At 31.9% G+C, this 54,810-nt stretch overlaps 5 protein-coding genes and 1 pseudogene across 8 annotated transcripts in view; 3 read left to right on the forward strand and 3 right to left on the reverse strand.

Moving 5' to 3' along the window:
* The window catches only part of LOC111242478, a 2,840-nt gene extending 936 nt beyond the window's left edge, over positions 1–1,904 (reverse strand). The window contains exons 1-2 of the mRNA XM_022785895.1: positions 1,570–1,904; positions 711–1,464 (exon numbers count right to left, since the gene is read on the reverse strand). Coding sequence (XP_022641616.1) covers positions 711–1,464; positions 1,570–1,904 — 1,089 coding nt within the window. The remainder of the gene's footprint in view (positions 1–710; positions 1,465–1,569) is intronic.
* Positions 1,905–4,853: 2,949 nt separating this feature from the next.
* On the forward strand, positions 4,854–6,070 carry LOC106773257 (patatin-like protein 3). The gene is made up of 5 exons (XM_014659966.1): positions 4,854–5,033; positions 5,127–5,311; positions 5,445–5,598; positions 5,685–5,831; positions 5,936–6,070. The coding sequence occupies exons 1-5, from the start codon at positions 4,854–4,856 to the stop codon at positions 6,068–6,070; spliced, it is 801 nt and encodes a 266-aa protein (XP_014515452.1).
* An 8,761-nt stretch (positions 6,071–14,831) lies between these two features.
* LOC106773630 (patatin-2-Kuras 1) lies at positions 14,832–16,937 on the forward strand. The gene is made up of 7 exons (XM_014660352.2): positions 14,832–15,059; positions 15,156–15,340; positions 15,474–15,627; positions 15,711–15,857; positions 15,982–16,230; positions 16,431–16,600; positions 16,741–16,937. The coding sequence occupies exons 1-7, from the start codon at positions 14,880–14,882 to the stop codon at positions 16,832–16,834; spliced, it is 1,179 nt and encodes a 392-aa protein (XP_014515838.1). The 5' UTR covers positions 14,832–14,879; the 3' UTR covers positions 16,835–16,937.
* Positions 16,938–17,830: 893 nt separating this feature from the next.
* Positions 17,831–21,203, reverse strand: LOC106773258 (annotated as a pseudogene).
* Positions 21,204–28,875: 7,672 nt separating this feature from the next.
* Positions 28,876–40,523, forward strand: LOC106774150 (helicase-like transcription factor CHR28). 4 transcript variants are annotated; one of them, XM_022786500.1, is made up of 12 exons: positions 28,876–28,977; positions 29,048–29,153; positions 31,003–31,177; positions 31,255–31,901; positions 32,490–32,561; positions 32,638–32,715; positions 32,807–33,704; positions 34,598–34,728; positions 35,717–35,938; positions 38,210–38,800; positions 39,039–39,248; positions 39,374–40,523. In XM_022786500.1, the coding sequence occupies exons 3-12, from the start codon at positions 31,078–31,080 to the stop codon at positions 39,479–39,481; spliced, it is 3,057 nt and encodes a 1,018-aa protein (XP_022642221.1). In that variant the 5' UTR covers positions 28,876–28,977; positions 29,048–29,153; positions 31,003–31,077; the 3' UTR covers positions 39,482–40,523. The 4 variants fall into 4 exon arrangements, with proteins under 4 accessions (XP_022642221.1, XP_022642223.1, XP_022642224.1 ...); XM_022786502.1 differs by having other exon boundaries at positions 39,402–40,523; XM_022786503.1 differs by having other exon boundaries at positions 39,945–40,523.
* Positions 40,524–42,977: 2,454 nt separating this feature from the next.
* On the reverse strand, positions 42,978–47,091 carry LOC106773550 (patatin-like protein 1). Its single transcript, XM_014660241.2, has 7 exons — positions 46,860–47,091; positions 45,399–45,586; positions 44,882–45,047; positions 44,592–44,738; positions 44,170–44,460; positions 43,363–43,538; positions 42,978–43,244 (listed from the first exon to the last, which is right to left on the reverse strand). The coding sequence occupies exons 1-7, from the start codon at positions 47,034–47,036 to the stop codon at positions 43,133–43,135; spliced, it is 1,257 nt and encodes a 418-aa protein (XP_014515727.1). The 5' UTR covers positions 47,037–47,091; the 3' UTR covers positions 42,978–43,132.
* Positions 47,092–54,810: the final 7,719 nt, after the last annotated feature.

Consider the following 54,810-nt stretch of genomic DNA (forward strand, 5'->3'; position numbering starts at 1 on the left):
AAAGCCTTTCCCAAGGTTCTTGGCAGCTCCTCCATGCTCCATTTGCGCCTCCCCTTCGCATCTCCATCTCCAATTTGTGACTCATCTTCTTCCTCAACCCAAAAGGGGCAAAATCACCATTGAAGAAGCTTGAAGACCCAAGGAGGAGTGGGAGAGCTTCCCAACACCCCAAATAGCCTCCAAGGGCCTCTCCCAATCTCTCTAGGTGAAAAATGAAGTGTAGGAGGAGAAGAAAATTCCCAGCGCCCCCCAGGGGCGCCCAGGCGCCAAATCTGCAGAAAAACAGCAGCGAAAGGGCGCCCAGCGCCCTTCTGGGGCGCCCGGGCGTGAATTTCTGGCTGCAGCACACAAAAGGGGCGTTGGGGGGCGCTGGGGCATGACAGTTTTTTACAGCATTCTGAAATTCAGGCTCTTGTGCGCTTCCGAAGGCGTCCAACATAGGTATTTGCTTCAAATTGATCAATTATGGTCCCAAAACATGTTCTCTTGAGTTCTTGCTTGTTTTCCTCCACTAGAATTGCTTCCTATTCCTTTATTTCACACACTCAAACATAGAGATTAGAGGTAAAAACAAGCATATACTAAATAAACACAAGAAAACTAGAAAACACACTAAATGTGAGGATAAAACAAAGTAAAAGCTATGAAGGAGTTGATTTTGCCACTAAAATGATGCTTAAATAATGGTAAGAATTAGCATTATCAATTACCATGGGATCTTCTTGGTCCAAATCCGGCGCGTGAAAATCTTCGTCGCTGAAAGTGATTGGTGGCATGGATTTTTTGGTTGTCCGAACGTTGTTCACCGGCCGTAATGCTCGGAAGTGGCGTTTCTTGGTCGACGATGACGGCCCACCTCTAGCAAATCCGCCGGATATGGTATTTATTCGCCCTCTAATTGGGCGGTCCTTGCTTCGGCTGCGGCTCCTGCTACGTCGCTTTTCATACCTTGGCTGATCTTCTTTGTACGACGGCCGGCGACTTCTGCTACGATCATCTCTCCTCACGGGGCTTCTATGGCGCTCATGCGACGTGGTATTGCTAACGGTCTTAATATATTGCCTTATCTGACCAGCCCTGATCAATTCTTCAATCTTATCTCTTAAGGTGACACACTCCTCCGTAGTGTGCGCCTGGTTTTGGTGGTAAAGGCAATGCTTGTTGTTGTCGGCCCCAGGCGGGGTGGGTCGCTTCTTTAATGGCGGGATGAGGTTAATATTGAGCGCCTCTTGTAAGATACACGTCGGGTGAGCGTTTAAAGGGGTGTACTGTTGGAAGCGAGGTCCCCTAGGCAGCTCTCTTGGCTTAAATCTGGCCGGCCTCGCGGTTTGACCCTCCGGCCTCTTGCCCTCTACCCTTTCCTTACTTTCCTGAGCCTCCTTCTTGTATGCCTGCTTCATTTCCTCCACCCTCACCTCGTTGGCCGCTCGCTCCCTCAGCTCCTCCATGGTTTTGGGGCGTTTCCTACATATACTATCTTTAAACGATCTCGGTTATAAAGTCGGCATCACGTATTGTAAGGCTAACTTCGTGCTTAATCCCTTTACTCTCCTGACCATTTTCTTATACCGGTCCACAAATGCTTTTAGGGTTTCGTCCTTGCCCTGGTTGAGATTTGAAAGTTCAAAGACTGTCGGGTCTTGAGCGCGACTACTGGCAAACTGTTTGTCGAACATCTCCTTCAATCCCTCAAAACTTTGGATGGAGTTGGGAGGTAACGAGTTAACCCATTCCAACGCCTCTCCTTCTAACGACAAAGAGAAAGCTCGACACCATATAGCTCGGTTACCGAATCTGAAGGCCATCCGCGTGGAAAAGGCTTGCACATGATCATCTGGATCAGTAGTCCCGTTGTAGATACTAAGCTGAGGCGGCACGAAGTGTTTCAATATGTAGACATCCATAATCGCCTGAGCGAACGGCAACAGGCCCTAAGTGTCCTCTTCTTTCACTAATGGTGGTATATTTGCGAGGGTGCTACCCACCCGGTCGATTTTTTCATTTTCCTTACCGGTCGGTCTCTTCTAACTTCCAAGTTCGGTCCGAGGCGCTACTATGTTTGGTCAGGCCCTCCCGATGGGTTTGAGCCTGGCTTTCTTCTCTCTCCTCATGCTGACGTCGCATGTCCTCCATCTGCTGCTGCAACATCTTTATCGCCTCCATCGGATCCTCAGCGGTCATGTTCCTCGTGACTACCATTGGGTTTGGACACTCGGCCCCACGGTGGGCGCCAAAATGTTCCGGTATGAGGTCGAGCTACACAAACCCTTCACAATTTCTCCTTCACTGACCGTCCGCTCCTCAGTCGTCTTTCGTCCGTCCGTCCGTCTCTTCCAATGTTCGCAGGGGAGGGTACCTGCTAAAGGCACTCCAATGCTTAAGTCAGTCCAAAGGTCCGATTGATTATCAGAGCTCAGTATTAAATGCACAATAAATGAATCCACTTACCTGGTACCTGTGACTTGTATTTATAGTGTTGGATATGGGCTTAATATTAAGGTGGTCCTAATCAGGGCCCAATCTTGGTCCAATCATCTTAATCATACAATTATTCTAACTAAACTGGTTTTACCTTGATTTTCTGGACTACCCGTTTCTAACCGCCCGGTTGCTCTCCTCTAAGATGACCAACCGTTACATCCACTCAAGTGTCTTTCACTAATCGATCCTTGTTTCTGGAGACCGACCCGTCCCACCTGTCTGGTAGTTCCTAGTACAATTATTTTTTAGATCTTTACAAAGCGTGAATGTTTATAAATTTTGTTATTGATTTTTTCCCCTCTGTGTAACGTGCAAGGATATGAGCTGTGTTGAGTCGTTATTAACGTTTGTTATTGTGTTTTTTTTTGTGAAAAGTGATGGTGAAAGTGCTTAGAGGGTTTTTATGCCTAAGTGAACGGTTTTATCTGAAGAGAGAGACAGCATTAGAATCTTAAATCATCGGACAAAATAAAGGAACTCGACAATGCCCTCGATCTATGCATGGCAAATTAATTATATTCTATGATGTGGAGAAGGCAACACGTTTGTTTTTTACATTTAATTAATTTATTATTTTAAGCAAATGACAAATTAATTATATTATAATTTAAATTATATAAATATTCTTACTCTAAACACTATTATATAAATGGAATTCTCCTTAATTTATCCGTGATTTTTAAATTAAAATAATCATCTTACCCATTTTATATCATTTTTATGATTTTATTTAATTTAATTATTTTTTATTTTAATCCTTTTTTTTTAAATTTAACCCCTTTTATAAACTAAAATAATTAAAAATTATCTACAATAAAATGATAAAAAATATTCATATTTATTTTTATAAATAACTTTTTGTTAACTTTCCTTTGAGTATAGGGGAGTTTAATAGGGTTTGGATTCCAATACTTTAAAGCTACAAACAAAAAGATGTATATATGAAGACATGAGCAAAAAAGAAATATACAACAGAGGAAATGTTTTTCTTTAATTATGTCGGGAAATTCAACTTATATTGTTTATAACTCACTAATAACAGAAAACCACCTTTAAATTATCATACCAATATAACAGAAAACAACACAGCTCATCCAAAATTAACCCAGTTTGATCAAATCTCACACAACACGACAAGCTAACTTATCTTGACCAAAAGACAACATAGCCCTACCAAAAACAACTCAGCCTGGTAAAAGAAAAAGTCTCTTTAACAACTCTTTTTTGACAACTTTTTGACATCGCATACGTGGCAGTCTATGATTGATCCGTTTCAAATATTTTTTTATAGATAAATTCAAACATACTAATAAAATGATGACACGTATTCTGTTGTCAAAAAGTTGTTAAAAAAGAGTTATCAAAGTATCATTCCTGACAGCATGTGACACCAAACTACACAACTTAGTTTTTCACTCCTAATATCTTGATTTAACAACTTAAACAACTCGACCTCAGGATAAACACTTCAGATTCAACCTAAAACAACACCATTCATACTCACCTTGATTTACTTTAAGAAAAACTTGGTACCAACAATATACATCTCAATGAAATCCATGAATAGCACAATTAAAACAATATAGATCTCAATGAAATCCATGAATAGTACCAACAACCTTTTATTTTTTTTTATTTTAAATTAAATTTTAAAATTCTTAAAATGCTCTTGGATTTAAAGTTAGTTTTCTTTTTTATCAGAAACATTTTTATAACTACACTTTACTAAAATGTACCAACTAAAGAACTTCTTTATGTAAATTAACACACCCCTATATATATTATAATACGTAAAAAAAATACTTCAAAATCATTCATTGTTCAAATTTATTTTATATACACAATTCACAAAATACCGTCAACAATAAATTAGTAATTTATTATATAATATAATTATTGAATATAAAATTTCCACTGACATTTAACTAAAATTCACTCACTTTCCTTTCATCCAACAATCTAAGGAAGCTATAACTTTCTACTACTTTTTTTTCATCTTTTTCCATTTTCACTACTATCCCATGTCTAAAAAATATTGGAATTATTTTATTCTCTATTCATATATGTATTTATATTCATCTATTTTTATACTCATATTCTTTTTTCATATTGTTCTGAACAATTATATATATCAATTATACTCTCTCTTTATCATGGAATAAGAAATACAATATTTTATTTTTTCTTCCTTTCTAACAAAAAGCATTAGTATGTAGGTGATATGTCAATAATGTTACACTGTTTGATAGTAAAACATCAGATCACCCCTCCCTCCAAGCTGTACCAGAAATGCAGACAGTATATGCATGCATCCTCCAAATATATCTATAAATATACACTTAGCATTTCTGCACAAAACACACACACCATTAATGGCTCATTTGGTTTTCTTTGTTTTGATCTTTGCTGGGCAACTGATTGGTGGATTCAGTGCCCAAAGGCAGCATCCGTCCAACAATGGAAAACTGATAACTATTCTGACCATTGATGGTGGTGGCATCAAGGCCATTATTCCAGCAACAATTCTTGATTACTTAGACAAGGCTCTTAAGGTTCATTATCATTGTTAATACTACGTGTGAATTTTTGAAATGGCATGAATGAATGATGTTTACGAGTAAAATTTGAATTTTGTTGAGTTGCAGGCTAAGGATCCAAAAGCTGATTTAGCAGATTACTTTGATGTGATGGGAGGAACCAGCACTGGTTCAATCACAGCAGCCATGTTAGCCACCCCAAGCTTTGATCGTCCTACTCGTCCTGCTTATACTCCTGCACAGATACTAGACTTCTACAAACTAAATGGCCCTCGTATATTCGACGAATCTAGGTATAATAATATAAATATTAGAGTTGCTCATGATGATTATTAACTCTGTCTATTTTGTCTTAATTTGTAATTAATGTATCAATAATTAGATGGAACTGTCGTAATAAAGTGAAACAACAATCTTAACATGCAGACCAGGAAACGGTCCCCTGTTCGATGGAGAGGGTTTACATGACGCAGTCAGTGATGCTTTGAAGGAAACACGAATTGGTGAAGCATTGACCAATCTCGTAATCCCAGCTTTCGATATAAAGAAACAAAAACCATATGTATTCTCAAGCTACAAGGTTATTAATTAGCAGCATATGCATATATCTCTTCATACATTAAAATCCAAACACGAATTAATATAATGTTTTTTCCTGATATGCAGGTTGAGAAGGTTCCCTACTTAAATGCCTTTCTGTCGGATATATGCGTATCCACTTCAGCTGCACCAACTCAGTTCCCACCTTACTTATTTGAGAATAATGGTGTTGAGTTCAATTTGGTTGATGGTGGTGAAGCGGCTTTGAATCCGGTAAGTTAATTTAGTAGATATAAGCTTATGATTTATCCTCCATGCATGCATATACCATATGATCTATGTATGAAGTTTAAGAATGTTATGTTCAATTTGATCAGTCTCAAATAGCAGTGAGTGAAGTGCTACAGCAGAATGAGGATCCTGAAATTCTAGTGTTGTCTTTGGGGACTGGAGCAACCAAAATTCAGGAGAGTTTTGATGCTCGTCGTAGCTGGGACATGGGCTGTTATTGATCCCAGTTTTCAAGGTCGTGCTTATACAGCAATCACTGAATACTATTTTTATTCAATCTTCTCAGGCTTTCAATCTCGCAATACCTACCTTAGAGCCCAGGTACACTTTTCTTTTCATTACAACAAAATATTAAACTAAGGAACAACTTTTTTTTTAAAACTTTTTTACAATTGTTTATGTGATAGCTTACAATTTGTCTGTGTTTTAAGTATACGGACGAATAAAACAGTGACACATAATTTATTGTCAAATAATTGTTAAAAAAAGTTATTAACATAGAATGGCTCTTATTCAACTTTATCTGCCATTTGACTCCAATACTTTTTGGACTTTGGTAAGTTACCAACTTTTATAACAATTTTTTTACAATTGATACGTTTGAATTTATTTTACAAAATATATGAAATGAACCCATCACAAATTATCACGTGTATCTTGTGAAAATGTTGTCAAAAGAAGTTGTTAAAAAAATATTTTTTATTATTGTTTATTTCATATTCATAAAGTTTTGGATAATAAGTTGATAGTAAGGGTATCATGACACACTTTTACATTCATTTAACACATAATACAAAGGTAAAATTTTCATAAAAATGTAAACTTTTGTATTTTTTCAAGAAAAAAGAGAGTAAAAAGTAGAGAAAAATGTTAAATTAATGTAAAATATTTAAGTTTTTGAAAAAAATCATTTTTGTAAGTTGATGAATGAGGCAATGAATGACAGGAATACGACTTGAATCCTGATCTCTCCAACACTTTTAATGTTACAAAAGCAAGCTTGGACGGTCTTGAAGAGACTGGAAAACAACTGTTAAAGAAAAAAACGGTGACGTTTAATTTGGATACTTTAGATTTAGAAGAAGGCGCGGAAACATATGCTGAAGCTCTTGACAGGTGAAAAAAGAAGAAGACAAAATAACCTTTTAATTTATTTAATTATTAATTATAATTTTAATGGCTAAAACCTACAGTCATCGAGGCTTTAGTTTTATATAATATATTATAATTGTATTTTGAGAGGAATGGTTTTATACTTTTGTGAAGGATTGCTGATATTTTGCATGGAGAAAGAGAACGTCGTCTGAGAAGCAAGTCTATGGAAAAAAGAGGAAGACCATTTCTTGAAACTAATCAAATTAAGAACATAAATTTTTAATGTCAATTGTATGAACATGTTGTAATATCTATATATAATAAGCTCTATAATCATGAATAATGTACCAATCATTTTCCTATTATAAATAAAATCCATTTTAGTTTTAAGAAGTTCTTTTTTTCTATTTTAGCTTTTGAAAACGCAATCACTGTCAACTAAGATGAAAATGTGCATTTTAGACCTAATTGATCACTTCAAAACTCTACCATTATACAAGATGGAGACCTCATGATCACTTTCCATTTTAAAATAAAAATAAAAATAATATTATAAATTTATGTTTAATATTACATTATAAAATCCCATGTGCTGAATTTTCAACGTTTCTCTTTAGTAGACCTCAGTCTGGTCCTAATAGACCTCAGGTCCAGTCCTTGACTAGGACCAAAAAGAAAGAAAAAATAAAAAAAAACCTTGAGTCATAGGTTTTTTAGGCATGTCTATTCTTATGTTAATCATCTACATATTTATGAAAAAAATATATATATTTTACATTAGTCAGAATTGAATCCTTAAGTTAGATAGAAAGGAGTTTAAATTTTTATAAATATAGAATGATTATTAAATAAGTATTTCTTCTAAAATATGAGTTGTATTTATAAGATTAATACAAGTTATAGGTCTATATTTTTATTGAAATAATACTTATTTAAATAATATAATAATAATAATAAATTATATATTATCATAAATAATAATTATAAAACGAAATGGTTGATATTAATTGTTATATTAATAGACGTAAGTATAGACTCTTTCATGATAAGGAGACTTGAGTCTTGTGGGATGGTGTTTTTTTAGTATTTTTGTCGATTAATCGAGTAAAAACAAGAAAAATAATATTAAAAATATTATATTATTTTTTTTTTGTCTATTATGTGTTCACTTTTCTATTATGTTACGTTAGTTTTCTACATAACTGGAACATCAATTTCTTCTACACCCCATCTGTGCACAGCATTACATGTGTTGAGGTGTGGGATCTCCGGAAACTTTGGAGAATGTGTTCCAAAGATGTTAAAATATTTATCTCTTATTCCAAAAAAAAGAACTCAAAGCCACACATAAAAAAAAGACGCTAAATATATAAAATATATTTAAAAGAAAAATTAAATTATATAATAATTTATGTAAATATAAAAACAAATTAGGGTCTTGTCACCATTAAGGTATCCATGTTGTCCATTTTCATTGATGTTGAAACTTGACTTGTAGGCCACCCTATCTTAGTACCCTTGACAATTACACCATTATTTAAAATTTTTAAAAATAAAATTGTTTGATTGCGTAGTGAGGATCTATCCCAGCTAGTAGAAACTTTTTAAAATAAATAAAATATGTGACGGGGTGAATCAACGTTTGTGTAATATAAGATATCACGCAAGGGTCAAACCAATATTGTGGGTGGTGTATTGTATGACTGTTGATTAATTATTGATTAAATGGTTCATGATAATCAGAGTTCAAATTAGTAAACTGTACAATGGTTGAAGATTATAAATATTTAAATACTTTAAGTATCACCAATAATCAAACTTACACGTAAAGCATGTTTACTAGCGGTTGAACCATGATTAAGTCTATATTAATTATAAGTTTGAGGTAAGAAGATAGGTGATAATATTTATTACGAATTGAAGATTTTACTGTGCTAACCGAACGGTCATACTACTGACTTGAACGTAGGAGTATCTTTATCAGGTAACCCTACATGACTTAGAGGAAGAGCATTAAGGACTTAGGAGAACTTTGCAACCAGGACATTGAAAGTGACATTAGGAGGTTTGGAGAAAAATGTGACGTGGAGTGTTTTGATTGTGATCACATACCCCACATTCGAAAGAATTTAGCGTCCACCGTAGGACCCGAGGATCTTGAAGAAAACCCGATGGTGACCATAAGGAACATGAACATAGAGGACTCGACCGATATGATTAAGGTGTTGCAGCAACAAATGTTAGAGATTCAACAACACTATGAAAGAGAGTTGGTGGCCTAAAAGGCTGAGAATGCGACTAGGGCTGAGAATACGATTAGAGCTAAGAATGCGACTACTCAATTGGCCATTCATCCTAACCATCCTGGAGGCTTAGATCTCTATGTAGTTCGTCCCTCCCAACTTCAAGATGTATGATAGGCCAACTAACCTTGAGCAGCACCTGAAGATGTTCGTGAATCGAATGGCATTCCACACAGTCAATGATGTCATATGGTGTAAAGCCTTTTCTTTATCACTTGAAGGAGAGGCTTTGGAATGGTTCAATTCTCTGCCACCTAACACGGTGGAGAACTTCTCAACCAACGAAAACCTATTCGGCCAACAATTCGTTGGAAGTCGAACACATGATTTGACTACTCTACCTCTAATTAGCCTTAAGCAGGATAAGGGGGGTCCCTAAAAGCCTTCATAAACCACTATTAGACGACTACTCAACGTATAAAGAATCTTCATCCTAAATTCTCCATTTAACATGTTGTAACGACCCTCAAACCTAAACCCTTTGCTGATAACCTATGTTATAGATCGTCGAAGTCGACAGAGGAGCTGAGGGAGAGGGCACCGAAGGATACAAAGGTAAAGGACATACAAGAGTTTTGAAAGAAGCAACAGGAAAAAGTTGGAGGGGAGAAGAAAGATGGGAAGAAAATGATCGATGGTGGAGAGAAATTGAGTGGTTCTCGTCCTAAAGATAAACCCCAAGGCGTCATTTCACTTAGTACACCCCCTTGAAGTCCTCTCGGTCGAAGATTCTGCAAGAGGCATGACTTGATGTATGTAGCAAAGAGAAGACCAACCCTTCCTAGGGCTGACAGAAATAAGCATTGTCTGTACTACAAAAACATAGGTCACACCACGGAGGAGTGTGTGACCCTCAAGGACAAGACCTAAGAGTTTATTCTGACAGGTCAACTAAAGAAATAAATTAAAATCGAGCGGTAGGAGAGAAGCCCTCAAAGGAGAAGCCCTCAGAGGAGAAGCCCAGAAAGAAGAGAATGTCCCCGTTATGCAGCCGAGACTAACCAGCATCACGACTCAGGGTGAAGAAGTCGCAATCGAAGTAGAAGCAGAGATCGCCTCATGTGTGGTTATTAGAGCTGTCAAAACAAGTAACCCAGCCCGGCCCATCACGGGTTGGTCACTTAGTGAGCCAACCCAACCTGACTCATTTATTAGCGAGCCAGAAAAATCTAAACCCTACTCGACCCACCACGGGTTGGTGGGTAAACGGGTTGGCTCACTAGCCCATTTAATTACAATTTTTTTTAAATAAAAAAATTACAAACTTTCTATATTCAAATTTAAACATATTTAACTCCCAAAAAATTATGTTAAACTGAAGGCAATTCAAAATAATAATAAAAAGTACAATATAATCCAAATGTCATCCAAAAAAAAACACAAAAAACATACAAATAAGTTTCTTATATAAATAATTTTTGTGTTCCTTATCCATTTACAATATTATAATCTTGAATAGATAAATGTACAATATTTTCTCTTGAATGACAACGCCGTAAATGAGAGCAAGTTCCGTGAGAGTGATTTATGAGAGCAGATGTTACTTTTTTTGTATACACAGTGAGTGAAGAAAGTGTTTTATTTTTTAGGGTTTCATAAATAAAATAATAAATTAAAAAAATAAAATTAGGTAGGCGGGTTGGTGGGCCAACCCGGCCCACCACGGGTTCAATCCGCGTGAGCCGGGTTTAAATGAGCCGGGTTGAAATCTGACCCACATAGAAAAAATTCATTTTCTTCAAACCCAACCCGGGTCGAACCCGTGGTAAGTCGGGTTGGCTCGCGGGTTGTGATCCATTTTGACAGCTCTAGTGGTTATATATATCAGGAGGATTACGGGTGGTAGGTCCTCCTCCTTGGTCAGGAAACATCATATATGGGCCATGAAAATGGTCCACTTGATGGAGAAAATGCACAAGTTTATGCCGCTCATCACCTTCACAGACGATGAAGCCAAATCTGAAGACTCGGATATCATAGAAACCTTCAACTGCCAAGCCTTTGTTGTTAAACCATTTTCACCAGTAAAAATTGGGGGTTTGTTCATAGAAGCACCCTTAGCATAAATTTGTTGTCCAACCATTTTCATAAACTTTTTGAAAAACTATCAAAGCAAGCTTTGATACCAATTGTTGAAAATACACGGTGAAATGTTTGGAGTTTGACAACAACCAAGAGGGGGGGTGAATTGGTTTTTTGATAAAACTAATTTCTTTTAAAAAAAAAAAAAACTACTTCACAGTGAAAAAATATCAAGACAAGTAAGAGCAAGTAAATAAAAGAGTATAAAAGAGAAAACCTTGCACAAATAATTTTTATACTAGTTCAGATCAAAAAGATCCTACGCTTAGTTGTTAATCTCTCTAAAAGCGGGATTAACTTATAACTAGAAATAAACCAACAATTTACAAAGTGAAGTTCAATAGAGGTTGAGAAATACATCTCTCTTGACTGACAATAGATTTACAACACCTCTTTTTGACACACACAAGGATTGACAGGCTAAACTTTGCTCAATAGATGTGTTACGACACTTAGACACACTGAGACCAACACACCCTTTTACTTAGCACCAAGTTTCTCAAGCTTACTTAAAACACATAGAGTTCAGACAAAGCACTTAGTTCTTAAGACAGTTTTAAGATTTCATAATTTTAGAATAGCTAAAAAATGTGTTATATATAGGCTCAATTTGAATATAGGTCAGAAGCTTAAGACTCTTACAATTTTCATGGATAATCGATTATCCCAAGTGATAATCTATTATCTATGAACATTTTCAAAGTATTTTTCCTAAGATAAGATATTATCCAAAGTGATAATTGATTATCTGCAAGTCATTAAAGGCATTGCTCTTTTGGAATAATCGATTATCCCAAGTGGTAATCGATTATTCCAGAGAGCATTTCCATTTCTAATCTTTACTAGGATACTGTGAGCCATTAAAGGAGTTGTTCTTCTTGGATAATCTATTATTCCAAGTGATAATCGATTATTCTAGAAAGCATTATCATTTATGATCTTTACTGGGATAACCGATTATCCCAACTGATAATCAATTATTTCAGTGTGTTTTCTCAAAAATGCTTTAATGTTGAGCTCTCTTTGCCTTGTTGTGATCTTAACAAAAATGAGTCTAAAATATAAAAGCTTATCTAGAATAAAATTACAAATAGTTAAAAATAAAAGTTTTAATGTAATAACAATTTTGCTAATCTTTAATCCGAAGGTTAGCTTCATCATCAAAATTCTTTTGTCTTCAAATCAACCTTTGTTGCTAACAATAATAGAATATATCAACAATAGTTTTATAACACATTAATAACTTATTAAATTTCTTTAAAAAGATTATTCCTTTTTAATATAATTTTTTGAATTATATATATATATATATATATATATATATATATATATATATATATTTGCGAAAGAATAGCTTCATTGTTAAATATAAGTTTCATTTGTCAACTATGGATTAGTAACAAAATTATTTAGTAACTAAAAATATTGAATTTTTACGAGAAATTATCAAATAACAACGTACATTTATCAAATCATAGCTAATTAGCTTTAAATTAGCTACAATATTTTTTGTTGTTATTCCTCACTAAATCATGAGAATTAGTGAGAAATATTTTTCCTCACTAATTTCCCTAGATAATTACCAATTTTTTTTAGTGGTAGTGGAAAAAATCATCCCAAACTTGCATAATTCTATGAGGATCAACAATAAAATAAAATGCCAACAATAATTATAATAAGAAAATACCAATATTTTTAACGTGTAAAAATCCTTCCAATGTGAGAAGTAAAAGTCCACAAGAACAAGCCAATAAATTAAGTTCCACTAAAATCAAATATAGGTATAAGAGAGACAAATCAAAAACAAAAACAATTATTTATAATCAGTGACAACATTAAAACAATAATTCTCTCAAATTTGAAGAACAAAGAAAAGAAAAACTAAAATATAAAACTACTCTACAGGATCTCTAATCTGAGACCTTTAATTAACCATCTCAACGGTTAGAATGAACAACTTTATCCTGCTAACACAAAATTTCGATACAATCCAATGATGAACGAAGTATGAATCATTGTTTTTTATAGTAAGTATGCAATGAAATTTTCTACAAAAATTTTCTTCTTTTTTCTCTCCCAATATTGCATTTTACACTCTTTAAAGAGATATTGACCTAAAAGACTTATCTCTACTCAAATTAAATGGTGAGACAAAATGAGCTTGACTAAGTTAAACATTTTAAACACATAAATTAACTTAACACAATTTTGTAAGTAAAAACCAAGATTTTTCAAATTTATAAAAAAGAAAATCATTTTTCAGGTAAGCTTGTTAATTTTGGAATTTACAATATAATTGATTTCAAATGGTTTGAATATTTTTATTTTTTTTTATTAGTTTGAATTTTATTCTTAACAAGATTCAACTTTCTATGTTTTGTTGTATTTAAGTTTTTTATAAAAATTTGCTTTGTATTTTTTTTACATAGATCTAGTGTTATCCCTTCATGTTTTTTTTATTATTTAGTATGTTTCATTTCATAAAAATTAAAGATGAATTATTGAGTGTCAATCGTCAATAATTAAAAAAAAAAAATTGTTAAGAAGAATAAATCATTTATAAAGATAGAAATGTGAATAAGGTACGATAATGTGATCCTATTTTATTTTTACAGAAAAAGAATGATTTGTAAATATTAATTGACAGACATTGTACTCACGATACTCAAATTTAGGCACGTGGATTGTGAGTACGAAGAAATATTAAAAATAAATATTAAGTATTCACACTAAAATAACTTTTTTAGATGAAAAAAAATTGAAATTTAATAAATTTTGGAAGGTAATTCAAATTAATAAAATAAAAAGAATTTTAAATATTCTAAAATATATAAAAAAAATTAAAATTTTATTACTTTTCACTCTATATATAGAAATGAAATTAAATGAGTTTAAATTAAAGACTCATTCATATCAATTAAGATCAAATTAATTTGAAATTTCATCGTGAAGCCAATTTGAAATTTAATTAAAAATTAAATCGAATCAATTCGGATGAAAAGTCAAGTCGAACCAAAATAAAAAATTGAATTGAATTAAACCAAAATGAAAGATCGGGCATAATAAGATGTGAACCAGAAATTGAATCAAGTTAAACCAAATTAAAAGTCAACATGATTTCGTCTCAATGAAAACTAATTTAAATATAAATATTTTTTTTTTACTTCAAAAATTTACTTCTAAAATATTTATTTTATTTACACAGTTATACCACCAAGAATTTATTAGTAATTTGTTATATACTATTATTGAATATAAAATTTTCACTGAAATTTAATTAAATTTCACTGACTTTCCTTTCCAACCATTCAAAAGAGAGCCTAACTTTTCTATATTTCTCCATTCAAATGTATGTCAGATAATAATGTTACACAAAGTTTGATAGGAAAACATCATGTCATCCTGAAACAGGAGCTTTTTGCAGCACGATTTTCATGGGTTTTTCTGAAACAGTATATGCATGCATCCTCCAAATATATCTATAAATATACACTTAACATTTCTGCACAAAACACACAACTCTTTATCTATACTAATTGGNANNCCATTAATGGCTCATTTGGTTTTCTTTGTTTTGATCTTTGCTGGGCAACTGATTGGTGGATTCAGTGCCCAAAGGCAGCATCCGTCCAACAATGGAAAACTGATAACTATTCTGAGCATTGATGGTGGTGGCATCAAGGCCATTATTCCAGCAACAATTCTTGATTACTTAGACAAGGCTCTTAAGGTTCATTATCATTGTTAATACTACGTGTGAATTTTTGACATGGCATGAATGAATGATGTTTATAACGAGGTTAATTTGAATTTTGTTGAGTTGCAGGCTAAGGATCCAAAAGCAGATTTAGCAGATTACTTTGATGTGATAGGAGGAACCAGCACTGGTTCAATCACAGCAGCCATGTTAGCCACCCCAAGCTTTGATCGTCCTACTCGTCCTGCTTATACTGCTGCACAGATACTAGACTTCTATAAACTAAATGGCCCTCGTATATTCAACCAATCTAGGTATAGTAATATAAATATTAGAGTTGCTCGTGATGATTATTAACTCTGTCTATTTTGTCTTAATTTGTAATTAATGTATCAATAATTAGATGGAACTGTCGTAATAAAGTGTAACAACAATCTTAACATGCAGACCAGGAAACGGTTCCCTGTTCGATGGAGAGGGCTTACATGAAGCAGCCAGTGATGCGTTGAAGGAAACACGAATTGGTGAAGCATTGACCAATCTCGTAATCCCAGCTTTCGATATCAAGAAACAAAAACCATATGTATTCTCAAGCTACAAGGTTATTAATTAGCAGCATATGCATATATTTCTTCAAACATTAAAATCTAAACACGAATTAATATAATGTTTTTTCTTATGCAGCTTAAGAAGGTTCCCTACTTAAATGCCTTTTTGTCTGATATATGCACATCCAGTTCAACTGCAGCCACTCAGTTCCCACCTTACTTTTTTGAGAATCACGGTGTTGAGTTCAATTTGGTTGATGGTGGTGAAGCAGCTGTGAATCCGGTAAGTTAATTTAGTAGATATAGTTACGATTTATCCTCCATGCATGCATATACATATATACATATATACATATACCATATCATATATGTATGCAGTTTAAGAATGTTATGTTTAATTTGAGCAGACACAAATAGCAGTGAGTGAAGTGCTACAGCAGAATGAGGATCCTGAAATTCTAGTGTTGTCTTTGGGGACTGGAGCAACAAAAATTGAAGAGATTTATGATGCTCGTCTGGCTGGGACATGGTTTACAGAAACATGGGCTGTTATTGATCCGAATTTTCAAGGTCGTGCTTATACAGCAATCACTGAATACTATCTTTCTTCAATATTCTCAGGCTTTCAACCTCGCAATACCTACTTTCGAGTTCAGGTATGGTATATTTGTTAGAAGTCTCACGTCGACCAAAGATAACACAAATTCAAATGGATGCATACCTCACCTTACGAGTTAGACTTAAAGTCCACTTCTAACAACATTTAATCTTAGCTCATGTTTTACTCGAATGTTTTTTTTACATAATCATAAAGTTTTGGATAATATATGTTGATGAATGATGGAATGAATGGCAGGAATACGACTTGAATCCTGATTTCTCAAACCCAGTTAATGTTACACAAGAAAACTTGGAAGGCCTGGAGAAGACTGGAAAACAACTGTTAAAGAAAAAAGTTGTGACGTTTAATTTGGATACTTTTGATTTAGAAGAAGACAAGGAAACATATGCTGAAGCTCTTGACAGGTGAATAAAAAAATGAACAAATATATAACCTTTTAATTTATTTAATTATTAATTATAATGGCTAAGACCTACAGTGATCGAGGCTTTAGTTATGCTGTATTTTTGGATATTATATATAATATCGAATTCTATTTGTGAAGGATTGCTGATATTTTGCATGGAGAAAGAGAACGTCGTCGGAGAAGCAAATATATGGAAAAAGGAGAAGAAGCGTATTTAATGTCAATTATATGACCTTGTTGTAATATCTATATAATAATAAACTAGAACCATGAATAGTGAGTGTACCAAGCATTTTCCTATTATAAATAAAAAGGTTCCATGTTACTTTTAAGAAGTTCTTTATATTTTTTTAGCTGTTGAAAACACATAAGAAGTTCTTTCTACTTTTAAGATTTTGTAATATTGATATTATATATATATATATATATATATATATATATATATATATATATATCGGAAATTATAGATAGAAACTCATGTGCCCATAAGGGCAAGTTGAATTTAAAACTTGGTTTTAATTATTAGACCGTAGCCTGGTCTAATCTTTACAGGTTGTCTCAACTTATACAAAAGATCGTGATTTTATATTATATGTGTAAAAAAAAATTAAGAAAAAAAAAGAAAGATTTACATATTCAAAATGTAACTAAATTAAAAGTATTACCCTAAGAATTTCCGATTATAGGTTGTTCAAATAAGTAATCATTGGCTGTATTCATTCTCATTAATATATAGGCTTAATACCTATTTTGATCCCTTTTTTGGAGGGTTTGTTCAAAGTAGTTCTCCCTTTTTTAAAAAGTTCACTAAAGTCCTACTTTTTGCAAAAATTGTTCACGTTAGTCCTTTTTGATAACGCCGTTAATTTTGCTAACGGCAGACCTGTCCAGCTGTCTAATATCTGATGACGTGTAACGTTGGCACTGTTATGTGTTTAAAAAAAATAAAAAATGGTGACATGTAATGTAATAAAATTAGGTTTTAATTAAAAATTGAAATTGGGGTTAATTAGGTAAACCCAAAGTCTTGGTCAGATGCGAAAATTTCCCAAATTTCCCTTTGCGATTGGGAATTTTTGTGCTTGCTGTTAGGGTTCATCAACCTTTAATCCACCTTCATCAGCGGGATTTGCATTTTCTTGGCTTGCGATTAGGATTAGGGTTCATCAACCTTCAATCCACCTTCATTAGCGTGCTTGAGATTTTTTGTTTCCAATGTTCTGACTACTTAATCCATGTTTGGCCTGAACTTGGAATCTATTGACAGGCACCGCAAGGCAAGGTTGGCCACTTTATAGGCATCATCCGTTGAATATTGTCCTTCAAGCCGTTGAATATTTTACGTTTGTTTGCTAGGTATGGTTTAGCCCATTCCACTAAATTGTGTTGTCCAGATGGTGTATTCTTGTCAACTGCCCTCTTTCCAGATAACATTTCTAGCAGGACAACTCCAAAACTATAGACATCACTCTTGGGAGTAAGATGACCTACAGTAACAATTTAGCCATTAACCAAAGAGCTGAATCTGGAATAACTTAACAAATTCAGAAATGGAAAAGGTCATGAAATGGTTTGTTTGGTGTCATAAAACCAGCAGTACCTGTGGCTAGATATTCAGGAGCTGCATATCCGTAGGTTCCCTTGCTCGCTGATGGACGAAGAGGATGGATTCAGAGGATGAACCCTAAGTTGCCCAGATTTCCCCAATCCAAATCGCAAATTTTATCCCAAATTTTCCTAGATTTTTTTACTTAATTACCCACCCAAAATTATTCCTAATTCAATTTCTAATTAAACCCTAATTCATTTTTTAATTCAACCCTAATTATATTAATTTACACCTCATGATTATATATATTTTTTTAAAACAAGTTACAATGTCACATCATCACATATTACACACCTGACAGCTCTGTCGTTAGTCAAGTTAACGTCGTAACAAAAAAGGACCTACTAGTCAAGTTAACGTCGTAACAAAAAAGGACCTACTTGAACAGTTTTTGCGAAAACTAGGATTAAAGTGAACTTTTGAAAAAAGGAATGATTACTTTGAACAAACCCTCCCAAAAGAGAGACCAAAAGAGGTATTAAACCTAATATATACTATATTTAAATTTGTTTATAAACTATGTTAAGAGTTTCATGTTTAGTAAATAAACATGTGTGTAGCATTTTGTCCCATATAAAATTATCTATATAAAATAAAATTATCTGCATAAAAATTGAATACTTTGATCATTCTAGGATTTGATACATTTAATAGGACATATATTCCAATCGTTATAAGAAAAATAGACATTTGGGATTTTATATTTCATCCATATATACCTAAGCAATTAATTGTGTCAAAGTAAATATTTTATAAGAATCTATTTTTTCTTGTTTAAATGTAATCTTATTCTTATGGTTCCATATGTTCCAAATTCGTAATATCCATAATATTCCTTTCCATATTTTATTTCTTTGATTGTTTAAAATCAATAAAGAAAATTGTTGAAAATGCATATTTAATTGATTATGTAGCACTGGACTTGTATTTATCCATTTATTAAAAAAGTTTGCAATTTTACACAAATATTACTTTCCACACAAAAATATGATGATGATTGAGATACATATATAAAAAATTTCCCTGACAATTGGATTTTTCAATTTCAAGTATACAAATGCGATTGCAAACTTGTGTTTTTCAACTTTCCATACCTAAAAGTCCTCTAAAATAATTAAAGATAATTCTCAGTCAAACCAATATGTTCTTTATTTTATTATTCATACCCAGTTATTGTTACTCTATTCACCAAACTGTTGAACGATAGGAGGTTGAACGGTAGATGGTAACAAGAATAGTGTTTACTTTGATTATTGTGATAGTGTTTTTCATTTTTTTATTTGCAAAAAAAAAATATATTGAATAGAAACATTTGCTATGCTCCAACCGTATACAGAAAAAATTAAATACAAAAGTTACATAGAGGTTAAAATCTGTCTATAAAAAAATTATAAAGAACATTTTCGAACTTTTCAGCATAGTAAATCTTCTATTCTTCTTCTTTAATTGACAAAATAAACAAAATTTAATAGAGAATTCAACTTCAGAAACTGACTCTTTAAAAAAATAATATTAATTAGAAAAAAACACATTATTTAAATATTTGGAGCAGTATATTATTTAGATAAAGTTTTGATCTATGTATAATATTTAGGTAAAAAATAACGAATTTAAAAAGAGGTGTTGGAGTTGTTATTTACAGTATATTCAGAACAAATTATAGAAAACTATAAAATAATACATAGTTTACGAAAATCAAATTTTGAGTATGAGAGTTACTTATATGAGTAGATAAGGTATTACTATTCTAGGGCGTCTGATAGATGGGGAAAACTTTAATTAAATTTACACACTTGATGTGATTTTAAAAATGTTTACTTTTTTTTTCAAAACAACACTCTAATTAAGAGATAAAAATAGTTTTTAATTTTTTGGGTTCCATAAAGATTGACGTTATTCCTAGTGTGCTCATTCAAGATGAGGAATTAAAGTTACATATAATTCTTTAAGAAACTATTTCAAAATTATTTTGGAAAATGATTTGATTCTTTTTTGGAAGTTAACCCAACAAGAACTGGCACACCTTCTACATATATCTATTCAAGATGAAAAATCTAGGATCATGTAGTTCTCAATCAAAAGATTGTTTGTTGAAAATGTTGATGTTTTTAATATTTGAAGATTTTGTATTCTTTCGGTAATTTTGGCATGGTTGAGAAAAATAAAGATATTAAGTATTATGACGACGTGAGTAGTCACACGAGTACTCATACCTTTTAAAATACTATTTAATTATTTAGAAAATTAAAAATATTAAGTATTAGGACAAGTTCGTTACAAGACAAACTCGTTCAGTAGAAAAAAAATGGAGATCTCATGTCACCTTAACCATATTTTAAAATAAAAATAAAAATTATATTATAAATTTATGTTTAATGTTCCTTTTGTATAAAATCTTCTAATTTTGTAGTATTTAAAAAAATAAAAGAAATATATCTTCGTTCGCATTATTAGCTTATTTTATATTTTTAATTTTTACAATATGTATTAATAAAAATTTAATATTCTTGTGGCTCGAGGAACCGTCCACTAGTCTATCGATGCTTAAAAGATGGTAAGCATCCTTTAGACAAGCCTTGTTTAAATTAATGAAGTTTGTACACATCTTCCATTGGTCGTTCACTTTCTTGACCATCACTACATTTGCCAATCATGTGGTGTAGGTGACCTTTCGAATAAAGTCCGCTTCTTGAAGGTTCTTCACCTCAACCACTATGGTCCTTCTCTTATTCTCCACAAGCCTCCTCTTCTTCTGTTTCACCTAATGCACTTCCTTGAACAAGGCTAACTTGTAGGACATCACACTAGAGTGAATGCTCGACATGTCTGCCTAGTCCAACTGAACAGGTCACTATTGGCTTTCAACGTTGATCCAAAGCCCTTTCGTGCTCTTCGCTCACTTGTCCTCCTTCTTCCCTAAACCCAATAGTTTGATGTCATTTTGCAGCTCCATCTGATCCTTTGTGTTTGTTCTTGGATCTAGGTCGGCCATCGCCTTACCTTTTGGGGTGGTATGTAGGATTACACCTTCAACCCCGTCACAAAGCACTCCCAAACGGTCTTTTAGTTAGTATGGACCGTGCATATGGTTCCCCAATCAAAAGGGAATTTCATCATTAGATGAGGTATGGAGACGATAACACCAAATGCATTCACAAAGCTTCCACTAGTAGGTATGTCACCTGTATCTCCTTTCCATCACACCCGACACCCAACCTTGTTCTCAAATCAACATAGTCGCGCATATCACCCACTCGCCAGCTAAGCCAACAATCCACTTGTTGTAAGGGGTGATCAAATCTTTAGACAGGTCCATTTTTTGGAAATTTTTCTAGTAAAGGATGTTGACTGAACTTTCTTGGTCTATTAAGACCTTGTTAACCCTATATTGTGAGATTTCAGTTGTGATGACCATTGGGTAGTCTTGATCAGTATCGGGTGCCTAAAAATCTTTCTCAGTGAAGGTGATTAGCGACAAAGACTCAGACTTTTTATCGACCAGGTGAATGGTCTTTAAACTTCTAAGGTGTCTCTTTCAGGCCAACAACGAGGACTCGTCTCCTATGAATCTTTCGGAGATAGTGTTTATGTGACTGTGAAAGGGATGGTAATGACGCATGCTTCTTCTCCTGCATCCTGTCTCCCTTCGGCTCTTGGTATGATTGGTGCGTCGCTCGATGCTCCTCTAAGTTGGTCGACCTTCACCTACATGTGGAGGTGATCACACGAATCAACTCCTATATCTTGTGTCGGAGGGTAGTGCACCCCTCCGTTGTACTCCAAATTTTGGTGATATCAACAGTGCTTTTTTAACATCGACATTTTTATGGGGTTGGATTCTTTTTTATGGGCAGGAGAAGGTATATGGTCAACGCCTCCTCCAAGATCCTTATCCTTGGCGCATTCAGTTGGGTGTTTTGGTGGAACCGCAACCCCCGAGGAAGATTCTTTGGTCGAGACCTGTTCCCTTTTTTACTCCTTGTGACAGGCTTCTTCCCTTCTTTCTTGCCGCTTGATGCTTCCTATTACTGCTTTTTGTGGTACTCCTACATGTCCTCAACCTGCATAAAATCAATGACTCTCTCCTCACCTCCTTCATAGTCTTTGTTGGCTTCAAGCAAAGACTGCCACCAAAGAGTCTAAGCCTCAAAGTTGTGAAGATCTGCTATAGGGCAAACTATTGAAGGTTTTGTTGATGTTGACTATGTTGAATGTCCTAATTCTAGAAAATCTCTCTCAGGATATGTGTTTACTCTATTTGGAACAATTGTGAGTTGGAAGGCAAATCTCCAATCTGTTGTAGCGTTGTCCACCACAAGAAGCAGAATATAATGCTTTGGTTAAAGGGGTAAAAGATGGTTTATGGCTAAAAAGAATGATTGTAAGAGCCTGAAAAATAATAAGGCTATTGGGCCTTATGTTGAGGCAGTCAGCCCATAAGCTAAGGACCCATGACCTTAGGAAGGGGTTTTCTAAAAAATCAGATTGTCTCCATTTGCCAATTTTCCCTTCTCTTTCTAAAAACAGAAACCCTTCTCCTAAATAATAACTCTACCTTCTCTCTAAAATATCTCAACGCTGAACCGTTTGAATTTTGAATTGAAGGTGCCTAAATGATCGCGGTGGCAAGGGCTTCACTTTGAACTGAACAATTTCTTGTTCCGACCGGTAAGTCGTTTTCTCCCTTTTTCTTCAACTGTCTCGAACCTAGGGCATGTAACTTTGCTAGTTTCATTTTCCTCATGTGTTTTTCCTTCCATTCTCCACCTATGCGAGCTCTAAGAGCTGTGTTTTATCACCAATTTGGTGATTTGTATATTCTGTAATTTCAACGCTGAGTGGGTTCCTGTTAGGGCGTTTTCAATTAGTTGCTCTTTGAGAAAACCAGGTAAGGGGAGCTAATTATTTTGGTTGAATATTATTTTATAAAATATATGTAAGTTGATTTCTTGAGCTGGTGCGTTGATTTGAACTGTTATTTATCTTATTATGAATGAGCTGAAGAGTGTGAATGATGGTATTGTTATTTATTTTTCCTGTGGCTTGTCTTGATGATTATGATCATTCTGGAATGAGCTTTTGACTGTGGTTGTGATGTTTGGGAAAGGCTTGGGGTGAGACTTTAATTAGCATCGTTTGGGTAGTACTTGGATGCATGGGTACTGTTTTAGATTACTGTGAGAAGGGGGTAGAATATAAAAATTGGGCGTTTGAGGTTTAGAGCACAACAGACTAGTTTAGGTAACTTAAATAAATTAATTAAAACTTGTTGAGAGCCTTTCTTTGTTGGTAGGATAGAGGGGACTTAAAAACTTGAGTTAGCACATCCCTGATCATAGAGCAGCCCTGGCCTGGTCCAGTCAGTTGTGACTAGTCATATGTGCTAAAGCCAAAGGTGAGTCTGATGCGTTCAGACATCTGAACCCTCTCCGATGATCAATTGGGTAGTAAGTGTGGAGTTGGAATTTTATAGTTTAATGTATAAGCGTGTATGTGTTTGAAAGAGAGAACAAACTAGAAATGAGGGTGATGTGATAATTTTTAAATATTACTAATAGTAATTGCATGTGACGGTAGTATAATGTGCTGATACGTATTTTATTTGTGATCAATATTAAGTACCTTTGTAAAAGTATAAAAACTTGTTTTATTGACTTAGGAAGTACATTTTGGCTGCAGAGAATAATTCTAGTGACCAAGGGTTGTTGGTGATTCTTAGAATTTAGGTATTGAACCAGTTTTGTGAAGGTTGTTTTGATAGATGTGAACCAAAAATTTGGAAAACCAAGATTTAGTTTTATTAGGTTCTACCTTAAAATAAATATATATGTATATACGTAAGTTACATATAAATTATATTAACATTATATAGTTTTACATATCATTATTAGGTTAGTATAATATAATATTATAATATTATAATCTGAATGTTGGTTTAATATAAATTAAAAATGTTTGTGTAAATAATTTAATTTAAAATTTACAATAGAAGTATGGTTTAAAATAATTATTATAATATAGCTGAAGGAAACAAGGTTTTATATCTATACAGGATTTAGGCATTGAAAATAAATTATAAAAGATTATGGTATTGATTATGGCAAAAAGCATATGATTACAAAGTGATGAAAGTATGATCCAAGTGGTAAACCAAGTTCCATCTGTGTAGAATCTCTTGGTGCTTTAGAATGAAAGTTGGAGCTGACTACCCCCACACATCACCACGAGACTTTCCAGTGTGCTTTGTCCTCACTCGCACACTTTCCGGGAAAACTTCCCGGAAGGTCTCCCATCCCAGAATTTCTTCAGGCTAAGCACGCTTAACCATGGAGGCCAAATCAATTCCTTTAAGCTATCCTTCCGTCTGGCGTCCTCGAACCACACCGTACTGGCTAGGCTCTGATACCATTTGTAACGCCCCAGCAACTTACAGGGACTGTTGACTGCCCCCACACATCACCACGAGACTTTCCAGTGTGCTTTGTCCTCACTCGCACACTTTCNGGGAAAACTTCCCGGAAGGTCNCCCATCCCAGAATTTCTNCAGGCTAAGCACGCTTAACCATGAAGTTCTTATGGGTTAGGCTTCCGAAAAGTAAATGCATTTTAGTGATATGGGTAGCCAAATCAATTCCTTTAAGCTATCCTTCAACTGTATAGTCCCATACCTATACAGTCTCCAGATCCCTCTCATTCCGGTGTATGTTCGATTCGTCCATGTGCCCCTTCCACTCGAAGCCTGCCAGGAGCCGCTCCTTGTCTGTGCCCCCTGCACCATGCCTTTTGCACCGGCGATCACTCCCCGCCCTCGTCAGTGCCCGGGTGTCACAGTCTTCCTGACGCTCCAATGGTCTTTCTTCTCACGTAGAAAGAACTGAACCATGTGATGAGGAGTAGCAGGAAGTCTTAGTCTTGGAGGCTTCCATCATGCTCTAGGGCGCAAAACAGACTAACCTCGTGAGTGTGGCAGGGCGGGGGAGCCCAAGGCGGGGGAGCCTAAGTATCACAAGCCACCACGGGTGCATGACCTACCATAGCTCGACTATCATTCTAAAGTCCGGACGAGTCAAGTCTAGAAGATAACATGCTAGAATCTGTGTTGTATATATTGCCTTGCTTGTATATACTTTACTTGGGTTGAATCCAGTATGTTCATGTTGGTATAATTGCATGCTTTTTATATAATTAGCTCACCCTTGCTTGCTTGTGTCTGTGCCATGTTTGCATTGTTTTCTTTTGCGATGATCATTCACTTGGATGGAAGCAGATGACAAGGAGGTTACTTTGGAAACAACTCTTGATGGGGATGACAGTGCTACAGTCTAGTCCACTAGACCTCATTTCTCTTAGTCATGTTATTTTGAAGAATCTTTTCATGTTTGAAAAGTTTTAATTCCTTGTATTTTCAGGGAGAAACTTTAGTACTCCATTTCCAAATTCTAAGTACTATTCATGGTGACGCCTTTATTATATTATATATCTTTATAATATAATTGGGATGTCACAATGCTTTTTGAACTTGGATTCAAACAAAATAGTATACAAATCTTTTGTGATAGCTAAAGTGTTATTCATCTAGCCAACCATGAAATGTATCATTCAAAGACCAAGTATATTGATGTTAAACTACATTTCATTAGAGATGTGATTGACTAAGTGTTATTGAAGTAGTGAAGATTGATTCTAGTGACAATCCAACATATATGTTAAGTAAAATGTTACCTAGAAATAAGTTTGAAAAATGCTTAATCATGATGGGTTTTAGTCATATTTGATTTCATGGAAGTGGTTGTACAAACTGCATTGAAGTGTCAAAGTGGAAAAATGTTACAGTGGACTCTTCATTACATTATTCTTGTATAATCGTTTAACGATTATGGTTTATTATTTTTCTTTGTACTATGTTTAATGTTAAGTGGATGATGTATTATGTTGTTGTGATTGACCTAAAAATAAATAATATTTTATTTTCCTCTTTTTATTCTCTCTGTGTTTTGTTTATACTAGAACCAAGAGAGATTTATGATTTTATTATTACATATATCTTTTATAGAACACCAACTCTAGTTTTCTTTTTAATTATATTATTTTGTTCATATAATTTGTTTAAACCAATATTATAATTCCTTTTATTCGAAATTTATGATTAGATAATCAAGTATTTTTAGGTTGGGATTTCAAGTATTTTGCTGAGTTAAAACCTTTTAACCAAATGAGAAAAAAAGAAAAATTATCACTTTTTAATTTGAAGTTCCATCATGATTAAAATATAGTAATCAACGTGTAGTAAAAAGAATTTGTCTATAGTTATATATAGAGAATTCATCTTTTGTTGTCTGTTTTTCAATATATTTCTTGAATAATTTTTTAAATTAAAAATATTTATTTTTCTACTTTTAATTTTTAAATTTAATTGTTTTTTAAATTTGATATTTTTTAAATTTAAGTATTTTTTAATTAAAAAATTACCTAAAAAATAAATAAACTTTTATAACAAAATTATAAAAATTATTTATATTTAATTTTATAATAATAATAATAATGATAATAATTAAATAATAATTTTATTATTGTACAAAAACATATAGTGACAATAATAAAATTAAGTTTCCTATAGTAAAAATATGTTCATATTTTGTATAAACTTATGGTGTTAAAAATGCTAACGATTTAGTTGACTACTTGGCCAATGTTGTGACCTATGCATTTTTGCAATTAGTGAAAATAATCCGTCCAAATTGACGTGATAAGGTTAAAAGTTAAAGTTAAATTTAAGCTAAACAAGGTTAGGGTTTTGAGTTTCTTATGCTTCTCACAACGAAGAAAGAAGCTGTTTTGAAGTGTAGAAAACAAACATTTGTGGAGTGATGATGCGATTTGAGTTTTTGCATATAAGGGGTTTTCTAATTTGGGCTTTTAGGATTTTTTGATTTGGGATTTTAGGGTGACACTGTTGTGGCTTGGTCGTTGTTCACGAGAAAAAGGATTATCACGATTAGGGTTTTGCATTCTCGATTTGGGGTTTTGTGATGGTTTCTTGCAGGTTGAATCGCGACCATGGAGGTTTGAATGAATGTTTCTCTCATTCTTGCAGATCCTATTCGTGATGGTAGTTCTGGAATGAGGTTACTAGTGGTTGTGATTTGGGTATGATTTTCTATTTCAAATTTGTGGTTGCATGAGAGAGAGGAATGAGGAAGCTTTTGTGGTGGTTAACATGGTGGTGGCTCAAGGAAAACTATGGTTGCTACATTAGTGGTGGTGAGAAGAAGAAGATGAGAATTTATTAAGAATAAAATAAAATAAAGAAAAATATGAAAAGTGAAATAAAAACTTTTAACATTGTCACATCAAGTCACACAATCAATAACTAAATAACTCATTCACTTTTGACCAGAATAACTATACACTATTAGGTTGAACCGTTCTTATAAAATACAATACAACTGTAAATATCGAAAAAAAAAGATAGAACCAATTCACCAAACTAAAAAATCAAAATAGATATTAAACTTGGTTGTAAAAGTTTGGATTCCTTTCTTTTTTTTCTTGAATCAATCTTCTTACATAAGTGACAAAAATACTTTTTTTTAACCCTTGTTTATTTGCAAATTAAATGTAATAACTATATGACATTTTAATGTGCTAATTGAATTATGCACTATTTATAATTATGATGCGATTTTAATTAAAATTATATATTAAAAATGGTATGTTAATTATTTTTGTGATCATATGAATTAATGACGAAATTTTACCTTTAACAAAAGTTCTTTTGTTTCAATAATTGTTTAAATAACTCATGTTACAATATTAAGTTTGTGAGAAATAAAAAATTATAAATATAAAACATACAAACTAATGTTTAAATTAACTAACTGCTAATTATGTTATTCTCTTAAATACCAGTTTCAAGAATTCAGTCATATGCTAATAATTAACACTATCTATTTTATGTCCATTTGTGTTCAGTCTATTATAAATAGATAACATGGGAAAGTAATATCAAACAAAATTGTTCAAAAATTTGGTTTTTCAACTTTTTTTTTTAATATAGTTCTTTTTAATGTTCATTTGTCATATTTTTAAAACTACATTTATATTGATATTTTAAAATATTTTTAATTTTTAATATAATACAAAAAAATAAAATCAATGTAACTTATACACAACATAAAATCAACACAAATTCATAAAAAAGAAAATTTGAAATTATAATGCACTTGTTAAAGCATGGAAAGTTACCATAAATTATCTATGGCATATTATATATTTTCTTATATTACTTTACCCTTTATTATGATATGGAAGTATTCATTTTATATTTGGTATATAAACCATTAAAACTAAATATTCAAATTCCTAATTTTCAGGTGTACGAGGATATCAATTTTGATAATTGATTTGGTATACACATTTTAGGGATCGATTTCTATTTTTTTTATCATATAATTTTATCTTTATTGTTTTAATAAATACTTATAACTGCTTTTATTATTTTATAAATATGTGGAATCTTTATTGTGTTAATAGATTAATTTATTTGTATGATAAAAAATAAATGTTTAAACAAAAAGTTATGTAATAAATTTGTTTCATTAATTATAAATTAATATATATTAATTAGAGATAAAGTAAATCACAACAGCTTAACTTACAAAAGAGATTATAGTAGTAAAGGTCAAAGTTGAAGTATACAGATACTTTGAAAGAGGGAAAGAATTGGAACCTGAAAGTAGTAGAAACTGCAATTTCTCAGATTTTGCGTAAGTGAACTCAAACTATCTTCGAGCTATGTCGTTTTGATCCTCTCTTACTATCGATTGCTGGTTTTAGGTGCAAAACTAGGGAGAACCCTAGTCTCTGTGAATGCTCTACTGCTGCGTTCTGCAATTTCTTCTCCAAAGATCGTTTCTTTTTCAAGTATTTCTCAACCCAAAAGGCAACCCTCAATTACTCTCTCGCAAATTTATATTCTTACCTTTTCTTTTTCCCAATGGTTGAAGTTTTGGTGGTTTTGCACGCTTTGAATTTTGGTTCGCTCTTTCCTGTGCAATGTGGTTGATCTGTTTCGGATGTTTATTTTCGTTGGTCTTCTTTTACAATTGTGGCTGTCGTTTGGAGCATGGATTTCTTAAACAGTGAAAATACATGAACTTGGTGGATTTAATGTGAGAGAGCAGTTCTGTTTGATTGTTTATATAAAATTGCAGTGTGTATGGTGTTGACAATTTTCTTTTAGTTTCCATTTATTGTGAATTTCATTGGTGATGTACTTTTGTTAAATTGATTAATGATAGGGTGGAACACTAATAGATAGAAGGAAGAGAAAGGATTTGATTTTGGTATTACTTAATTTTTTATGTTGTTTACGTGGAGGGAAAAATTTAGGTATTTCAGTGATTGTTTGAATTTGAACCCTACTTGTGAATTTAATTGGTCGTTTGTTGGAAAGATCTTTTAAGGGGATGCAAGGATGGATAAAATGAAAGTAACATACGATTTGGACCAAAGAGTTGCGTAGGTCTATGAATTTGCAACAGTTATTTTAATCATCTTTAGTATTCTCTTAACTTAAAGGATCTAACCATGTGCTTATCCTCATTGATACTTCTTAGTTCATCATACTTCATTTGCAATGGAGCTGTTTATACTTTATTGGGTGCATTTTTTTACTCATATTCAATGAAAAAAAGAAGAAAGTTGCTCTGGATATTTTGTACTTCAATCTAAGTAATAATATTGTTAACTATTTTGCGATATCTATTATCTTCAGCCAATAAAATTATCATCATATTTATCCGTAAGAGAGTTTTGTTAGTGGAACTCATTTGCTTCAACACTTATTTCACAGGTTGCCCTTATAATATATTGATATTTATGTCGTGTTATACTTTTTTTTTTTCTTACCCGCTCCCCTTTACTGGTTGGATTTACATGTAAAAGGAATAATGAGATTGTTACCACATTTTTATAATATCTTAATTGCATTTGTTTGTCGGAAAAAAGTAGAAATTATATAGAACTCAAGGTGTACCCTTGTGTGGTTTGCTACAGGATAAATGCTTATGGTCAGTTGAGTATTTGATTTAATAGCAAAGGTGTATAGAACAGTTGAGTATCTGAGTGAAGATGTTTTCATTTTGGGAAGGCTTATCTATAGTGGTCAATTGATGGAGTGGTTTCTAACAGTAGTCATAATGGCTGCATTAGTGGCCACAAAAGTGTCTTTTCGCACTGTGTTGTGGCTCTATCATGATATATTTTGACTCAAGAAATCCATTTATACGCCCTGAACTTTGTTTGGGTATTTTTGGGGGAAGTGTGCTACATAACCTACCTCTTTTCTGACTCTATTCCTTCCCACCTTTCAGGACTACTTTTATACTAAGTTAGTTTTTTCTTCCTTTAGATTTAGAGTTCACGTTTTTTTTATTGTTTCCATCTAATTTGTCGTGTTCTTTTTTCTATTAAATCATTTTCCTTATTTTCTTTTTTACTTCATTAACATGTTCTTATTTCTCCTACATTGATTGTGATTGTTTGCAAACTGTGACTTATTTTGCTTGAATTTCTTTAATTTTGTTTTCATTTTTTTAGTATTTATATTTGCTTGGAGTAGTACAAATTTTTAGTTTGCAGTATATTCAAATTAGTGGTCAGTGTGCTTCCTGTTATAGTGATTTTAGAGAGTTATTTATATATGCATGGGTATCTGGTAACTGGTACCTATGGCTTTACCGTGTGTTGTCATGTGGAGTTGGATATTCATGATACTTTTATGACTACAGGTTGGCACAACTTTTTATGGTTCTGTTTGTAGATTCTAGGGTGGCTGAGGGAAGATATATTGTTATTTCAATTTCATGGATGATATATATATTATTAGTTCGTCAGATGATGATGAGTTGGAGGAGATAGATGTTCAAAACAGAACTCTTCCAACAACTACTGAAAGAAGTTCAGGTGCGTGCTCTTTAGTAAAGCTCCTTTGTGATATATATAATTTGTAGTAATCATCATACCTGCAATAATATATGCAGATTATGGTAGGCGGGATAATTCTTCAACAGGGGCTAATAGTTCAAACCTAAGTTCTTCTAGTTTGTATAATCATTCACAAATCAAACCTCTTACACTACCTGTGTCCAGTACCAATGCACTAAACCACAGAATTGCACGAAGAGATGAACCTTCATATCATGCTCAGAATGGAAACACAAGTCTGCAACAACCAGTTAATTCCCGAATTTCAAAGTCTCACGGTGCAGATTATGAGAAAATGTCATCTCAGCAAGCTTTTAAGAGGACCCTTCCTTCAACTCTTCAGCCTTCTGTAACAAGGGCTCTTCCTTCTCCTTTATTTGCGTCAGACATCCGATTAAGCAACCTAAAAGATAGCACAGACAATAGTCATCTTCATGATACATATAAGAATCGCCGCCAGGGAATAGGACCTAGCATATCCGGTGATAGGGCCTACATTCGTGATAGTGTTTTCAGGGGCTATGACGAAGGTCATTTACTGTATCAAAATGGTGGGAGCAGGATTCTTCCACCATCTTTGGTGCTTGGAAAGGCCATAACTCCACACTTTGCAATTTCTAGTGAATCTGCATATCGTTCTGGAATAGGTGATGAAAGGTCTGCCGAAAATGACGAGAGACTTATTTATGAGGCAGCATTACAGGTATTACATGATGTTTATCATTGTGTTTGTATATTTAACTCCTTAAATTCTTATAGTTGTATGAAGAAGATAATCCCTCTGTTAAGTTTGAGTGGAAATCAACTAGTTGACGTATTTTATCTTAAGTTTAATGAAAAATATTTACTTGAGTTTGAATCTGTGTTTAGGACTTATATGTGATGGGTTGTCAAAGTTGACTCGTGGGATCCACTATTTCTCACCTATTTCTACCCATCTCTCTTTCCCTCTCCTATTCCCTTTTTATTTTTCTTCAACAAACACCTCTAATGCTCACTTTATTTCTCATCTATTTCCAATCCCCGCTTTTTTTAATCTTACCTTTTTCTCTCACCTCTACCAAATATACTCTAAATGAAGTAACACCCCACTAAAATAGTTAGTGTGGAAACGGACAATTAGTTCTAAAGTAAAACAGTTAAGCCAAATGTTGAGTTTCACTTGGTTTAATGTTTAATCTTATGCTTTATTGATGTTTGTCCTACATCAATGTGATCTGTGGAAGCTGCTTCAAATTTTCTTTTCCAGTGCTCACATCATTATGGTCAATTATGGATTTGGTTATCACAGGATATCAGTCAACCTAAAACAGAGCATGACTTACCTGCTGGTGTATTGTCTGTCTCTCTTCTGAGACATCAGGTATCTGGATTGCCTATTCAAATTCTTTTATTATTTCTGTTATGGACCATTTATTTCTGAGTACTTTATATTTCAGAAAATTGCATTGGCTTGGATGCTTCAGAGGGAAACCAAGAGTTTGCATTGCTTGGGGGGGATTTTGGCTGATGATCAGGTCAATGTTTAGTGATAATTTTTTTAAGCTACAGAACTTTATCTTTAATTCTGATTATTGTTAACTGACTATGAAAACCTTGTTCAAGCAGGGTCTTGGAAAGACAGTATCAATGATTTCCCTCATTCTGGCATTGAGGTCATTACAGTCAAAATCAAAAACAGATGATGTGTTCAATCATAAAACTGAAGCTTTGAATTTGGATGATGATGATGACAATGGTGGTATAGATGTGGAAAAGCATAAAAATAGTGTGGAAGCTGATGAGTTGTTTCCTAGTAGAGAACCTAGCAGTTCAACACAGGCACCTGGTAGAAAAAGGCCAGCTGCTGGTACCCTAGTTGTCTGCCCTGCCAGTGTTATGCGACAGTGGGCCAGGGAACTTGATGAAAAAGTTGGAGATGAAAAGCTTTCTGTTTTAGTTTATCATGGGGGCAGTAGGACTAAGAATCATGTTGAACTTGCAAAATTTGATGTGGTTCTAACAACATACTCTATTGTGACTAATGAAGTTCCTAAGCAACCATTAGTTGAGGATGATGATATCGAGGACAAAAGTGGGGAAAGATTTGGGTTATCTTCTGAGTTTAATGTTAAAAAAAGGAAAAAACCATTTAACGGAAATAAGAAGGGTAAAAAAGGTAGAAAAGGAATTGATAGTTCTACGGAATGTGGTTCTGGTCCTCTTGCAAAAGTAGGTTGGTTTAGGGTTATTCTAGATGAGGCTCAAACGATAAAAAATCACAGAACTCAGGTGGCTAGAGCTTGCTGCAGCCTTAGAGCCAAAAGAAGGTGGTGCTTATCTGGAACGCCTATTCAAAATACTATTGATGATTTGTATAGCTACTTTAGATTCCTGAAGTATGATCCTTATGCTGTATATAAATCATTCTACAACACCATAAAGGTTCCTATATCCCGAAATTCTGGTCAAGGTTACAAGAAACTTCAAGCAGTTTTAAGGGCCATAATGCTACGTCGAACAAAAGGTGAATTTATTATATTTTGATTTCTCATGCACCAATTGACAATAGATTATACATGTTTACATTTTTGCTAGTGGTATGGGTTTTCAGTCTCATTGCTAAGTTCTCATTGATCTCTACTTAAGTCTAGTCATTATTTCAATAATCTTAAGTCTAAGCCGGTAGCATGTCAGTTTTGGTTTCTCACGTTCATCTGATAAGGGGACTACATTCCTGCATCAAGCATGTTAGGTTTGGAAAATGTTCATAAACACCACTATGGGAGATGGGCAAACTGGGTATAATACCATTTCATTAGATGTCAAGAAAGATAGCCACTTTGGTGTTGTGTTGCAAGCCCTTCTATAGCGTATTAAAACACTGTTTTTTGTAAAATCTTTTTTTCTCCTAACTTGCTCCACTATAAGGTCTACTTGGGCTTATATTGGGTAGTTTTCGGATGACCTGCCAATGCAGGACCACATAGGGATTTAATCGAAGACCATAACATAAAAGCAGATCTGATAGGATATTTTTCCTTCATTGCTGCTGGATTAGTGAATTTAATTTATTTACAATGAAAGTATAGTCTGTGCATAATATTGCATTGTCAGTCTGTTTACATTTTTTGGAAGATTTTCAGATGTTTTTATATGATGGAATTATTCTTTTTATTTACCAAACTCATCCCAATTTCTATTACCATTCCCACTGTGTAGGATGTAATAACTTACTCTTTTTTCTTTATGTTTGATTATAAATGTAATATTATTTGTTTTAGGGTGTGGACTGAACATTTTAGCCATCTAGGTTTTGATTTGTGTATTTAAGGCGAATTTCCCTTTGATTTATAGTCAAATATAGTATGAGTATTGGTCTTTTCTGTTCTATAACATCAATTTATTGCATTTGTCTAGGAACTTTGCTTGATGGGAAGCCAATAATCAATTTGCCTCCTAAAACAATTGAGCTCAGTAAAGTGGATTTCTCCGTTGAGGAGCGAGCCTTCTATACTAAGTTGGAATCAGACTCACGCACTCGATTTAGTGTTAGTTCTTCAAATTGGTTTATATTAATACCATGACTTTTTGTAATTATACTTTTTTGTTTCTTTTAAGTGCAACATCTATAAATGCTTATATACTCCAACTTGAGGGGTAGTGTTATAATTATAAAATCAAGAATATCTAGATTAGATATGTATCATTAGGAATATTTTAATTTATTCCGTATCATATATTTGTTATTAGAGGATATAAACTCTTCTTTTATTTATTGTATTTCTTTTCTCAATATAAATATTGCACTTTGTGCTGTCTTAGAAACACGGTTTCATCTCAATGTTTCTCTCTTCTGTGGAGTTTAACAAAATTGATGTCAGATTATTTCTTATAGATATTCTAAAATAACATTAAGATAGTACATTTGGTATTTTGTGTGTATGTATATGTATATATGTGTGTATATTCTCGAAATTCTAACAAGCTAATAGAATGAATCAAGTCCATCACACATCCTATTTAAGAAACCAGAACATAACACAAATACCTTGGATATCACACATCACATACTGTTCGATCATATGTTTAGAGCACTCAGGTATAGGATATTTTTAATGGTAAAATTTTAAATTAATATAGCTGTTGAGTCTTTTAATAACTAGTTCTGAAGTGCATATGATTATGCAATCAATATAATTTCATTGGTGATTTTCTTAAATCTTGCATGATTACTAAATTGTTTCTTACTTCCATAAACAGGCAGAAGCTTCAATTTTGTACTCATTAAAAGCATGATAAGTGCATTTCTGTCAGATTCCCACCTTGTTGCATGGGTGCATCAGTTATGGGTTGTCATATACTTAATATATAAGAAGTTCTGGGTTGGTGGAGTTTTTAAATTTCCCATATCATTCTTTGTATCTAATTTATCAAAATGTAGCATACATTTGTGTAAATTATAGAATTTTTCGGTTCATTTGATTTTTATATTTCTGAAGTATTGTGGATCTGACTCTAAAAGCTCGTGCTTTGTAGGCATATGCTGCTGCTGGGACAGTCAATCAAAACTATGCTAATATTCTTTTAATGCTCTTACGTCTCCGACAGGCTTGTGATCATCCACGTCTTGTTAAAGATATTGATTCTGATCCTGTTGGGAAGGATTCTGTTGAAATGGCAAAAACTCTTCCAAGGGAATTGCTGATTAATCTGTTTGATTGTTTGGATGCAACCTTTACTATCTGTCATGTTTGCCATGTGAGTTAAGCTCAGATGCTATATTTTTTGGTATTTGTATCATTTGTCATGAATGTGATGGTACTCTAGGATCCTTTTGGTCATATCTTATATAAGTTATGGTGTTTTGTTCCTATATTGTGCGATTTTTAACATTTGGAAGTGGACTTCATGGTTTGAAAAGTGGACTTTTGACTGAAATTTGTATGGGTATTCTTTTAGGAGTATGGTGCATTTTGCACTCCCCATGGACGTTGTTTGTTTACTAAATTGGGTTAAGTTGAACACCTGTGTTCTATTACTTAAGTAGTGTGAATATAGTTATGAGTTTAGCAAAACTTGTTGGCTTTTCAAAAATAGATATGTTTATTATCCCAAACGAATAAGAAATAGTTTTAGGGGAATGCTTTTCTATTTAAAGAGGTTTTAGTAGTGCAGGAAAACATCCACAACTGTCAATTGCATCTCAATGCATTTCACACCCAATTTTTTTAATCTTAAGTTTACTGTTGTTATCCGTGTCTTAATATTATTTTTTCATGCAACTGATATTTTTGTTGATAAAAGAAAAGTTCATTGAGATGGAGAGATAGTATACAAGGACATTATCCTCTTTTTAATGGTACTATATTTTATTGATTGATTGTTGTATCTATGTGACATTTATCATAATTGCTTAGTTGAATTTTGTTGGTAGTAACAAATTATTAGGATAAAAATACCTTGAATATCTCCATATTGATTGGGATAAGAAGTCTCTAGAATATTCATATTCATTTAAGCTTTTTTTTTTTTTAATTAGTTTAAGTTTGATTGTTACAAATAAAGGTGATGAAAATGTAATTTGTTTGATTGTTGTCAATAAAGTAATTCTCTATTGCCCTACACAGTTCAAGTTGGTATTAGGGCTCCCCATATTGTGAGTTCTGTTTCCGCTATCCACTTAACCCATTGACACAGCTGGTGTCTACCCTGCCTCTGTTGTTGTTGAGGTTAATGGCAGCCTAGAAAGGTGCAAAGCATGTAGGCGATCACAATGTAGACAACTGTTTTGCTCAAGAGTTGCCAAATGTTGTCACATGCCCTACTAGTACCGGAATGTGTAGCCCGAGCCCCTTGTTTTTTGATGGCCTCTCACCCCTGCCGCTACAGACAGGGTCACCACGATATCCTAAGCCTATTCCACGGGGTACTGGCTTCCCTTTTGGCTCTGATCAGAGTAAATGAGTTTTCTTTTTGTGTCAAACAAGTCTTCTTTGTCATGTGATTCTTTTACTGTTTGTGGTAAAATTCGTCGCGTTCCAGTACGTTTAGAGGATTCTCAAGGGACAGTCAAGATTATAGACAATGGTGGAGGATTAATGTCCAATGTCTCTAATTTTGTGATTTCTTTGCTAAAGGGATATGTGATGTCATGATTAATACTTTTTCTTTGAAGAAGGATTTTGTTGCATGCTATGAGATTGCGAGAGTAGGGTGTTTAGTTCTTAACGTGTTTCCCTCTCTGCATTGGAATACTATAGAACTTTGAATGGGTTGTGGATTGAACTAAATCATTAGCACCAAAATTTGAGGATATACGAAATAGATGTCACCACACATGCTGAAGCCGTGAGGTAGAATCTTTAAATTCCTACATGAATATGACCCACCCAATAAGCCTACAAATCTCAGGGGAACGAAAAATTACCTCTGTCTATGAAAAGTATTTCATTGTAAGGGGAGAAGAAACTTGGAGGATTGTCAAGTTTGAAGGAGGAATCTGAAACAAGATCTCTCGTGACATCAGAAAAGGGAGTCCTTAAAACACTGGTGAAAAGTCCTCTGCAAAAAGTACATGACTATTACCGACAATCCAGTACGACATGATATGGGATAACAAATAGCAGACACTTTCATTAATGAGCTACTTCAGGATAGATTCTAGGATCTTGTAAATAAGTTGGAAATGATGGATCTTTATTTACCGACTTGAGAGAGTAATAAAAATAACAGATTATTAGGATAAAAATATCATCAACATCTCCATATTGATTAGGAAAAATTATCTCAAAATATGTTTATTCATTTAAGCATCTTTGTATTTCTTTTTTTAGAGAGTTTAATAATTACAATTGGAGGTGATGAGAATGTGATTTGTGTGATTGATATCACTAACATAATTCTTTATTTCCTAACATACTTCAAGTAGCTTTTAGATTTTGATTACTCATTTAACCTGTTATAATGGGTGGTAAGTAGTGATTTGATGTCAATAATGGCTCTGTCTGATATGCTCTATGATTTCAACAGGATCACCCTGATCGCCCTGTTATTACAATGTGTGGCCATGTCTTCTGTTATGAATGTGTACAGGAATATTTGTCTGGTGATGATAATACTTGCCCTGCTGTTAATTGTAAAGAAACAATCGGTGATGATCTTGTTTTCTCCAAAGTTACTTTGAAGAGTTGTATCTCTGATGAGGGAGGCACTTCTAGTTCTTCAAATTCACATCTTAGCGATTATTCGCAAGTGCAGCGGGATGATTACATTTCATCTAAAATCAAAGCTGTTCTTGAGGTTTTGCAGTCAAATTGTAACGTGAAAATATCTAATTCTGACTTACCGAACTCTGGATGTTGTAGAGATTCGCCGTCCTCTGTTGATCTAGATGTTGATGACAGTGATTCAGAGGCTAGGGTTGCAAAACACACGAGAAAGTATTCAGGGTCCACAACTGAAGGATCGATAAAGGCTATAGTTTTTTCCCAGTGGACTAGCATGTTGGATTTAGTTGAGACATCATTGTGTCAATATGGTATAGTGTACAGGAGACTTGATGGCAGGATGACTCTGGGTGCAAGGGACAAAGCTGTTAGGGATTTCAATACTGAACCTGAGGTTTGGCCCTTCCCAACATTGTTATAGCTGTAACTTTTATATGCGAATCAATAAATGGGATAAAGCAATATGAGAAACTATTGATAGTAGACGAAGTGCTATGAAATTTAATCCTCTTAATGGCTATATCAATGATGTTATTGCAATTTTAATCGGTATATTTTGCTACTACTTGGACTTCGATTATCTACTGTGTTTTAAGTGTTTCAATTGCCGGACTAATTGAAATTTGTTTCAGATAACTGTTATGCTGATGTCACTAAAGGCGGGAAATCTTGGTTTGAATATGGTTGCTGCTTGTCATGTTATTCTTTTGGATCTTTGGTGGAATCCAACTACTGAAGATCAAGCTATTGATCGAGCCCATAGAATTGGACAAACTCGTCCTGTTACTGTGACAAGGATTACTATAAAAGATACCGTTGAAGATCGGATACTGTCTCTTCAGGTACAATATTTTTTATTTTTTTTTAAAAAAAAAGGTTATTTATCGAGTAGGCTTTGTTATATATGGGAGGGGGGATTTGTGTGATTGAGACGAAGATAGAATGTATCTGTGAAATAAATTCCCAGTGTGTTGTTGTGTTGTACCATTTGGCAGGAAGAAAAGAGAAAAATGGTTGCATCTGCTTTTGGGGAAGACCATGCTGGTGGGTCTGGAACTCGCCTTACAGTGGATGATCTGAAATATCTCTTCATGGTCTAGACTCAAGACCTCTCCTTGCTTCTTCTTCTCATATGAGGGATGGATAATTTGAAGTTTTGTTTTGTTTTGGGAGTTGGAATGGTTGTTCTGAAGGAGGGTATGACTTTTTTTGGTGCCTGCTACACCCTATGCAAAATTTGATAGGAGAGGCTTGGTTGATCCAAGTGGTAATTTAATCTGTTTTGAAGCCCACAAGGGCAATTTTGTCCTCCATGCTATTATATAGCTGAAGGCCGTCTGTAAATATTCTTATTAAATTATAATATAATATGGTTTATGAAAATATGACCTTTTGTTGCAGTGTACAGTTTTGTAGCTAGATTTGAATTACTGATTATACTGTGGGTCTAGCTGGTATAGATTGACTGGCATTGACGTGAATGGAAACATGTAAGGCTGAATTTGGTGCTAATAATCTGAGGTCCAAACAAAATGCAGAGAGCAGAGAGCCTATTGATGGTTTGGTGGTGGTGGCTCCCCTTCCCTCATCATTCAATTGCTCTATCACTGGGGAATCTGTATATGTGAAAGATGTCAGAGTAATGTCCACCCTTTGTGTAGGACATGGGCCCACCCTGGAGGCCCAAAAGCCCAGCGTCGCCAACGAACATTCCCTGGTTGCGGTGCCCGATTGCCAAGGTGAGTGTTTCAAGAATGAGTGTTCCCTTTTTGTGTAAGACCCGTCTCCGTAGGAGACTTCGTAGCAGCAGCCGGCGTTGTCCACGTGGCTGCATTGGGTGCAGGGTTCGCATTGGACGGACCCATATAATATCACTGCCTGAGTCTATGACCACATCCGACCCGAATGCCTCCGAGTCCAAGGTGAGTTTTCCGGAGACCCTTCTGGCGTCTCGCTTTCTTTAGGTGTTGAATGGGGTCTGGTGGTGGTGGGAAGTGTTAAAGGTGGGAACTTTGTCTCTGAGAGAAACATGGTGCTGTGTCATTCATTCATGTTGGTGATTTTGTATGCTTATTAAATACTGCAATTGTGTGTAATAGAAATGCTCAATGGCCAAAGTTACCATTTTTCTTTTTTTCTATTTTTGTTAAGGGAATTGATAGCTTAATACATGCTTATTAACTATTGATTTTGTATGCATTTTATGTCTTTGTATGCTTAAAAGTATTGATTTGTAAATAATAAATATAATAATTAAAATATTTATAAATTTAATAATTATTTTTTGTAAATATTAAAAAAACCATACCTTTTTTGCTGTTGTGATATTTTATTATTTTGGATGGAGTTGGATATTTGATGATAATCCTTAAGAAAAATAGGAACTTTGCAAATCTTGCAAGATCTTCGAACACTCTCATTTTCATATTTTCTTATACTTTTCAATTTGCTCCTGATTATTTTCAATTAAAGTATATCAAGATCATCCTTTAGAACATCATTTTCAGAATTATTAATATCGGTATGTGCATGAGAGAAAAAATGTTCGTGAAATATAACATCTCTAGGTATAAAAATTTCACTGCTATTAAAATCAGTGAGTATATAGCCCTTTTATGCCAGTTTTAAACCCAAGAAATATGCATTTTTTTTCTCTAGGAAATTTGGTATGATTTTTTTTTTAATAGTAGAAGGAAAGCAAATAAATTCCTACACCTTTAAATCAAGTAAATTGGATTTTTGCTAATGCAAAGCTCAGAGGACCTAAGAAAACTTAATAGGATAATTTATTAATTAGATGAATTATATGTTAAGATCTAAGTTTTATATTGGATAAAAATAAGAAAATGGATTACTATATATAGATGAAGATTCACAAATCTATTATCTTAAGATTTTTGGTTGAGGGTGGTGTCAATCTTTTATGTGGTAGGACTTAAATCTCATTAGTGATGTGTCTCTCATGAGAACTTTCTCTTTCAATAAACCCAATAGTGGTATAAGAGTTGATAGTTAGTTTTGATGACTAGCTCAGCAGTTGGTGTTGGAGGACTGAATGNCAGTCGAAAGGCGCATCTATGACTTAATACATAATTTGCCATAGAAGGACTCGATCCTAGATTTAAGCGCAAGGTAATTTAAGTAGAGCTCAAGCTTTATTTCGCATAACTGACTTTACTGTCAGCTTAATGGGAATAGTTTTTCGCTATGTTTGCAAGCAAGTGAGACGATCTATCAATGACCTTATCTGTTTAGAAAGAATTGGTGTCATCCAAACATGGTGAAGAGGTGGCAACTCAATCAATAATAGCTGAAACTTCTACTGTATAGGGTTCGACTTGCTCTAGTGTCCAAGCTTTAGATATATTTTATAATATGCTTAACACAACACATGCAATTCGAACTAAGTTTTCTCGAAATGAAAGTCACTTTGTTGGGTTCAATGGCCACTAGTCCCATGCATCCTTCCTTTCTGTTGGTTATAAGCATGTCTCGTTAAGATGAATAACAATATGAAAAAAGGATACTCGTAGTTGGAAATGTTTTTGCTGAAAGAAGACAATACCAAAGTGGAAGGGACTCACTCTTGATGTGAAGATGAGGGTGTGATGAAAAAAATGAAGGAGGTGGAAAGTCATGTAATAATAATGGGCCTTGCTAGAAACAATGTTAATTTTGAACTCAAGTATGAAAAGAACATTATGCAAAATAAAATGCTTTATAAATTTTGTAGTTGTTACAAGATTAGAAGTCACACAAGTGTAATTAGGCAATTTAGATTGTATTGCCTAAATGGTGCACTTTTACATAAAACTTACCTAAATGAACATATTTTAAAAATTTTATAGCCTTTGGGTAAGCAAGACATACGTGTCACTCACGACTTTGCTAAAAACACTTGTCTCATGCACAAAATTTCACTAGGCATTTGAAAATTGAACTGAAGTTGTTTTAATTGAAAATAACTTCACATTTAATATTTTTCAAACATGAGAAGTTGTACCCCATAACACAAGTTTAGTTGAAATACTAAGAAGAACTAGAACAACTTTAGCATAATTGTATTAATATGGAAATTGTGTTAGGAGCTCACAAGTTTCAGTTTTTCTCTCAAAATTGAAGTCGTGCTCTTAAAGCACGACTTTAGTTCAAATTTCAAATTAAAATTTGAGTTAGAAGTTGATATTTGAAACCAAATATAGACTAAATTAAATTAGAAGTTGTGCAACTTTATTAAATTAGAAGTTATGCAAATGTCTTAATATATATTGAGAAGAAGTTGTCTTAGAAACATGACTTCGAATTTAATTTTATGAAAAATCGAGTATAGCCAGGACAACTTTAGTGCAACTGCATCAATATGGAAGATGTGGTAGGAGTTCACAAGTTTCAAGTTTTTTCATAAAATTAGAAGTCTTGTACAGAGTATCAATATTTTTAATAACTTTTTTGATAACTTTTTTACAATGATTTATGTAGTATTTTATGATTAGTCTGTTTTAAATATACAAACCAATAAAATAATGAAACGTAATCCGTATTTGTAATAATATGGAAAGAGTACCTGTATATGCATCACCAAAACCACTTTTTCTTCCGAGAAAGAGTCAAAATAGATATTAAAGTTTGTGGACAAAACATTCACCATCCATGATGTGTTTATTTTCCATAAGCATAGAACTCAATAGTCTATGCACATTTTAGTACATTTATTCATCATGCATTTCTAATAACTTGTTTGTCCAACAACGTTTTTAATAAATGGTCGTCCCATTTTCTCCATTGATTTCTTTCTCTTAGTGCGAAGCTTTTTCTCTCTGTACAGAACCTCAGCCAACCTTCACATATGAAAACAAAAGCAATTCTTATATATTAGGGTTTTTATTTATGACAATTGAACATCAACATCAAAAAAACCACAACTTATAAGAAAGAACAAGAACACAGTGTTCAAACCTTTCAAGAGCTTGAGCATTTGTACCCCATTCTTCTTCTTCCTCTGGGACAAAAGTGGCAACATTCTTCCTCAAAACTGGTTCATTCAGCAGGTTATACCCAACCTTTTCAAGATTTTTCAAGTTCACAGCAGTGGCATTGTCAAGGCCAGCCATGGATGGATCCAAGTTATATTCCTGCATACATCAACATTCCACATATGCACTTCAATATTTCCCAATGTTAATTATAATATTTCCATTTTCAATTATTAAACTTAATCTTAATTGTTACATTATTATGTAAATGGTTTTGATCTTTTGTATTTTTAGAACCCCACTTTAATTTCGTTAACTTAACCTTATTCATAGAAACACTCATGCATAACTTTTAGGTTTCAAACCCAAGATTCTTGTCTAATGAACAAATTCAGATGCATTATGAATAAGTTTAACATAATAAACTTCCAAAGAAAAAATATAAAACAAAAATTGAATATTCTAATACCATGTCATAACAAGTAGATTTTAAACTTAACTCAATGTCACAAAACTGATGTGTAAGGTGAGATTTGCACCTACTTATATACTCTAGATCTAATTTTAGTTTAGAAAAACGGATTTTGTTTATCCATAAACTACTTTTTTTCCTTTTACAAAAGGTTGCAAAGAAAGCTTCTTCCAAACAAACACTGAACAACCTATTTTCTGTCAAAAACCAGTTTCAAAAGCTGACAGATGCTACGTTTGATCAAATTTTTCAAGTATCAAACACAAAATTTTCCACTGTAATTGATCACTGTTTTACAAATCCAAAGATGAAGCAGACCTGAATTCGAAGGTAGTAGTCTGAAGATTGGAGGCCAGGAAAGACAGTGGAAATGTAAAACTCGGTCATTTCTTTGGAACCATAATCATAAGCACCAGTTGCGAGGCCTGTTGCTGCCCATTGATTTGCTGAGAAGTGTTCTGCAACTTGGGCATCAACACCAACAGCTTCTGCAGTTCCACAACCTATAGACAGCAACAAGATATTGATGTTTTCCTTTGAATTCTTACGAGTCATGTAAGGATTCTTCTCCTTCTGTTGCTTTATCACTTCTGTCAAAGCAGCCATAGCCTGCAAACAGTGTTCTTTTTTCATCATGAGCAAATGATTGAGTTTCCACCAGATTGTCATACTGGGATCACACATTACTAAACAATTGAAATCATTCATATTAAGGTGAGTTTGAAAAGGAGATAGTTCACCGGATTAGTTGCTGCAACTCCACCATCAATCAAATTGAATTCAGTGTCGCCATTTTTGAAGTAATAAGGTGGTAGATAAGTTGGTGCAGCTGAGGTTCCAATGCATATATCAGACAGTTTTGCATCAAAGCTAGGAACTTCCTTAAGCTGCATCATTAATTAGCAAAATTGTAAGAAAAATGCAGATAAAATAAGAACTATTGTAGTATATAATGTTATATTTTATATTATCTACAATTTAAAATCATCAAACATCATTTTAAATACTAGTATAATTATATTCTACTAACCTGAAAGTTTGAGAAGATAACTGGGTGAAGTTTCTTAAGGTCGAAGGTTGGAATCACAACATTTGTCAGTGTTTCGCTGAGTCGTGTGTTTTGCAGTAATTCACTTGCTAAGTTTTGCAAGAACTTGCCATCATACTTGGGACCTGGGAATGAATTATTCCAAACACTGCACATGTTTTTCAAACAAAACTAATCAAATGTTTCTAATGGTTTTTACCATAACCATAAACATTTAAATATTACAAGATTATGATATCATCGTAACCTAACAATGTTTGCATGAGTCTTGACTAAACACATTGAAAGTCCAACATCGACTAGAGATAAGATCAATTTATAATATATAAATGGAACGTAAATCTCACCTTACAAGTTGATTTTGTGGAATTGAGGTATCAGTGTATAAAGACACATCTTTCCATACATATGCATTTAAAAGTGCATGCTTACATATAAATACACATTCACCATGTAAAAAAGTTAGGTGTATGAAAAGAATATTTTTGATTTGAAATACCTATTTTCATTATTGAAGATTGAAGGGCCATAATTTTGATAGAACTGAATGACTTGAGTGGTATTGAGGAGAGGACGAGTGGGGTACTGTGGATTAGGTGCAGTTAGCAGAGCAGTCATGAGTCCTCCTGTGCTAGTCCCTGCTATCACATCAAAATAATCTGCTAGCAATGCACTTTTATCCCATGCCTGCAACTCAACCAAACTAAATTCTTATATTTTCTTCTAGGGTTAAAGAGAAAAAACTATATATGAAAAATAAGTGTTCGAATTCCACATCGATCAGAGATAAGGTTAATTAAATATATATATATATAAATGGATATAAATCTCATTTTACAAGTCGATTTTGTAAGGTTGAATTAAACTTAAAAATCTACGTTTTCTTAACATCAATCACATCATCATCATACAGTGAATTACAGTTGAATCTTTACATTAGTTGTTCTTTAAAGAAACCAAGTAATACAATTATTCCTAGGTGATTTGTTTGGCTGTTTTATAGTCCTGTGACTAGTGGTTGGTATATTGCTTTAAGAAAAATGAAGTCTGCAATCTTGAAACTGTATGAGACTTCATTATATTTTTAGATCTGGATTTGGTTGTTTAGTATATGAAAAACTAGGTTTTCATATTTTGGGATTGGTCAAGGAGTCTTATAGAACAATTAAAAACATTATAGGATAGATGATCAAAGTTGTTTCTTATTATAAAGGAGATGCTGTTGGAAAATAAATTATGGTTTCAGGTTCTATGACACTGTATTTTGTAAAGTTTTCATTAGGGCAAAATAATATATATATATATATATATATATATATATATATATATATATATTCTCATCTTTATATAAACGATATATAAAATGATAATATATAATAATTGAATTCAATTATAGAGAAGACCATACGTGATCTCTAGTTCATTTTCCTCCCACTTTTGGTACAATCTAGCTTCGGCCAATCTTTTTATGTGTTTGTAATTATATGTTTGGACAAGTTCCGTACAGGCACTTTTAGAAAAGTAAAATAAAATCAATTCTATTATTAAATTAAAATTAATTTATATATAAGCTTATTTACATAAACTCTTATGCAATTTCTTTAATTTCTTAATTTTAATAATATATAAACCAATTTTAACTCATAACAATGTATTATCTTAACAAAGTTTCTAGAAAACTCTCTCTAAAATTACCTTAATCCAAATGTTTTGAAAATCTATTTCCCCAATATATATAATTTGAAGTTTTGATGACAGTACATCACCAAATTCATAAATTACTATACATATCTTTTTTATCATTTATGATTTTACATATATATGTATACACATGTGTGTGTAAAATATATGATGATCATGAAGAATGTACAGAAAAAGATAAATGATGAGGAAGTTATGAGTAATAAATTGTTGAGAAAAGAAAGTGTATATATATTTATATATTATTAGAGTGATTGACCTGAAGAGATTTTTCCAAGTGATTAAGAAGTACAGCAGGAATGAGACCTCTGATACCACCTCCGTCTATGCTGAGAATGGTAATAAGGTTACCATAGGATGGAGATGGAAGCTTTGTGTTCATTCCACTGACCAACTGAGAAGAAAACAGCAGAAAAAGAAAAAGAAAAGGAGCCATTGATTTGCTTCTCAAGGGAGAATACAATTCAAAACCTTCACTTTCTTCTTTGCAAATAACAACCCTATTTATACACTTTTTAAACCAATGGAAACTACCAACATTAGCCACGTTTTTTTCACTCATAATACTATATATATATATATATATATATATATATATATATATATATATATATATATATATATACTTAATTATCATTTTGAAAACAATCTTCTTAGACACTTTGAAAATCATTATGCATTTAAATATTCAACACAATTATAGGGTGTTACTTATGTATCTTTAAAAAATACAAAAGTTTTGAAATCCATATATATTGTGTTCATTTAAGAAAAACGATTAGTTTGTCGCATTTAAATTTTTTATATTTATTTGACAATATTTTTATTTACTTTTTATTCTTTTTTTTTTAAAAATAAATGTTTATATTTTTATAATTATTTTACTTTTATACTCAGTGATAAATAAATATAAAAAATGTATCATGGTATTATTATTTAGAGTGTCTCGTTTGGAATTCTTTTACACTTTATTTTATTTATAATAAGTATCTAAATGTAATTTTAGTTTAAGATACTCTTCTTTCTTTTATAAGAGTATTGTTCATAGATTTTCTTTTGTAGTCCTTACAGCTCGTCTTTTCAATATATTTCTGCAAAATGTTTCCACGCCCTCAACGCTGAATATATAATAATATAAACTCGTTATATAGTAATAAGTTAAAATATATAAATATATTTCTCACATTAAATTTATAAATAAGCTAACAAGAAAAAATACTTTTTTTTTTAAATTATTTTAAATATTAAAATTTAAAAATTACTAGTGTCATTTTATATTACAATTTTAATATTTTTTTAATAAATATAAATTTAAAATAAGGAATTTTTTATAACTAAACATGTATAAAATAAAATTAATTTCAAAATTTGGATAGAATGATTTGATGTACAAATTTATTAAAAAAATCATTTAAATTCTAGTTATATATAAGTTATATATAAGTTTTAATTAAGTTTAATATTAATTTGATTTCAATTTAGAGAGGGATAACATTCTTTCTCTTAAAAAATAATGGAATTATATTGAATCAAAATTTTAAATATAAAAACAAAATTGAATACAAAACACACTTAGGTGGCACTAACACTAATATGAATAAACACATAGAAATCTCATTGTCACATGACACCTGTGACAATTTTTTTTTAAAAAAAAAATTAATTAATTAATAATACTATGAACTGACACGTCGTGAATGTACGAATGTGATGTTAATGACAATTTAATGAAAATGACGTAATTAGATCGTTTTAAAATATTATGAATATTTATTAATATTCAAACAAATTAAAAGATAAAATGTGTAATTAAGTATTAGTAGAATTAATATTTATGTCAAACTTTGGACGTCTTTTATAAAATAGAAATACATTTGGATTGTACTAATATTTAAAACCCAATTACAATAATACATTAGGTATCAAGTAGTGTTTAAAATTAGTTGAAATGAAGAAAAATACTTTTAATATTCTATTGCACACGTTGTTCTTTGGTGGAAATTGAACATTGAAACTTTATTCCAAAAGAAAGAAGATACGTTATTAGATCGAGAAAAAAAAATCGATACTTTAGTTATTTTCTTTGTAAAAAAATGTCAAAATAATAAAGGAATTATTGAAAATAATTTTTTTTAATAATTATGAAAGTTAATATTTTTATTGAATTGAAAAATCAAACTTTAAACATCACATATTAAGAAGAGTGAGTACTATGTAACTAAAATTATATATCAATCATATTGAAGAAAAGATAATTTTTCATAAAAAAGCTGGCATGTTCACAATTTAATCAGAAGACATAATATACATGCGAAATATATATTAGTTATCCATGCTAACATATTTATTATAAATATCTATTAATTTATAGTAACTAAATTGTTTGATATATTGAATGTTATGAAATCAATATATTAGAATGTTTAAGGAAACATTAAATACAAGATGTATGATAATGCTAAACCAAATGTTTCAATTGTGAAGTATTATTCAAACTCTAACACTTCGTTTAACTATAAACTCCATGCATATAAAAAAGAAAATATAAAGCATATACATTAATCCTCTGTAATAAATTTTATTACCTTCTTAGACTTTCACATTCAAGTACAATCATAGTTAATTTCCTCACTGATAACAAATAAATGGTAAAATATTGAAAGATCATTTTTTATAAGCAAATAATTATATTAAAGGGAGTATTTGCGTTACTCTATATAAAAAACAATACAAAACAATAAGAATTTAGAAATTTGTGTTTTAGAATTGAGTGTGTTTTAGAAAATTATGTTTTAGAATTTATATTGAGTTTAAAACGGTGAGACTTAATTATTTTTAATAATAAAAGTTTAAAGTATAAATAAGATTCTTATAAATAAGTTTTATTATTTTAAATTGTTTTTTTTAAACCTTTTTCTCTCTTGAGCTTTTTTTTTTCTATATTTTCTCATCACCTATGCATTTGTTTGAAGATCGGAGACCACTAAGGTGGTCCTTGAGGGTAGCTCTCCACTTCTGTTTGATCAATTTTTCAAGTAGAATAAGTTGGTTTTTTGCCTCTTATTCTTGGTTGGTATGTTCTTTCTATGCACGTGGACCATCTTGAGTCGCATGTAGTGTCTGAATCTTATATAAGAGTCTTTACTGATCAATGGTTCTAATGATTTGTCTTGATCTTGTATGTGCTGTTCATAGGGTCAGATATGTCTTCATGTGTTGTTAGAGGTGTTTTTAGGATTTTTTAAGCCTTTGGTTCGTCTTTCAAGTAAGATAAGTTAATTGCATTATTTTTAACTAGTAAATAACTTATAATAGTTTATTGTATGCTTGTATATTAGTTGGTTTGTGTAATTGAATTGTCTGATGAAATATGATATGTGGAGTTGAGTTAGGTTTTTAATTTGTCTTTCGTGTTTTGCATGTTAAAATATGGTATGATGTATGTTTGATGTTGGAATTGAGATGAATTGGAGTCATTGAGTTATGTATAATTTGATGATTAGTATGTTTTGGCATTTATGATTGTTGTTGGACTTATCTGCACGACTTGAATGGCCTAAATCTATAGAATTCTGTTTTGCAAAATTATGTAGACTCGTTTAGCGAACATATACTCGTTGGAAAAAGTTAATAACAAACTAACTAAAGATAAATGATAAATATAATATTCTAACACTCTCCCTCAAGCTAGTGCATACAAATCGTATATACCAAGCTTGTTACAAATATAATCGATTCTCGGCTTATAAAGGCTTAGTGAAAAGATATGTTAACTGATCATTTGAATTAACAAACTCAGTTTTGATGTTTCCAGATACAATATTCTCTTGAATGAAATGACAGTTAATCTCAATGTGTTTAATCCTCTCATGAAAGACATGATTAGAAATAATGTGAAGAACAACATAATTATCACTTATAAATGTCATTTGAGTGACATAATTCTCTAACCAATTGCTTAAGCCAAACAAGCTCACAAATGGCGAAGGCCACAATCCTATATTCTACTTTTGCACTAGATCTTGCCATAACACTTTTTTTCTTGCTTTTCCAAGAGATCAAGTTACAACCAATAGAGACACAATATCCAGATGTAGACTTTCTATCAAAAGGAGATTTTGCTCGATTAGCATCTAAATAACAAATCACTCTTATATAGTTATTAGAACCATATAACAACTTTTTTTCTAAGAGATCCTTTAGTATACTTTAATATACAAATAACTACATTTTAATGATCTTCACACATGGAATTAAGAAATTGGCTTACCACACACTAACTACAAAGAAAATGTCAAGACAAGTAATTGTAAGATAATTCATTTTTTTCAACTCTAAATTGGTCTTATCTCTAGTTGATGTGAGAATACATCCTCCCTCATGTCGAGGTATATATATCTCATGCATGTGACTAGACATTAATATGTGATCCGATAGTGGGTGAAAATGATATGCCCAACAAACATAAATTTTGCTAGGATAGACTTTAACCCATGATTCTAATACCATATTTAATATAATGAAAACTATGTATGAAATTAATCTTTCTTGTATTGAATATACACAGGGAATTGTATTTGTAATAGAAGAAATATGGATTAAGTCAAAAATACAAATAAGGAATAATATCAAACTAACTAAAGATAAAGGATAAAAAATGAGATATTTATCTATGATATCTAATAATTTAATATATCTAACAATATATAAGAAAGGTTTAATTATTCAATTGGTCTTGGAAATTTTGAAGTCAATATCCAATTAGCTTTTTGTTTTAATTGAATCCCAATTTTTTTTTATTTTGTTTCGATTGAGTCCCAATTTTTGAAAAATTGACACAATTAGGTCATTTTCTAAAAAGAATTACAATCAGTATTAACATGTTTTGTTGTCTATGTGTTAGGTCCGTAGTATGACACCTTGCACTGTTAGTACTATGTGACGACAAGACAGTGTCACATGTCAATTATATTATATTCAATTTAGTTTTTATATATGATTCTTTTATTCAATTCAATTCCATTTTTTTCAAAATGAAACAATATTGTCTCTTTTTTTAATTGTAATCAAATTTATTATTTGTATAAATGTTATACTAATATTTGTTTAAAATTGACTTTTTAATTCAATATTTCTAAAATTATTTTTGAACCAATTCTAATGATATTATTGAATTCCATTTAATTTAATTATTTTTAAAGGCTTTTATAAATTAAGTTTAAATTTATTTAATAAATATAATAATATTTATACTATAAACAACAAATAACATCAAACTTAAAATAAAATAAAATATAGAATAAATATTTGTCGAACTTAAAAATCTTAAAATTTAAAATGAAAATCATTTAAAAATCTATTTTTACTTTAAATTAAAAAAATAAAAATCTGCAACAACATAATATGTTAAAAAGTTAATTTTAATAATGATAAGTTAGATTTCTATACCTAGTGATCATTTTCAAGTGGTAATGAATATTTGAATTCAATAATGTTAAGTAACATCTGAGTTTGAGATAGTAAATTTAAGATGAAATAAGTTTAGATGCAATATGTTAAGTAACATTCGAAGGCAATGATTTATTCAAATTGATGCATTAATTTGGAAATCACAACACAAACCAGATTCGCAAACACACTTAGAACACACAAAAATCAATTCAATTGAATTCGTAGAACAAAAATTTAAGGATGAAAGAAGGGAAAAAGACTGCACACACAAAAAGTAACTCATTCATTGACGTTTCTTCACTTGTTTCACTCTAGTTTAAAGTTAATTCTATTTTCAACATATACCTAAAAATCAGAAGTTATAAAATTATGAATATTACTTATTTTAAAAAAGGATTAAATATGTTTTTAGTCTCTCAACTTTATCGCGAAATTATAAGTTATCCTTCTATGAAAGTTTGATATATTTTAATCATCAAACTTTAAAATAAATGGATATAGTCTTTTTAATTCAATTATATTAAATTTGTTTGATATGTCAAACATATTTACTAACCGATAATAAAATGTAAGTAGGTCAAACTGTCTAAACAAATCAAATGTTAACATGAAATACATTTTAATATGTAAAAAAATAATATAATTGAGTTAAATAGATCATATATATATATATTCATTTTTAAAATTTGAAGATCAAAATATATTAAAATTTTAAAAAGGGACAAATTTTAATTTGACATTAAAATTTAAGGACTAAAAACATGTAACTTTAAAAAGTAAAGTTATAAAAATTATTATTTCTACTAATTTAATTAAATAAAAATAAAGTTATTAAAATCATACACCTTAATATTAAAAAAAAATACAAAAATAATTTCTACAGGTCACGAGTCGACTCAACAAACGATTCACACTCGTGAACCAAACATTATGCGGTACAAAGTAGAAAAATTAACTCAGATTTATGCAGAGTGGATCTACCCGATCCACTTTTTCATGCAAAACGAAGCGGATCATTACTCAAAATGTTTAGAGCAATGAGAGTTTTATAGACTGACTACGCATGGTTTTAAGCTATTTTAATCTTATTTTAATAGAAGACTTAATCCATTAAAATGGTTAAAATTACTTTAACATATTATCCCATCTTTTAATTAACTAAAATTCCCTTAATAGCAATGTTGCATGATTTCTATTTTCTGTATAAGTGATATATAGTTGTTGGATACAAACAAAGTCCTACATCAGAAAAAAAAAATGAAAAATGGACATGAATTTATATACAGATAAGATACTTTTATTGATAAGAAATCTTTTGAAGTGATACCAAAAATAAATTCATGAGAGTTTGGTCCTGTGTGTGTTGAAACCCTTCCTATAATATATTAGGATACTATTTTATAATATTGCATCATTTCTATTTTTTAGTATTTTTTAAGTGAAGAATTTTAGCTCGAAAATTCTAACAAATTAAATCTCTTTCTTTTTGTTTGGCGTAATTTTAACTTAAAGAAATATATATATATATATATATATATATATATATATATATATATATATATATATATATATATATATATATATTGATGATGACACATATATAAATGAAGTGATATTTTTCTACTTGAACAACAAACATGTATAAATAAAGTTAAGATGTATTTTTAGTTGTTAACTGTGACAATAATATATTATTGAACAATGTGAGATGTGTACTAATAAAATACACAATGTTGTATATTTTTGTTGCCTTTTATAGATTTTATTTTATTTTATATTTTTTATACTTTCATGTATATTCTAAATAATATATATTGTCATGTTTGTTAGAAATGGAGGATGTGTAAACTCGTTTATAACTGGTTTTATTCTTCATCTTTTTTAATTTTGAAGTATTAAACTGTGTTAAATGAGCTTTTTTTTAACTTTTTAATGAATTAAAAGATTATTAAACAAAGAAAATCAAAGAAACCATACAACATTTTATATTGATTCAACTCTTAAAAGATTTACATATAGTTTTCTTCTAACAACCTGAATTGGAAAAAAAATCACCATATGAGAGTCTCAAGGTTATAGTCTCGGGATATTTTTCTATGTAATTTAAATTTTTAACCAAACAAGAATTAACTCCTAAAGATGACTACACGCACTCATACTAGGAACCTTGTCTATAGAAATAATAATTATCAGAGTTTACAGGAAAAATAAAACATAATAATCACCTTTAATGTTGATATTACAAAAAAACACAACATCCATATGCCTCTTACATCTTTCCTCTTATTTTTGAAAGCTTGCAACCTTGATGTTCTCCAATTTCTCCAATTGATGGTTTGCTTGTCCAAGCATGCTCCAAGATTTCTTAAAAGATATTCTTGTCCAACAAATGAAAGCTCTTATAATGTTTTTCGTACATGGAAAAGGAATGAACCACGTATATATAATAAATGCACAATATTATCAATTTTAATCGATTAAATAAATAACTTAATCAATTAAAACAGAAAGTTTAACTTCTTACTTTATATTTTCAACAGATTTAACAATCCAAACAATTTTAATTGATTAGATAAATAACTTTATTATAGTTAACAATTTTAATCCAGACAATTTTATAATTTTATTATAGTTAATTATTTTAATTTTAAAAAATAGTTAAAGTTAAAAAACAGTAAAAAAAATATCAATTTTAAAAAATGTAAAATTGACAAAGTAATTACTTTAATTTTAAAAATAAAATTATTCAAAAGAATAAA

Source organism: Vigna radiata, chromosome 9 (assembly GCF_000741045.1).
Source record: "Vigna radiata var. radiata cultivar VC1973A chromosome 9, Vradiata_ver6, whole genome shotgun sequence".
In the NCBI taxonomy this organism is placed as follows: domain Eukaryota; kingdom Viridiplantae; phylum Streptophyta; class Magnoliopsida; order Fabales; family Fabaceae; genus Vigna; species Vigna radiata.

Bases quoted from the DNA above. Each gene is read 5' to 3' on its own strand.
- LOC106773630 (XM_014660352.2), top strand. From the start codon at position 14,880: ATGGCTCATTTGGTTTTCTTTGTTTTGATCTTTGCTGGGCAACTGATT. The intron at 15,060-15,155 runs GTTCATTATCAT...GTTGAGTTGCAG, and splicing joins ACTTAGACAAGGCTCTTAAG to GCTAAGGATCCAAAAGCAGA. The intron at 15,341-15,473 runs GTATAGTAATAT...CTTAACATGCAG, and splicing joins CGTATATTCAACCAATCTAG to ACCAGGAAACGGTTCCCTGT.
- LOC106773257 (XM_014659966.1), top strand. From the start codon at position 4,854: ATGGCTCATTTGGTTTTCTTTGTTTTGATCTTTGCTGGGCAACTGATT. The intron at 5,034-5,126 runs GTTCATTATCAT...GTTGAGTTGCAG, and splicing joins ACTTAGACAAGGCTCTTAAG to GCTAAGGATCCAAAAGCTGA. The intron at 5,312-5,444 runs GTATAATAATAT...CTTAACATGCAG, and splicing joins CGTATATTCGACGAATCTAG to ACCAGGAAACGGTCCCCTGT.
- LOC106773550 (XM_014660241.2), bottom strand. From the start codon at position 47,036: ATGGCTCCTTTTCTTTTTCTTTTTCTGCTGTTTTCTTCTCAGTTGGTC. The intron at 45,587-46,859 runs GTCAATCACTCT...GTTGAGTTGCAG, and splicing joins ACTTGGAAAAATCTCTTCAG to GCATGGGATAAAAGTGCATT. The intron at 43,245-43,362 runs GTTTGAACACTG...TCATATGTGAAG, and splicing joins AATGCTCAAGCTCTTGAAAG to GTTGGCTGAGGTTCTGTACA.
- LOC106774150 (XM_022786500.1), top strand. From the start codon at position 31,078: ATGGATGATATATATATTATTAGTTCGTCAGATGATGATGAGTTGGAG. The intron at 34,729-35,716 runs GTTAGTTCTTCA...CGTGCTTTGTAG, and splicing joins ACTCACGCACTCGATTTAGT to GCATATGCTGCTGCTGGGAC. The intron at 39,249-39,373 runs GTACAATATTTT...ATAAATTCCCAG, and splicing joins ATCGGATACTGTCTCTTCAG to TGTGTTGTTGTGTTGTACCA.